We start from the raw sequence: 70,578 nt of genomic DNA, 5'->3' as shown, positions 1-70,578 counted from the left end.
GGAAGTTCCAAGTAGAATTGAAATTAGGAAAACCTAACCTTCAAAGTGGCATGTGCGAATCATAAGTAATTGGTAAAAATTCATAGGATTGCTAGTTAATGGTGAAACCCTAGTGCTATTGGTATTTAAAAATCTTTCCTTCATTCGTAATTGTTTATGTTTCAAATTTGTTTTTAGTATCACATAAGTTAATATTCATCTTTCTCTACTTTCAATTTTATGTAGTAAATTGGAAATTCTTTTCACATAAATTCCTAAATAGTCCTTGAGGAGAACGACCTTGCATGAGCATCTATATTACAATAGCCATGTATTCTTGCAAGTATTTTACGTGATTTTAACCCTGTTTGCACAGGTACTAAAAATCCTATTAGTCGCACTAAAACTACTAGCCCACATCACCATAAGCCCAAACAAAGACCACAAACCTAACATAACCAGAACCCTAAAATAACCCATGAGCCTAGACGAACCCTACCACCACCACCTGAAAAAGCGCCGTCGCAGCCACACCCATCACCGCATCCTTAACAGATCTGGGGAAAATATAATTTCCAGTGATCTACTTGCGCATAAGAGCGAACAAACAAAAGAAAACAACAACTTTATCAAAAAAAAATAATAATAATAATTGGGTGATTTGGAGCAACCTTCGTCAAAGACGATGTAGAATCAAATTTAGAGAATATGAGCAGTGTTAGGGAGTGAGTTTTTGGAGCATAATTTGATTGAGAACATAGACGGATGATGGGGAACTTCAATCTAACCATGGCTCAGAAGAAACCAACACAAGGGGCTTTTTATTCAAAATGCCCTAGTGGACTTATTCACTAACAACTAAAAGAAAAAGACAAGAAGAGATGAGAGGGAGGAGAGGCACTGACGCTTATTCCTCCTCCCCCCTCTATGGAGTTTTTCTTTAGGACTCATAGAGGGAGAGAGCAACTAGAATTTCTTGGGAGAGAACGGCTCCAAATAATTTGTTAAATATCGTACCTTTGAATTTCTTTTTATTATATCGTTTTCTTAAGCTTTTCAAAAATGATTGAGTTGATTGAGTTTTTAATACTTTAACTAAAGAGTTTGCCGAGGGGTTTTGGGTTTGAGCCCAAGAAAGTTATAAGCCTAGACTGTGATATGTTCCCATTTGTGAGAAATTATAGAATACTAAGGGCTCGTTTGGGCCTACTTATTTAGGAAGCACTTATGCTCGTAAGCATTTCTAGCAAAAGCACTTTTATTATAAAGATGTTGAACTTTTCATAAAAAATCCAAGTACTTCATGGAAAAGCACTTGGGAGTGCTTCTTGAAGAAGCACATAGCAGGTGCTTCTCCAAAAAGCACTTCTATGACCTAGAAGCACTTCTAAACTTTTCTACCAAACATTTTCGAAAGCGCTTTTGGTTGTCAAAAAGAGCTTTTAGCCCTCTTAAAAGCACTCTCAAACAAGCCCAAAGGCACTCTCAAGTAGAGTGTTGTACAACTTGATTGACAAGTTAGACATGCGATATCTTTGTACTAAATTGAGAGGGAGTGTGAACACCAGTTATATATAGTTACTATGAGATTTATTATCTAATTTGTATAGTTGACCTATTTGAGTGGAATTAAGAGTTCATTACCTTTGAATACATATCAAAAAATTACAAATTACTATAGTTTGATAGTATAGAGCCCGGATAATGGAGAAATTTTTATATGTTCCGTTCCGGATACACCAACTAGTTAGTGTACCGTTCAATACACATGGGACATGTGAAAATATTTTATTTTATATCCTATGTGTATTGGACAATATTTCCACGTGTCTATGTTTTTCAGAAATTGAATGCTCCGCGTGTCTTTTTTCCAAGTCATAAAAATCAAGTTTGGCAAAAAGCCTCAATAAGAAAACTCAGCTCCCAAGGAATATTTGCAATCATTTCTGCAACTGGGAAGCATGAAGCGATATAACTAAGAAACTAATGTGTAAGAGTAAGAGTAATTTCATTTTAATGTTTTGGACTGATTTAACTATACAGGTGGGGGTGGCAAGTCTAGTAGAAGCCAAAATCCAACACAATCATCCGAATCCAAGTCACCCTGGATGGCAAGGAAGTGCAAGCCTCCACAATACTTTTTTGCTGCTTCCCAAGCTTCAGCTTCACTACTTGTTGCAGGGGTTTTATTGTAGGTAGCATAAATATGTCGCCCAGAAATTCCAACACAGAAAGAATCAACCGAGCCCGTGCCAAGTCGACTTCAATTGAACAAACTTCCAACCCATTCATCCAAGCTGCAACAGTTTATAGAAAAATGTGGTCATCATCCTTTATGGTTAGAGGAACGCCAGAAAATTGTATAAGACACAACAAGAATAAGATAACAGATTCAAGGAGAACGTATCACAATATCCCAAGAATGAAGGAACCAAGTTTCTCTTATAAAAAGATTTGGTCTATGTCCATTGTCGAGGGACCATTTCATATGTGTAGGATAGTGTTATCTAGTCAAAGGACCTGACATGGTGTATATTAACAATCTGGACCACGTGTTCAATTTAGAATTTTATATTAACAATTTAGCTATTTGCATGTGATGCTTTCTGTACACAGAACAGAACATCTATATATATATATATATATATTCGCAGTGTATTGAATAATCGTAAGGAGAAAGAAATTGCCATGATATAAGATGGTATTGGAGAGAATATACACCTGCTAGTGGTTTAGCACGTGAAGATGCACAGATAAAGTCTTACCACTAATGTAGTCCAACATACCTCAACACAATACAAAGGGCATTTCTTTCTGGTGAAATTTGGGCATTTCTTTTGTTTTTAAACAAAAGAAAACAAGCAACATCAATTTTTCCAAAAGAGAAAGCTGGCTAAATGCCAATAGAGGATTATGTTACGTACCAATCACCAGATAAAATTCATGCAAATCTTCAGTATATTTCTCTAGCGGAGAAGGAAATAACAAGTGTATTTGAACATTTCAAAACAAAACAAAAGAATAAAGAAGAACCTTCAACTCTGTACCGGCCCTTTAAATTCTCTAGGCTATTATCAGCTGAACTTTCTAATTATTCATTAAATAAAACATATATGATAATTAATATAATTAAATAAATCTAAGAAATTACTTAATTGCAAACATTAAACTAAACAAACTAATTTTATATAAAACAAATAAAAAACAAAGTCCATAAAGTAATTTAAAATAATTAATTACTATGTATTAAGTAATTTATGAAATTAGTTAAATATTTAAATACTAATTAATTAAAATAGAAAAAAATTAAAACATAATTACTAATTTAAGTAATTAAAAAAGGCTAAGATATTACTTAATTACAAAAAGAAACCATTTTGTGCAGTATAGCCGCGCGGCTATACTGTTAAAATATTTGTATATAGCCGTGCGGCTATAATATTAAAATATTCGTACCCACCCTGCTGTACTTTTAAAATATTCAAATATATTTAAAGCGTATAGCTGCATGGCTATACTGTTCAGTAAAAACATTTAAAAATGGAACCCGGGTATAGCCATGCGGCTGTACTATATATGTTTAAAAACTAAAAAATAAAAGGCGGCATTTTTTATTGAGGCATTTTGGAAAAGGCCAAAGGAGAGAAAAATATTTTGAAAAGAAGCCAAAATGGACAAAAATACCCCTTTTTTATTTTTGGATTTCCTAAGGAATTCCTTACATTTGCATATCTTTAGTTTGAAAGTTGAGAGGTTTTTTTTTTTTTTTTTTTTTGTGGAAAAGTTTTGGCTTTTTTCAAAAGTAAATTTTTTTTTTTGTGGCTAAAACCTAAATTTACTTTTTTGTTTTAGGAGTCCAGCCGCGCGGCTATACCATTTAAAAACCCACAGCAATATAGCCATGCGGCCTTACTATAACTATATACTGAAAATTTTGTAACAAACACGTGTTAAAGAAGAAAAAATACCTACGTACGTGTACAATACCTGTATTATATGTTTGCTTTTTTTGAAAAAACTTGTATTTTATCGAGTCTTTAAGAGGTGAATGGAAAATGGAAGTATTATTGAAAAATATGTACATACTTGTATAATACGAGTATTAAACAGGAAAATGCTAAGTTCTTTATACGGGTAATAACTCTAGAAAAGTAAAAAATCAAAAGGGAACAATAAATAAGAAAGGCTTTTTTATCACAAAATGTCCCTGACGTTTGCGAAACTATTAGATTGCATCCTTAAAGTTTTTTTGTATCACTCATGGTCCCTAACGTTAATATAGGTGCTCTTAAATAATCCATCTATAAAAAAAAACTATTAAATCCAGGGATATAATCGTCAAATCAATTCAAAATTACAATATATATATATATATATATATTTTTTTTTTTTTCCTTCCCCTCTCTCTTTCTTTCTTCTTCTTCTTTCTCTCTTTCTTTTCTTATTTTTGTGGTTGGAATTGCTGACTGAGAAACCAAATTAAACTCAGAAAAAAGAGAGAATGAAAATCACTAGAAACCAGGACAAGCATCAGTTAATTGTGTGTCCACTGAGATATGATAATATGTTATAGTGGCCAGAAATACATGTTCTTTTGTACAATGAAATGGTCTTGTTTAGTTTTAGTTGCATAAACAGAAATTTCTGAGGACCCCAAATGAAAATATAAAGCTTCTAAATGGTTTGGTTTGTTTGGGAATTGCTGAATTGGCAAATCAATTTAAACCCAGAAGAAAAACTAGCAGAAGGATCAGTTGATATGTTCCAGTGGCTAGAAATATATATGTTCTTCAATGCAATAGACTATGGAGATATTGAGTCACTGACTAGCTTGAATCTTTCACTGACTTTGCAGGTGAAGATTCTTAGGAGGGAGTCCTACTGGTTCAAAGGCATTGGATCTGTTGTAGCTGTGGATCAGGTCTGCCTTTTCACTTCTCTCTCAATTAAGACTAACATGAAATGAGAAAAGGGTCTGCTTATGTTGTTAATTTTCTCTGTTGATCTTCATTTTACAGGACCCCAACACCTGTTACCCAGTCGTCGTTCGATTCAATAAAGTTAGCTATGCCAATGTGTCCACAAATAACTATGCTTAGGACGAGATTGAAGAAGTTAAATGAGTTTTTAGTAGCATTGTAAATTGTAATCTTAATTCTCCTTCTATCAGTTTCTTCCTTGTTGGTGCCTTTATTGTGTATCCATACTTTGTCAAAGTTATCGAGCTTAACGATGGACTGAAACAGAGAGAGAGGAGATAAGGAATCTGGCGGAGAGAAAGAAGAAGAAGAAAAGAAAGAGAGAAAGAGAGAAGGGAAGGAAATAAAATATATATATTTTTATAATTTTGGATTGATTTGATGATTATATCTTTGGATTTAACAATTTTTTTGACAGAGGGACTATTAAGGAGTACTTATATTAACGTTAGGGACCATAAGTAATACAAAAAAACTTTAAGGATGCAATCTGATAGTTTCGCAAACGTCAGGGACGTTTTGTGATAAAAAGCCAACAAGAAAAATACGTACATACGTGTACAATACTTGAATTGTATGTTTGCTTTTTTAAAAACATATATTTTATCGAGTCTTTATGACGTGTACGGAAAAACGGAAGTATTATTGAAAAATACGTACATATTATTAAAAAATAAGTATTATTGGATGACATTTGTTAGAATCTTATCATAGAGTTTGATAGATTTTTATAAACTTCTATAAATTTGAAATAATAGTGGGCCATGATGCTTGTGATATTGGTGGTAGAGATGGTAGAAGTATCAATGGTGTGAAGGAAACATGCATATAATGCTTAGGAAATGAACTTTAGCCACAACTTATACAACAAAAACATTCTAAATGGCGGATTCATTTTGTTTATACTAGTTGAGCTAACTTTTTTCATTTTAAACCAAGTATCTTAGCCTAGTCTCTTTGAACACAAATAGAAAAGGGAAAAAGGGAATAGATATTTACCCTTGACAACATTTTCTTGATTTCTCAAGAATGAAGACCTTTGTTGGAAAGACCTTTTCTTTCTCTTGATTTTGACTCCTTCACCTTAAGGCTCCAAGATTGGAGTCCTCTCTCTCACCACACCAAATGCTCCTCGAGATGAAGAGAAGGCAATCAAGAAGTATGGATGTTAGTCTACTTCTTGATTGGTCCAATTTTTGGTTTATAGAAGATGAGATACAAAGATGATCACTCATCAATCAAAGTAGGAAACCAAAAAACCTTAGCTAGGTTTTCTCCAACACTTATCTTATATAGAACAACACAAAAGGCAATTGGGTGGGTATTTGGGGCTCCATTTGGTCCACGGGTCATGTCATCTTATATCACTTATCCCTTGGCCCAATAGCCTTTTGGGCTATTTTGTCGCTTTCCTTTTAAATCATATTTAAAAGCCCAATCCAATATTTCTATATGCCAATATTAATTCCATAATTAATCTTTTAATTATAATTTAACTATTAAATTATAATTATAGCCTTACTTAATTGATCCGGTCGAACTATTTGACTTCGGTCAATTGCTCAGGTCAACATGTTGACTTTTTATTGTTGACTTTGACATTTGATTATCAACCATTGACTTGTGTCTCCTCATTTCATTTTTCCTCATTTGTACCTCTAATCACATTCTTTGGGTGTGCAGATCCGTAGGTTCTCTTTAGCAAAGTAGTGGGTTGACTCAACTCCTCAGAGATAATATACGAATTAAATTCCACAATTTAATTCTTCCTATTAATAAAGATTAATTGAAACCTTTTAGGACATCCACAAACCATGGTTGTTGCCTAGCAGCAAGTCACGATTATCAGAGCTAAATGAGATGTTATGAAAGAACCTATTCAAATAGGAATGACCGTGCAATTGAATCCTCTCTTATGTCAATTCTCCTTATTCACATTATTAGATCATGGAATCTGATTGTCAATATCTTAATGTGAATCATTCCTTTTATATGATTATCCTGGTAAGTTTTGAAGACTTCTTCTTTCAAGTCTTATCCGCTACTTTGTGCAGAGATTTGACAAATCATAACTTGGATTATTCTCTCTCCTTTACCGAGACTAGAGATTCCTTGTTGTATATTCATTTGCTTCTATGACTCTATTGAGATTCTGATAAGCACCTTTAAGCTATGCCTAATTCAGTATGACCGCATAGTGTCCTCAAAGATTAACAACATAACCACAAAACATCTATGGTGCCTCAGGTCTAAGGATTAGTTTGCACTATTGCAATTTATGAGTTTAAGCTTGACATGGAAGAAGTAAAGACTTCCATGCTGTAACTCATGTATTGGATCGCGTTCAGTGTACTTGTTCTTCTACAAGCACCTACACACATATCGATGTGTCTCCACACTTAATGGCTTGAGACCTTGCCATTCCCTACATATAGAGACAGTACTGTGTGTAAGATCCCACATCAACCAACGGAGAGGGGGTGATGTGCCTTATATGTGCACACCCGCATCCATCTAGCACGAGGCCTTTTGGGAGCTCACTGGCTTCGGAGTCGTAGGAACTCCGAAGTTAAGCGAGTTGGGGGCTAGAGCAATCCCAGGATGGGTGACCCACTGGGAAATTGCTCGTGAACTCCCAGAAACAAAACTGTGCGGGTAGAGAGGGGGCCCAAAGCGGACAATATCGTGCTACGACAGAGTCGATCCCGGGGTGTGACAATTTGATATCAAAGCCACTCTGCCATGTGGTATGAGTGTGCTGACGAGGACGTCGGGCCCTTGAGGGGGGTGGATTGTAAGATCCCACATCAACCAACGGAGAGGGGGTGATGTGCCTTATATGTGCACACCCGCATCCATCTAGCACGAGGCCTTTTGGGAGCTCACTGGCTTCAGAGTCGTAGAAACTCCGAAGTTAAGCGAGTTGGGGGCTAGAGTAATCCCAGGATGGGTGACCCACTGGGAAGTTGCTAGTGAGCTCTCAGAAACAAAATCGTGCGGGCAGAGAGAGGGGCCCAAAGTGGACAATATCGTGCTACGGCAGAGCCGATCCCTGAGTGTGACAATTTGGTATCAGAGTCACTTTTCCGTGTGGCACGAGTGTGCCAACGAGGACGTCGGGCCTTTGAGGGGGGTGGATTGTAAGATCCCACATCAACCAACGGAGAGGGGGTGATGTGCCTTATATGTGCACACCCGCATCCATCTAGCACGAAGCCTTTTGGGAGCTCACTGGCTTCGAAGTCGTAGGAACTCCAAAGTTAAGCGAGTTGGGGGCTAGAGCAATCCCGGGAAGTTGCTCGTGAGCTCCCAGAAACAAAACCGTGCGAGCAGAGAGGGGGGCTCAAAGCGGACAATATCGTGCTACGGCAGAGCTGATCCCGGGGTGTGACACTGTGTGTACTGGTCTTTGCGGAATATTGACGCCTATTCAATATTCCTATGACTAGGAACATATTCAGGATTTATGGATGACAAGAAGTCTCCATATATGCAATCTCATTACATAGCTCTCATATCCACTTGTGTATTCCTTGGACTATGGTTGTTCTACATATTGAAAGATAATATAGGATGATTTAATGTATAAAACAACCTTTCTTGCCCATTGATAACATAATATGTTGTTTATCAAAGATGTCCTTAACTCTAACTATCACATAATTAATTGGCTTTAAGGGCATATTTCTAACAATCTCTCACTTACACTTTAAAGCCAATCTGACATGTATCTAATACCCATCTTCTCCATGTATGTGTCCAGATGAAGCTGACTCATAGGCTTTGTGAGTGGATCTTCTACGTTGTCTGCTAAAGCCACCTTAAGCACGCTAATATCCTAATATCTCCATCAGCAACATATTCCTTAATTAAGTGATAGCGCCTCTGAAGGTGCTTGGATCTTTGATAAGACCTTGGTTCCTTATCTTGTGCTATAGCCTCATTTTTGTCACAGTATAAAATGACTGGTGACTCAATGCTTGGAACCACTCCAAGTTCAATAATGAACTTCTTCATCTAGATCGCTTCCTTTGCTGCTTCCGAAGCAACTATGTACTCTGCTTCAGTTGTGGAGTCCGCAGTGGTGCTCTGCTTGCAACATCTCCAACTGATTGCCCCTTCATTCAATGTGAACACATATCCAGAAATGGATTTTCGATCATTAACATTGAATTCGAAATTTGAGTGTGTATATCCTTCCACCAGTAATTCTGGGTTTCCTCCATAGACTAGGAACATATCATTGGTCCTTCTGAGGTACTTTAACACAGTCTTTACACCACTCCAGTATTCTGATCCTGAGTTTGATTGATATTTGCTTGTGATGCTTACAGCATAGCTGATATCAAGCCTTGTACACAGCATGGCATACATTAGGCTCCCAATTGCAGAGGCATATGCGATGATGCTCATCTGTATCACTGCTTTTGGGTTTTTAGGGCTCATGCTCTTAAACAGGCAAATACCATATCTGACTGGCAGAAAACCTTTCTTGAAATGTTCAATTTGGAATCTTCCGAGCACCTTATCCATATTCAGGGATTGAGATATTCCAATTAGTTTTCTCGACCTATCCCTATAAATCTTGATACCTAGTATGTAAGATGCATGTAACACCCCGACTCCAAATTAAATGTTTATTTTAATCGATTTAAATAAAATTACGAATTTATCCTTGGGATAGGGGTAAATTGGTCACTTTCTTCTTCGGAAGGATTTTGGGACCACGAGTAGTATTTTTGGGTAGATGGTACCGAGACGAATTCGTAGACACGCGGTAGGCTTAAATCGGAGTTGTAACGAAAAAGTTACGGGCAAAATAGTGTCAGTGGCAAACTTGTAAATATTTCGAAAAGGGTTAGGGTAAAAATCAGATTTTCCCAGTTTTATCCCTCTCTCTCTCTCTTTCTCCCGATTCTCTCTCTCTCTCTCTCGCGTCCCACTTCCTCCTCCGATCTGCAAACGCAGAGCCGCCGCCACAGACCACGGCCAGCCGCGAGACCGGACCCAAAACAACCGGCCAGACCTCGCCGACGTACCCCGACCCATCTCCAGCTGTCAGCCGCCGCCTCGTCGCCGGAAAACACGGATTTCAGGCCGATTCTCGTCTGAACTTCCAGTCGCTCGTTCTCTCTCCTCCGATCACTATTTCAGACGGGTGAGGTATGATTTCTCATCCATTTTTCGAGTTCTAGCTGGTGGTTGTATAGGTTTTGATCGATTTTGAGTCTGGAAAACCGATTAGAAATCTAAGTTTTTGGCCGAATTTCAAAATGAAATTCCGGCCAGTTGCCGGCCGAATTGGAACTTCTCGTAGTTGAATGAAGTGATCCTGACCTCGAGTAGAAGCTAGGGTAGGAAGGGTGAGCTTGGGTGTGGAGTTTTTACCGTCGCCGGAATTACTCTGCACACCCACGCGCTGCCGGCGCGTGTGGCGGCGCGTGGACGAGTCTGGTGAGGATGTAAATTAATCGATGAGATCCTTAGGTTGTCACGAGTGCATAGGAATTCGCAGATCTCAATTCGGATGTCGTTTGACTATCGAACTGATTTTCACATATTGTGCGTTATCCGGGTTCGATAGGTTCCGACCGTTAGATCTTTCCCAAATTAAAATAAGTTGTTCTAGGAATTTCTAGGACCGTATGGGACTTCACGGATTCTGAATCGGAGCCCCGGATGTTCCGATTCAATAATGCAAAGTTTGCGGGTTAGCGATAACCGTAAAATCGTGGACGCTTCCTAAACCTGTAATCGGACCTTAGGATACCTTCTTCGACGTGCACGTATGGGAATTTGGGGAGTTAAGCATTTAATTTGTAATTTCCGCTTTGACGTGATTTTATATTAATTAACGGTTCGTATCTCGAAATAGGTGTTTCGACTGCACGTTCGCAGCAAGCAGGACCCTCACGTGGTCAGGCAGCGAGGGAATACTTGTGAGTGGACTTTGTTTTAATCATATACATGGTTTTAATTTATGAAATGTTTTACATGATGTTTTAATGGCTTATGGAATTTATATATTATATTCATGAATTGATTTTGACGATCGTATAGCATTTGGCAATATATTGTGTGTTTGGCATTTTGGGTTTGTGAGAGTGCATTTATATGGATAGTGGGGAGGTATATTTATATATTCTCTATAGACGAGATAGTTGGGTAGTTGGAGGTTGATGTGGAAGAATGTGATTTTGGAGAGAAGTTGTGTGATTGCACTACGTAAGTACCTTCCCCAGTTACTAGTCTCACTCGCGGCGTTGGATGTTCCGGCGGGTGAGACACTTTCCATATGCGGCGTTGGATGTTCCGGCGTATGGAAAGACTTTGTATAGTGTTAGGGTCATCACCATGGCGTTGGATGTTCCGGTGTGTGATGATCCAGTCTGCGCGCGTAGGACATAGTTTGGGAGCTACACATGGCGTTGGATGTTCCGGTGTGGGAGCTTTGGAGTTTCGTCCCCCGGTTGGACCGCTCATCCCTAGACGCAGGATAGCACCTAGAAATCCTGCGGACTAGTCAACGATCCCCCAGTTGGATTGTTTTCCCCGGTACCTAGGTGGTGTGGTGAGTATATCGTATTGATATTTATAGTTATATTTATTTATATAGGCATACTTATATGTATATGTATAGTTGAGTGTGTAAGGAACCAGAGTTTGTTTAATAGTTTGATAGGAGTGGTAAGATTGAGAGAATGAGATTCTTTTTGAAAGGGATAACTGATGTTTTAAGAAGAGTTTTAATGAAATATGTTTTGAGTAATTAATTATTGAATTGTGAACTTGCATGACTAAAGCATTATTTTTACTTGGTGGGGATTACTATGTTGTTTTTAACTGCAATCTGGTTTTTGTCCACTCACATGTTTTCTGTTTTGCGCCCCCCCCAGCCAGTAGCCGCTCTTGGAAGTGCAAGTGGTGTACGAAGCGAAATCGGTGCATCTTTCTAGATAGGAACTGTGTAAATTCTTCTACTCAACTGCTCTTGTAATCTAAATTCAGTAGATGCTTTGTATTGCCACGGTAGATTTTACTTGTGAGGCCGGAGGCCACTCTAGTATGACTTGTGTATGTATGAAAGCATGCTGCTGGTTGGGATTAGTATTACTGTGTGTTGCAGGTTGAATAAATTTTGTTGGGATTGTTTAAATTACAGGGGAGACTCTGCCAAAATTTTGGTAGAAAGTCTCGATTTTCTTAGTAGGTGGGCCCGGCATCGGGATGATGTCGGATTAAAGACGGGGTCCGCCTCGATCTTCGGGAATTTTCGGGGCGGGTCCTGTTAATGCATTTCCTAGATCCTTAATTGAGAAAGTCTTTGATAACCATAGTTTCACAGAGGTCGACATGCCTATGTTGTTTCCAAACATTAATATGTCATCTACATATAGTACGAGTTGCACTATTTTTCTTGTACACACGAGGTTCATCTTCATTTTGGCTAAAACCATAACCTTTAACGGCTTCATCAAAATGAATGTTCCAACTCCTTGAAGCCTGCTTCAGTCCATAGATTGACCTTTGAAGTTTGCATAATTTCTTCTCTTCATGTTTAGATATGAATCCTTCAAGTTGATCCATGTAGATTGTTTCCTAAAGGTGGCTATTTAGAAAAGCTGTTTTCACATCCATCTACCATATCTCATAGTCATAATATGCTGCTATGGCGAGAAGTATGCAGATGAATTTTATCACTGCTACAGGAGAGAAAGCTTCTTCATAGTCCATTCCCTTTCTTTGTCTGTAGCCTTTAGCTACTAATCTAGCTTTATAGGTCTCCACCTTACCATCTGAGCCCTTCTTCCTCTTGAAGACCCATTTGTTTCCTATTGGTACAATACCATTGGGAGGTCAACCAAAGTCCAGACTTGGTTGGCATACATAGAATCCATCTCAGATTTCATGGCTTCCTGCCATTTCTTTGAGTCGATGTCCAACATTGTCTTCGTGTAGGTTTCAGGATCTTCCATGTCATCTCCCAAAGAGGCTCTCCAGACTCTTCTTTAAGCTCAACCTTTTGCACATAGGTGCCATACAATGCAAAATTAATCTTAAGAAATCTTGCAGATCTTGCAACAAACACCTTTTGTTCGTTTGGATTGTAGAAATAGTATCCTAAAGTTTCCTTTGGATATTGACATAAGCCGGACAACCCCATATCTTATGATGATTAAGACTTGGCTTCCTCCCAAACCACATTTCATATGGTGTTCTGGACACGGATTTGGAAGGTACTCTGTTTAGCAACTATGCTACAATTTGAAGCGCAATTTGAAGCGCATATCCCTAAAACGATATTGGCAAGTCAATATAACTCATCATTGATCAGACCATGTTCATCAATGTTCGGTTTCTCATTTCGGAGACACCATTAAGTTGTGGAGTTCCAAGTAATAGGATGCCATGTTTCTTGAGATATTCAAGAAACTCAGTACTCAAGTATTCAGCCTCGATCTGATCTTAGAATCTTGATACTCTTTCTTGTTTGCTTTTCAACTTCATTCTTGAATTCTTTTAACTTTTCAAAGGCCTCGAACTTGTACTTTATTAGGTATATATAGCCCAACCGAGAGTAATCATCGGTGAATGTAATGAAATAAGAAAAGACACCCCTTGATGTAATGGACAATGGCCCACATACGTCAGTGTGGATTAATTCAAGAAGCTCAGTGATTCTTTCCCCTTTTCCTGAAAGAGGCAAGTTTGACATTTTCCCTTGAAGACAAGATTCACAGGTGGGCATAGGGACTGAACCCAAAGATTCAAGGCCAAAGACCAAAAAGTAGTACCTACTTTTACAATAATATAATTTTAAAAAAATAAAAAATTACACACAATGCCACTCCTTCAACAGTAAGTATACTATGCCATATGTCCATCTCCGGCCAACTGCCGCCACCAATCGCCGAGGCCGCCCACCGTCAACCAGTCGCCGCTGCCCACTACCGGCCTGCCGCCACCTCCGGCCTACAGCTACTCATTGCCGGCCTACCGCCACCTCCGTTTTCTGCAATGCAATTTCTATTTTCTGCTAATGACATAAATACAAAAAACTAAAGCTAAGACAAACTAAGAAATTTTGTCATCAAGGAAACTCCTGACAATATGGTCCTCCATGACCATGACAACAACATCATCAGAAATTTACTCAATACCCTAAAGCTCTAAAAAAAATTATAAAAAAAAAAGGACAAAATAATCTCTGGATCTTAGGACACAGGAGTCATTACGGAAGCACATAAAATGGTATAACTGGTATAATTAAATTACCGATCAGAAACTTGTATAGGGAATTGAACCCATACTCCCGTTGCCTCTAGCGTCAACGTGCTTTCAGAATTTTCCAAGCTATAAAATAGCAACACCTATGTAGCAGAACATTATTCCCGGTGTTGACCATTTGATAAAATGAAGGCACAATGATGTCAACAGACTTGAATTAAATACAAGGAACAAATACAACCTTTACCATATAGAGTATATATATAGAAATATTGGTAGTCATAAAATTTCCTCCCCATCCCTCTTAAACACTTCCGAAAAATATATATATAGAGCAAAAAGTAGAGAATGGTGAAACATACAATACACCAGAAAATACTCTTGGTTAATTCAAACATTAAGAATTGAAATTATTAATTAAATGAGGATAATATGGTAAATTCATTTTTTTCATATTAAAAAAAATTAAAATTAAAAACAAAATCAAATAGTATGTCCTACTTTTATGGAACATAACTACCCATGTTATCTTTTCTTAATTATAAAAATTAAATAAAAAATAAAAAAGAAAACCAATTGGAGTATATATTGATATGCAATAAGTAGAGTAACATCAGCTTACCTGCCTCCGACAAATTATCTGTCTGGCTGACTCTCTGTTGGCTAAAATGTAAACTTGCATACCTCCAAGTCCAAACATTCTTCTTGTTTCTAAATAATCTATTCGATCCTTAGTGATGTAGAGAATCCTCTACTTTGAACACACACACACACAAAAAAGAGAATCCTCCACTAGCCTTGAATTTTGAGAAGAACTTCCACACAATGAAGATGTAATTGTTACGGCATTTCAAGCCAACCATACACTGTCATTGTTAACATCTTAGTGTAAGCAAGTCTATCCTTGACGAATCTCGAGTGGCTTGCCCTGATGTTTGGTGAAGTGAACTTATCAATTTACCATTTCTCAAAAAGAAAATTTGAAAATTACCATTTTCTCATTGTTCTGATGTCAAAAATGCCAAAAACACCAATGAAGACAGGGAAAAAAAAACAGAAAATCTATCCTGTATTCAGTGACTATGAGATTCATACCCAAAAAACAAGGGGATGAACCATAAATTTCTCATTGTCTTTTCCTCCCATGCCTAACCCACCATCATTCAATAATTTACAAAAAATAAATTCATGCTGCCTAAAACCCATGTTAACTCTTAATAAAGCAAAACAAGCCAAAGGAACTTCCAAAGGCCCAACAAGTACTGCATAGAGTTGCAAAAACAAGAAGAATGAGACGTTCAAGTACTGCACTGCAGTTTCTAGAAAAAATTTATATGTTATAATCTTGAGAAGAACAAAAATGTCATGAAATAAATGATGAGCATAAGATCTGGAGTTCCTCACTATATCAATTAGAGAAAAGCTCGGAGGCATCAACATTAGCTGTGATCGGCCACTTTGTCGTCCCTCCTCCGCCGAATCTGACAACCTCTAATGATGCGCTGTATGGGCAGCCACTTTGTCGTCGCAATCCGATAATTATGTCTAACCTAATTTTTCTAAGAAATAAAGTCATAATAGAATAAATAATAAATAAATTCCTTAATCAAACTAGGATGTTGCGAACAAAAATAACACAATTGCAAATAAATAAATAACATAGGGAAGGAAAAAGAAAAATGGCTCCTCGGTAGATGCAGAGATGCCAAAGATGAGAATCCAATTGCATGATTTTAAAAAGTAAAAAGAAAGTGATGTCGTCAGTGGCAGACCTATACAGGCGCAACCGGTCGCCGGAAAAGTCCATTATAGCAGCTAGAATTGCACCTCTGCTTCAGACCAGAGACGCACGCAACGTGTTTGACGAAATGCCCAAACCACCTGGGCACTGCGCTGCAGCTGCTGTGGGCAAAAAACTGCAAGACCTCCTCTTCTTTTCCTTCAACTTTCGTTAAGCCACTTCTAAACCCCCTTTGTTTCACTCTCAAAATGCACACAAAACTTGTACTCAATTGGGCTCTATAGAAGCTCAAAGTCCTTACCCGAAGAGGCGAAATTCCATCTGGGTATGTTGCATTTCTTCCTCAATGACGTAAATTACATTCAACTTTTAGTTGATCCAATTGGGTTCTTCTCTAAGCAGTGTTCATTAGGAAATGCTACTATGAAACTTTGGTTAGAAGATTGTTTTTTTTTCCTCTTTTCCAACTGGGTATGTTTGATTTTGCTCCAATTAGTGAATTTTGGTCTCTGTAATTTTTTCCTTTGGCTGTCATTGTTAGCTTGTGGAACTGGAAGTTTCTACTTGATTATTATTCTGAAGTTATGCTGCAATTATGACATTATGTCAAGGTTTGAAGGACTAATATAGGGTAAGCGGTTGATAGTAGGCAATCCTACTTTTGAACACGTCAAAGCAGCAAAAAACTAGTTAGAAGCTTGATATAGTTGTACCTATTTGCTTTACCATGGAACATACAAATAGAAAAGAAAAAAAAAAGCAATTTGGTGTCTGTTTATAGATTATACTCCTTGTCCCTTGTTGCTGATTTTGATCATGATTTTACATGTATATTGTTTAAATTATAAGGATATTTAGTTGTTTTTATTTTTTATTATTTATTTTTTTTATAGCTCTTAACTTTTGAAATTGCACCTCTCCTGAAAAATTTCTAGGTCCGCCGCTGGATGTCGTATAAAACAATAAGGAGTACACATCATACTGTCAATATAAAAGACACGACAAAGAGCCGCGATGCTGGCCTGCTTTTGCAATTTCCTTTGTTTATTGTATTGCACCTAACTCATTGGCATTGTTTACTACTACTTGCATCTGTAAGTTGTCTGCAGATGCTATGTTTTGTTTTGCTTTCTTCTTCTTCTTCAAATCTTCAAATCTTTGTTGGTTTTTCTCTTCCTGCCTCGCCGAATTTTGTGGGTGGAAAATGCAGCAGTATCGGCTAGATATGAGACACACACAGGCCCGCATCGCAATGACCACCGTGAACTGCCATTGTCAACATGCATGCGGAGGACTTTCTCTTTCTCTTTGCATGTGGAGACCGGATTACGTGAAAATTTAAATGGGTTGGTTTTTACTACTCTCTTCTTTCTCTTTTTCATCTGATTCTGGAAAGTTTCTCCTGATGATCCTTCTCATCATATTTTTTCTGTTTCAAATCTTGTTCCCGTATTACCAAAACCAGTTGTTAGCAAGGTCATTTTATCGCTTCTCCTGGCCCACTGAACTAGCCGCAAAAGCCATGAATTAGCCTAGCCTCTCTCTCACTTGATTTGTAGTAGTTTTGGCAAAGTTCCAATTCACTTGATTTTTGTTAGCGAGATCCTAGTGTAATTAGGAGATTTATTGCCTAATATATTATGATTCTATTTATTTCCTTTTGTATAGATATTATGTAATTATGATTTTATCTTAGTTTCTTAGTATAACCCTACTAGGGTTTATACTTTTGTATTATAAATACCTCTTTTTGGAGAATGAAATATAATCTGAAAATATTATATCCACTTTGTTTGACAATTTTTACTAGTTTTTTTATTTTTATTTTTATACGATTGATTTAGTAGTTTTTGCAATTCAAAAATAAAGACTTCTCTTCTTCCATTTCTTTAACAAAAGTAGCACGTTTGAAGCCCATCATCTTGTTTCTCATGTGCTTGGGAGAGATAAGGGAGGAGGAAGGGGAGGAGTTAGGCGAAGAACCAGTTGAAGATACTTTGTTTCTCATGTGCTGGGGTTTCCGTAAAGGCAAGGGTGAAAAAAATAATTAAAAACTAAAAATGTTAAAAACTCCTTTAATGATGTGACATAGCCTACTCAGCAACAACATCAGATGGTACACAAATATAGTACAAAGAAATGGCCCTCCTAGCATTACCCACATATAAATAGCTGACTCTCACACCTCTACTCTGCTTCCTTGCACCTTCTCCATATGAAAAAAAATAGTTTAGCTTAAAGGTTTATAAAAAAAGTGAGTTTGATTCATAAAGGTTTAGCATTTCCTTGATTTTCGCAGTTCTTGTATCGGTTCGGTAGGTATCTGCAATTTTTGGATAAGTTAATCTTACGATAGTTTCATATTTTTTCTCTTTCTTTTTTCTGGGTTTTCAGTTGTAGCAAAGTGTGGTGCTTGGTTTATGGCTGATTGATGATTCTTTGGGGTTGTTAAGCCCCATTTGATTAATTCTGTGTAGTTTGCTGTTTTTTTTTTTGTTTTTTTTAATGGGGTTTCCCCTGTTGGGTTTGAAAGAAACGGAATAGGTGGGATTAGTATGGGATTTAGATTGCTGAAATTCCTTCTTTGATTGATAAGAGAGGTTGTAGCTTTGTTTTTTCTGTACTTGAAAGCCAGATACAAAAGCTCATATTTAATCTCAATATTCCCCCTGGTTCATAAAAAAATAAAAAGAATTGTGGTGCTTGGTGATTGATGTTAATATAAAACATGGAATGAATTCTGGGTTTTGTGCAAAGTATTTATATGTTGGCTTCGTCTCCTGTTTTGAGAAGGCAACAGTTTTTGATAAGATCTCTTAGAGCAAAACACTAACATCCATCATAAAAGATTGCAAGGATTTCACCAGTGGAGCCTCTTTAGAGGCTGATGCTGTGAACTTCTGAGAGCAATCACTATGCCCTCTGTTCATCTTTTCCAACAGAGTAAAAAAAAATCCCAAGTGAAAAATCTTATGGGTTAGGTTGGGATTTGAGACAGGGTTTGGTATTTATACCTCCCACTACAAAATCCCACTCAATTCCACATTTTAAAAAATTCTTTGAAATTAGCAAGATTTTGGATACCATAAAACCGTTTTTTAATTGTTTAAAGTCTTGATTGAATACCACTAAATTTGGCTATTCTCTTTTTAAAAATCCTAATAGTCTTGATGGAATACCACAAAACTTATTTAGATCATTTCAAAGTCTTAATTGAATACCTCACTTGTTTCTTCTTCCTTTTGTTTTGCGTGTAGCAGAAAATATGGTGTGTCCAATTGATTCTGAAATTGGGGAAGCCTTCGCCCCGTTTTCAATATCCAGCCAACGAGGCCAAAAAATTATTCACCAAAGCCCATTTCAGGGCAATAAGAATAACAAAGGGTATGAACTTTGTTTTTTTTTTTTTTTTTTTTTCTGATTTAGTAATTCAATCAACTGTTCTTATCTGTATATCTGTTGATTCATCATGTTTTCTTTAATGCATTGTCAATCAACTGTTAGTTGGTTTTGAGAAATTTAGGTGTTTGAGCATTTTATCTTTTTTTGGAATTTCAGCAATAATGAGTTGCTTTACTTACAAGTGTCTGTCAATGACAGAGCAACATTAAGTGCATGAATTTTGGATATCATCAATAGATTATATTTCTCTTATTGTGTCTCTTCCTTTGGTTAATTTTATCAAGAAAATAATTCTAGTGTCAAACTATTTCCTCTGTATAAGCGGAGTAGAGGAGGTTTTCTCTCAGGCACATGGGCTAGTTGCAGCTAAAGGCACATGAGTTACTTCAGCTACAAGAAGGTGATGAGAGTGCAGTTGAAGTTGGGTTTTAGGATTGTTGGACTAATGGCTGAAGTAACTCATACGCAGCTCGTGTGCATGAAAGAAAAGCTCATGAAGATAGAACCCTAGGTTACCAGTCTTTTGTCTTCTCATTTCTACGTTTTCTTCAATGTCACAGACTCGGCCCCCCAAGAGCTTCACGCGACAGTGGTTCTTCTTCAATACTGGTGAGTTTTCACACACATTCTTTCCTTTCTTTTTTTATATCTTGCGTGGTTTCTTAACTCAATTTTGTATATGGAACCAAAAGAACAAATAAAGGTGATATTCATTGTCTACATTATGTAATCTATAAGGTGCATTATTGTTCTCTCAGTTTTACTTGGTGTCTCCAAGAAAGATATAGTTGTGCTTGGACTAATATTCTGAATAATTACTTGCCTGCCTGCCTTGTATACTTGTATTCCTGGTTCTACAAATTTTTTCTATTATTACTTGTTTGCGCTTGTTGTGTACTTGTAGTCTCCAAATGATGTTCCAAATAATTATCATATTTGTGAGAATAATGACTTAATTTGTATATGTTATGATTCAACATTTCTTTTCTATAACATCTTATAGCCCTTTTTTAATTCTTTTCTGGGTTTTGTATATCTTGAACGTGTCTATTCAGCCTCCAGAGGCTGGCATTCGGGTCGGATTCGCAACGAATCCGATTAAAGGTGCTGGTCATGTGGACAGCACGCCCCCTGGAACTAAAACTCAGGGACTCCTAGCTGCAGCGATGAAAAAGTAAGATATTAGCTTTATTGATTCATAACTCTCCTTTAACCAATTTTCAGCTGATTTTGAGAAAGTTAGTCCTTTGAACAGTTTATATGTTTGGACTATCTACCTAATTTGGTGTTTAACAATAACAGTTGGTACCTGACATTTCTCATCTCTTTCTCTATTCCGTATTTTTTTATGCCATGTAGTTGTTTAATTAAGAAAGCTGAAAGCATAATAACTAGCCAACTGTATGTGAAATTCATTGGCTACTGATCTTTGTTCTGAGTTGGGACGTCCTTTTGTTATTACTGTGTGGCCATGTTTGGTGGCTAGGATTTGATTGGATTGGATAACTCACGAGATTCAAGGTATGTTGAAGGAAGAAATGGAGGCCATCTTTCAAACTTGGTCCAAGTTGGATGTAGAATATGGATTAGTTATGAAGAAAACTTTATAACTTACCACACGATGAAAAATCCTTCAGTTCTACCGTCATTTCTTATTTCAACATACCTTGAATCTAATAAGGTATCCAATCCAATCTTAGGCAACAAACGTGGCCTACGCCTCTAAACTTTTTGTAGTGTACTATGTACCAGGTCACTTTTAGGTTTTTTGATATTATGACATCGTGAATTTCTCATGTAATTTTCCAAAATTATCATTTGTGTCGTAACTTGTTATTGTCAACTGTGCCTCTGCAGGATCGCTAAGATCTTCAACTTGTGACAAAAGCTGGCACGTTAGACTCAAAATAGCTTGCCTGAGAAAAAGAAGATTGTTGATGCCATTTCTTAGGATCTCATGCTGTTTTGAGGAGCGTTCTAATTTTGGTTACAAAAATTAAATTTATAGATAGTTAATATAGGATCTCATGCATGGGGCTAGTGGAGAGTCCTTCTACATCAGCTGTACCGGTACAGCCACTCACATGATAGGCACGTGATGTTTTTTACACGCGCTCGTTCTTCAACTTGCTCTGAACTGTCGCTCGTCCTACTCCTGTGTATTGTGGAGCTGGATAGTCTGGACGGCGCAAACCTGTGGCAGAGGACGGGTCGCACTCGCTTGAATCGTCTCAGAGCTGCGTCGGCCTTTCGGACCTGCGATCGTTGTGTCATCGTGGGAAGATGCGTTAGAGTTGTTGGGTGGCGCTGCGTTCACGGCAGCAGCGGCGACGGCGCTGATATTGTTTGGGAAACGTCATCGTCGTGGAAGCTTCGACTTCGCCAATTCCTATTGCCCGTATCATCTCAAATGGGACCTTTTTACTTTTATAGATTACTTTTCATTTTCATGGATTTATTGCATTGTTTTCTAATTCTGGGAAATGAATTGGTGCGTTATATCTACTAAATCTTCAGCTTTCTGTTATTGAAATAGTTCGCAAGTTGAGTAGAAATGTTTAGAAAAAGAACTCTGTGCATGCCTGCGTGTGAATTTAAGTAATGTTGAAATGAGGGATTGTGTGCTGTTTTGTGGATTCTTCTTTGAGGGTCTCTAGCTTGGTGAGAATTGCAGAGACAGGGAAAGGGGAAGTGGGTAGACAGAGCCAATCTAAATAAAAATAACAATCCTCAATTTCTATAAATAAAAAAAGAATTAACTTCTGTTAGTTGTAGTCTTGTAGATGAGCAATTCGGTCAACAACCTATTAAAAAATTCATTCATTTTAAAAACAAAACTCTCTCTACCTCTCTCAACAACAACAAAATCAATTAATATGTTTAATTAGAAAAAAAACTCTCTCTCCCTCAGGCCCTACTCTCCGCTGACCACCATCCCCCAGCACCTTCATCCCTCCCGCAACAACACCAACCCCATCGCCTAAAAGCTGCAGCTCCACACCCTTACCAGATCCATGTTTTGTTTTGAGCTTTTTTTCATAACTTTTGAGGGTTCAACATCATACATTGAATTAAATTTAAGAAGCCGTGGTTCAGATGCTGGGAATCAGATTGGAAACCCGAACCCAAGTTTGCACGAAACGTCGAACCCCGAACCTCAGACCCACCACCACATACAGACCCCGGATAATGAGCTTGATTTCCCGTTTTCAGCTTTTCTTAGAAATAGAATGATGCATATGTGATCTGAGACCAAGTCATAAAAATCAAGAACGGCAAAAAACCTTAATGAGAAAACTAAGCTCTAAAGGAATATTTGCAATAATTTCTGCAACTAGAAAGCATGAAGCTATATAACTGAGAAATTAATGTGTAAAAGTAACTTCTTTTTAAAATTTGTTTAGACTGATTACACTCTATACAGGTGGAGGTGGCAAGTCTAGTAGAAGCCAAAATCCAACACAATCATCCGAATCCAAGTCCCCCTGGATTGCAAGGAAGTGCAAACCTCCACATTCCTTCTTTGCTGCTTCCCAAGCTTCAGCTTCACTTGTTGTTTCAGGAGTTTTGTTGTAGGTAGCATAAATATATCGCCCAGAAATTCCAACAGAAAGAATCAAGCGAGCCCGTGACAAATCGGCTTCAATTGAACAAACTTCCAACCCATTCATCCAAGCTGCAACAGTTTATAGAAAGATGTGATTATGATCTCTTACGGTTAGAGGAACACCAGAAAATTGTATAAGACACAACAGGAATAAGATAGCAGATTCAAGGAGAACGTATCACAATATCCCATGAAGGAACCAAGTTTATCACTGCCACTCTTAAGGGTAGAATATCACTGGCCTGATAAAAAAAATTGGGTCTATGTCCATGTAGGATACTGTGATCTCGTCAAAGAACTTCACATGGTAAGTTGGTTGACGATCAATCTGGACTACAAATTCAAATTACAGTCCACTCGACCAATGGTTTATATTAACAATCTAGCAACATAATATGTTAGGCTATCTGTACGAAGAACATCTATCCAAAAATATTTGCAGTGTATAGATAGAGTGAAAATGCATAAGTAGAAAGAAATAATTATCTGGATATAGAAAGACCGGAAGATGATATTGGAGAGAATGTACACCTGCTAGAGGTTTAGCGCGTGAAGATGCAACAGCCAATCCTGGAATCAATGTCTTGTCATCAATTTCAATCCCCAACAAATCCAAATCTAGACTCGCACCAAACACGAGGTTTGAGTCCAAGGATGAGATTTCCTCTTGAACAGCTGAAAACAGGAGTTAGATTTAGTGTGGAAACAGGAAATGTTAAAAAGAAATATTGGATGGTTAGGGCAGGTGACAGGATGTGAGTTGTTATGTCTGTCAAGACCCATAAATCTTCATTAGCAAGTCCTTTACCTGAAAAGGGCAATTGGACAAAGGCCCATTTCTCCCCAACAAGATTTTCTGGAAGTTCCATTGGGAATGGGTTATCTACTGCAAGGAGTGGCTTAGATCCTTTCTGGAAACCAGGATGGCGTGTGTATACAGTCTCGTAGCGTTCTTCCAACCATAAAAGTAACGAGAGACACTGAAAGAAGCAAAGTTCCAAGACAATAAGTAGACAGAGCATAGCAGTTTTACCAGAAAATCAAAGCCAGCTCCATTACTACACTAATGTACACTAGTTCAAAAGACATGCAAGTTCTGCATCTGTGTTGTAGTATCACCACAATTGAAAGTTACATATGATTTGAACGTCCATTGTAGTGTCTTGTTAACATAGGCTCCAAAAAAGGTGTGAACAATCATCAGTAATAATCTGTGTTTTATATCATTAAGTAGAACGAAATACTCGGATTAAGGGATTTCAACTACTTGGGATTGGAGAAAAAATCCATGTCAATAAGTGATGCAAAACGGAAGAGAAACTAGAAGAATAGAGCCTTCACAAGGAGAAAGGACACTCTCAGTGAGACAAACATATACTAAATTTATCTAATGCTTACTACATTTAACCTCATCCTCCATTCTCATGCTTCATCATTATAGAGCCTACATTAGAGTTCACGAAAATATCTACTTAGACCGCTGAGCAAGAGTGTTAAGCACAGATAAGTCTTACCACTAATGTAGTCCAACATACATCAACACAATACAAAGGGCATTTCTTTCTGGTTATAATTTTTAAACAAAAGAAAACAATCAACATCAATTTTTCCAAAAGAGAGAGCTGGCTAAATGCCAATAGACGATTATGTTACGTACCAATCACCAGATAAAATTCATGCAAATCTTCAGTATATTTCTGTAGCAGAGAAGGAAATAACAAGCGTATTTGAACATTTCAAAACAAAACAAAAGAATAAAGAAGAACCTTCAACTCTGTACCGGCCTTTTAAATTCTCTAGGCTATTATCAGCTGAACTTTCTTAAGTTACTTGATTAGTAAAAATGTCCTCAGACTTAGTTGTGTGATTGAAAAAATGCTTTCGCTATCCATACAAGTTCCGAAAATTATACAATTGATAAGGAAAAAACATACTAACCCGTTTACTGGGAATGGGTTTTATACCAAGCTCGTTGCACGCTTTTGTTATAATTGTCTGCATCTGTGACCTATAATCCATTGAACAAAACGTAATCATACGAATTGAACCATTCCCAAGTGACATGGTTTCAAGTATGCACAATCCAAGAAAGCACACATAATGCAAAAACAAATTTTACCGGAAGTAGCGGATTTTATCTGGGAGAGGGACCCCTAATTCTTCACTAACGGTCACAATAGCATCCTTCAAAGTAATGCTGTTGATGACATTGTTGGGGAAGTACTTGGTGTGCTGCAGAGAAAGAGATTCATCACAAACTACAAGTTCCCAAACCTTCTTTCCCCTGATATCCAAAATGGGTCTGGAGCAGAAATCGAGCTCCCACTCCGAAATGCTCTCCGGGTCGGTTTCCGGGTCAAGATAGCTCATTTCAGCAGTTGGGTCATCGTCTTCTTCATCAATTGCTTCGTCTACTTGATCTTGTGTTGTTGAAACTGAGCTTTCTGATGACACAGAATTTGCACGAAGACAGAGCAGCTTTGGTCGGTTTTTTGAAGGATTGGTGGAGAGATTAGATGGGATTTTGATGGGTTTAGTGCGAGAGATGAACTTGGAGATGGGTTTGTGAGATTGAAGCGTAGGGGTTCTGATTCTGGTGGTGAAGCTGAAGCTCGCCATGGAAGTACAGTAGCAGAGCAGTTTGATGGAGTTCGCAAGAAACTGTTATTAGCAGTTATTTCTCCACCACTCATATCTGTCTGAGGATCTGGATGGCATGCAAAGCATGGGCCACCGGATGCTTTGGGCTCCCATCCTTTCAACAAAGGATTCTATGGACACCCTAACACTTGTCTTGGACACCCATGGTTATTGTCACATTAATGAATGCCTATAAACTGCTCATTATAAAATATACAGCAAAGTGAATGTGATTAATCAGATTGCGTGAAGATCAAAATGGGACATGAGTCCAGGATATAAACCGTGGTGTTTTTGTCACATGATGAGAGAGATGAGATATAAACTGGGACATGCAAGTTTTTCTCTTCATTCTACTGCCAAAAAAAATAATAGGGTTAACGTCAATTTAGTCACAGGAGGTTTAGTGTCAGTATCGAAATGGGCCCCAAGGTTTGATTTTTATCAATTTCGTACCCAACATTTCGAAATATTAACAATTTACACCAGCCGTTACATTGACCGTCAAAGTCAGACGTTAAATGCTGACGTGGCAGTCGTGGGACCCACATCATAACCAAATAGCTGTTAGAAAGCGACGTCACGATGGGCAATTTCGGAAGAAAAAAATCGAAGGAAACGATGAGTTCGCTTACCTGGGTTGGAAAAATCGAACCAACTCTTTCTGATTTGTGTTCGTGTTTTGGAGAGCAAAGGAGCGAGGAAAAAAGTGGAGGGAAACTGACGAAGAAGATCCGATTGGCTGGGCGAAATGGATGAAGAGGCGCCGATGTGTTGGTGCGGAAAGGCTGCTACAATTCGAACCTCTTGGACAGATTCGAATCCTGGGAGGCGATTTTCCATGTGTGCAGCCAAGGTACGTGAGACTAAGAGGGGTTTTAAGGGCTGTGAATTTTGGGCATGGTTTGATCCCGCCATGTGTGCACGGTCGAAGGCAGTGATTCCTGGGCTTTTAAAATCGCGGAATAAGCTGAAGAAGTCAATGGCAATGGCAAGACAAAGAGAAAAGGTCGTTTGGGTGTTGTTGGTGGCTTCGTGGGTTCTATTTGCAAGCATCATTTTGGGAGGGATGTGTGGATGTGGAGTAAACAAAAAGAGGAGCTTGGAATTAGCTTCTGCCATTGAATGAATGTATTGTTAGTAGCAGTTTGTAATGGTTTAATTGTTATGTAAAGGTTTAAGGGTTTAGGGTTTTAGGATGAAGGGTTATGGGGTAAGGCTTAAGGGCTTATGGGGTAGGATTAAGGGTTATGGGGTAAGGTTTAATTGTTATGTAGCAGTTTAATTGCCGACTTTTTTGTAACTTGATGAAGTGAATGGAATGGCAAAATTTGTAGAAAATGGAATGGCAAAAATAATGTAACAGGGAAGTTAGAAAATGGATGCACCTGGAATAATGAAGTGAATGGCCAAAATAATGAAGCAAAGTGGCAACCCAAAAACTCAGAAAATTCTGCATTCAAAATGGCTCAAAATAACCAGATAATAACATTGCATATCGTACATATTTCATGTCCATTCAAATTCATTCCAAAATGGCAGTTTCAGTGGATGTATTTGCATTCACAGTGGTTGAGGCTTATGTGAATGCAATTACATCCATCAAAATAAGTCAGCACTTAGTTATACATGACCAATTGTTCAAAAACAAAAACCTCCTAATCACAAACTGCCAGTCTAACAACAAAACGTGAATCATCAAATAGCTTTTTCAGTGAGCTTCAATGTACAACATTTGATCCTGCAGTTGAAATAGAAGTTGATGCATGAGGAAGCAAAGTTGAGGCTGGTTGTGCTTCAGAAGTGGCATGTCCTTTCTTAGTTGGTTTTGGCTTCCCTTTTTGCACACGCCTTGGAGGCTTGGATCTTTGCTTTAGGGTGCTTGGATCACCAGCTAGAGTGGATGCGTCAGATGGAGTGGTCTACAACATAAAAACTACATCAGGTTGCAACAAACGCTTAGGGTTATTAAGGGATAGAATTGAAAAAGATTGAGTTGCTATACCTGGGTATTTTCAGTACCCCTCTTCCTCTTAGTTGCAGGTTTAGCTTTTGGGGGAAGATTCCTATGGCAAGTCCTCTTATTGTGCCCTTTTTTACCACATTGCCCACATTTGAGAGAGTCTTGTGTCTTAGGAATGCGAGACAATGCAGTTTCAGATTGGTTTCTTGATGCTCTCATCTTCATCTTGCCCTTGTGCTCTTCCTGTTCTTTGTTTCTACATTTTCTTGGCCTTCCAGGCTGTGTAGAGTAAGACGGAGGAAGACATGGTGGAAAGTCAGTCTTATCCCACATATCCATCCCATTCATAGGCAGTATGAGATTCTCATATGTCTTCAAGTAAGTTGATTTCAAATAGCAGTCATCCACAAAATCCATGACATTAAGACCCCCTTTATAATTTATGGCTGCAATAGCATGAACACAAGGCCATCCCTGCAAATCCCAAGCTCTACAAGAACAAGTTCTCAATTCCAAGTCCACAATATATTGTGCATGGCCACCAGCTGACACTTGGAATTTACCTCCACCTGACCACATTGCCACACAAGCACCTGCCTTGGCTTTATTTCCCTCCACCTTCTTAAATATCCTTGGGCAGATAGGCTTGTTCCATGTCAGCATTTTGTCCCTTCTTGCTTGTATTCTCCTCATCAGCATACATCTAATATACTCAAACATTGACAGAATTGGTCTATCCCTACATTCCAATATGGTAGCATTGAAGGACTCGCAAAGATTATTCAACAACATGTCACACTTCAAATGAGTGTTGAAGTGTGACTTGGACCAATGCCTTGGAGGTTTATCTGGAGTGGTTAGCCATTCATATGCAGCCTTTGACAGTTTTTTCAGGTCTTCCATGGCCCTTGTAAAGTGGGGGACAGTGGTTGCATATGATGCTTCCCAAAACTTGTCTCTGAGGCTTTTTGCTTTGAAAAGCACCCTATAGTTGGAAAACAGGTGTCTTGCACAGAACCGGTGGTCACAATTAGGGACCACTTGCTCAAAAGCAAGTACTAAACCTTTTTGTTTGTCGGATATAAAGGTGAAGCCAAATTGATTCACAATCTCACAATCCTTAACCAATAGCTCCAGAAACCAAATCCAAGATTCCTTGCACTCTGATTCCACAACTGCATAAGCAATTACCCAGGTTTCATTATTGGCATCTATACCCACAACAGTTAACAGTTGCCCTGCATAAACACTCTTCAAAAAGCACCCATCTAAACCTATAATAGGCCTGCACCCAGCTTTGAAGCCTTCCTTAGCAGCTCCTAAACAAACATACAACCTTTGAAACTTTGGTTGCCCCACTTGTTGTTGGAAATCACACTTAACCATTGCTGTGGTTCCTGGGTTAGTCTTCCTTAATTCCTCACAGTAATCCCAAACTCTTGAATATTGTTCATTGAAACTGCCCTCAATCAGCTTTAGTGCCTTATATTTTGCCCTATACACTTGTTGTCTTGATACCCCTATATTATAATCCTTCTCAACAGTCTCCTTGAATGACTTCACTGGCCACTGGGGATTGGACTTCAAACTGTGAACATATTTCTTGCTTATCCATGTTGACTTCACAGTAGGGTTCTCCCATAGCTGTGTACATGTGTGCTCACCTACATATGTCTTCACTTGCAATGTGTTCTCATGTTGCATTTTTGAAGCATATATCATCCACTTACAATCTGGGTCCCCACAAACTGCCTTCAGCTTCAAAGCCTCATTCCTAATAAACACTACATCCCTATTCTGCAAGATGGAGTACTCTCTGACAGCTGCCCTAAACACCTTACAATCACTAAACAACAGCCCAATCTCAAACTTTGGATCTGCCATGTCAGTTGCAGCATTGAACTCTGGCCAATTCTTATCAACTTCCTCATCAGAATTATACTTGGCATAATCCCTGCACTCAGAATCGTCAGAATCCAATTCAACATCTGTAGGCCAATCAGGAGCAGCCTCATTCCCAGTTTCTTTAGCCCCTGTCCATTCAGTTTGGTCATCCACCCATTCATAAAAAAAAACATCATCTTCATCTTCATCTTCACTGAAGTTCTTGGGAATCATATAATCTGAGTCCTCACTATCAGAAGCATCATCATCCAAGCCTTCAAAGTTTGCAGCATTTGCCAAACTTCTTCCACTTCTCAACATCATGGAATCCCTTTGAAACTCGGTCCTGTAGCCATCAACCCTTCCTTCCACAACTTTGTCTTTATGGTGAACAATCTTTGTCCTCCTCAAACTGCCACTTCTTTTTTTACCAAATGCACGCTTCACCCTATGTGACATGTCATCAACCTTGCCTTTGCCTTTATCAGAACAACCTTGACTTGGCTTTTCTTTGCCCTTGTGAGAATTCTCCTCATTATTCACAGTGACATTTTCTTTGCCTTGTTTAGAAGCTTCATCAATCAACCCATCTTCATTCAAGCCATCTTCATTCAACTCTTTGCCTTCTCCACATGCTTCTTCATTCAACCCTTCTTCATTCAACTCTTCTATTACAACACTTGTTTTTTTCACCTTTTGCACCTGGGATACTCCCCCACCTACTGGAACAATGGCACCACAATTGTCATCAAGCTCTTGAATCACTACCCCACTGTTGGTCCCAAATTCATCATCCAAATTTATAAATATGTTTGAACCCACTTGACTGTAAAACTGCTCTTGAGTGCATGCCAAGACATGATGTTCTAGGAATATATTTATCACCCTAGTGTCAGGCACAAATACTAGCATGTCTAAGACATCTGTATCTTCACTCAGCTTAACTAGGCCACCATCAAAACTATCACCTTCAATACTGTACCAGTAGTTAATCAAACCTTCGTGCCCTAACTCCTTGACCATGGCATCTATCTCAGTCATTGACATTCTATCTTTATCACAATAATCAAACCAATCCACAGACCCATTCACATAATAGTTACCTCTTATTTCACCATTGTGGTACATTTGAATAGAAAATCCTGCCTCATCCCCTGCAGGTCGAAAACCACACATGAATTTTACCAATTTTACCCAAAACAAAATACATGTACTCCTGTTTACAAATACACATACACATACAAATACAAATACAAATACATATACATATACAGATATACAAATGCAGATATACAAACACACAAATACAAACACACATATACAAATGCATGTTTCTATGTCAGTACACACATATACAAAAGGTAAGATTCCCAGTGGTTGTAGGACCACATACAAAAGCCAACGTTTACTTCCACCATTCACACCATTCCATCTACCAATTAAATAGACACAGTGATACCAAACCCTAAACCCTATCACAATCCATTATAAAAGCCAAACTTTCAGTCGACACCAAACTCGAAACCGACTCTATTTGAAACTTTCACTCGAAAACATCATCTGCCAATAACCTTAGAACAGTAACCCATACGTACCATAGAAAGGTTCTCCATATCCTTCCGGACGAAGTCCCCAACTCATATTCTTCAGATCTTTTCGGAAACCTCCGTTTCAGTATGATTTTTGCACTCCAAAACACGAACAAACCCTCAGAACCTCTCTTCTATGTCTGTCTCAGTACGAACACAACTCAGAAACCGAGTTGGTTCAATTTTTCCAACTCAGGTAATCGAACTCTTCCTTGGAACGCGTGCCAACTCTTCGTTTCCTTCGATTTTTTTCTTCCGAAATTGCCCATCGTGCCGTCGCTTTCTAACAGCTATTTGGTTATGATGTGGGTCCCACGACTGCCACGTCAGCATTTAACGTCTGACTTTGACGGTCAATGTAACGGCTGGTGTAAATTGTTAATATTTCGAAATATTGGGTACGAAATTGATAAAAATCAAACCTTGGGGTCCATTTCGATACTGACACTAAACCTCCGGGGACTAAAGTGACGTTAACCCAAAATAATAATAAAGGAGCTGCTAGAATTTTCGGGTTTTTTGGATTGGGTCTTGAAAGAACACCCTTTTCATAAGTCCATTGAAGACTGGGCTGGGCTACTTTTGCCATGACAATCAATATTCTCCACGCCAAGTCCAATAGATACCAACCTCTCCTTTTCCTTTGGTCCTTGTTGTCTTCCTCAGCCAGAAGTGCCCTATCAAGCTATCAGCCTCCCGCCCGAGTTCATGGAAGCCAGACCCTAAACCCTAAGCTCAACTAGGTCAAGCAGGAGGAGGCTGTGGTTCTGTGAACGTGAGTTAATTAATAGAGCGAAAAAAATGAAGTTAGCAACGTCATCATATTCATATTCCTCAGTTACTCCTATTCATTCTGTTTTTCTTCACAAAAACCGTCGCAAATTGTCATTTAATATATTTCAGGGTACTTCTTCTTCAACAACCGCATCCAATTCCACATCCACTTCTTCTTCCACTCAAACCCATCAACTACTAAGCACACCCGCCGCAATGGTTTCTTCCCTCCGGACCCACCGCCATGCCCACTATCCTCCTCCGTGGTTTAGGTTCATCTCTCTCTCTCTCTCTCTCTCTCTCTCTCTCTCTCTCTCTACTTTTCTGTTTATTTGAATTTATTATCTTTATTATTGCATTCAATTTGTAATTGCTGCTGATTTCTGTGGACTTGGGTTGTTTGGTTTTCAAATTTGCAGTGTTGCTCCTATGATGGAATGGACTGATAATCACTACAGGACTCTGGCCAGGCTCATTTCAAAGAACGCATGGCTCTACACTGAGATGCTTGCTGCTGAAACAATTGTCTATCAAAAGGACAATCTGGTAAGCCATATTTATCTAACCGTATTTTCTGTTCAAGTTTAACTTGGGGGCAGGACGGGGAGGCTTATTGTTTTATGTACTGTGTACGTAGTAGGCTTCTCTTTTTTCTGTTTGCTCTTTTTTTCCCTAGGAAAATACACTGCTAGAATTGCTTTTGGTGGCCGCAAGTGAGATATTGGACTTCATTTTGTATCAAACTAGAAAGAATTGTGAAATGTCACCTCAGAATCGAAAAGCTTTCAAATAGTTTCAACCAAGAACATAATTAGGTGGAAAATGTGAAGTTTATTTTCACAAGATACCATTTGGCGTCTTTTTGATTGATCCTCATCCAATAGAAGGAAACGTTTGACAAAATATCTTCCATGTGTTTAGTTGAAATAAATCCCTTTAATTTTTTCAAACCACTTGTGTACTGACTGACGCTGGGATAGGAAGAAAAGAGAGATAGAGTAGGCCAGGAGACTAGAAGGGGAACTCTTAATTAGTGAGCCTACCACCTTAGATAGGTAATTATGGCTGGAAATTTTTTGATTGTGGCGGTTTCAAGTTTTCAACAATTTCAGACAAAATGGACAAACTAGAGAAACTTTGTGAGTTTCAAAGTTCAAAATTGGAGTTGAGTGGGGCTAAATGTCCCAAGTAGAATTCTTAAAATGTTTTTTGTAGGTACGGGTTGATGTTGAGTGGCCTGGGTGGTAATGTATACACAATGATGGAACTGTTTGGAATTTCAATTTTAATGCTTTTGTCTCTTGAGTGTACACATATCACAAAAGAATGTATAGATTTTTATATTTTCTTTCCTTTGTATTTCCATCTTCTTCAATTTAGTATATGTTTTATTTTCTGAAGGGTAGCTGGCCGGAATGCGAATTAAAGTTCTGTTTGTTTTTTATTTATTTATTTAAATCTCTGAACTGCCGTTAACAGTTACTGTCATTTCTTGAATCTTTTGTGCATCTGATTAGTTGGGATTGAGACAGCTGATAGTGTGACTCTTTATCAGGACAGATTCTTGGAATATTCTCCAGAACAACATCCTATTGTTCTTCAAATTGGCGGGAATAATTTGGAAAACCTGGCCAAAGCGACTGAGCTTGCTGAACCTTACAAATACGATGAGATCAATTTTAAGTTTGTGCACTTACTATTGCCTATCTTTTTATTCACCAAATTTTCTTCACTTTCTTTTTCTTTTTCCTTGACCCCTTACGTAGCCTTCTATGTTTACCAGTTGTGGATGTCCAAGTCCAAGAGTAGCTGGACATGGGTGCTTTGGTGCTCGCCTTATGCTTGATCCAAAGGTTTGATAACATTTCTCATTATATTGTTAATTGCAATATATATATATATATATGTGTGTGTTTGTTTTCTGTGCACTCTGTTCTGATAAAGACATTTGGTCTTTACAAGGAAAGTTTGTTGCTGAGGCTATGTCAGTGATTGCTGCGCACACAGATGCCCCTGTCAGTGTTAAGTGTCGAATTGGTGTTGATGATCATGATTCATATAATGAGCTCTGTAAGGTCCTTTTGTCCGAATATTTTATCTATATAGTCAACAAACTTTCAATATTTCTTATGGTAGAAAAGAAAAGGAAATTGGAAGAGCCAGTGAATGATAAACTATGGACAAATAGGTTTTTGCATCTTACAAATATATTATGCTTTAATTTTGGATGGATAAAAAGAATGTTAAACACAATTTGAACAGTCAAATGTAAGAGCTTTTTAAGGGTATGCGGATGGATAGTTAGCAAACTGAAAAGAGAGTATGAAAATTAGAGAGATAAGGTAAATGCAAGGGCTTTTTAAGATTTTCCTATATAGGGAAGCATTGTATTACTATTTTGGAGCAGTCAGAAACAGAAGCAGGAAAGAAAATATAGCTTTGTAGTAAAAGTTAACAGGAACTGCATATTGCAATATTTTGTTGCGTACACTCTTTCCACACTTTTGTTTTATATGCCTGTTGAATGATAACTGTAGAACATTATTTATTGGTTTAATGCTTGTTGCTGAGCAAATCTAATTCCTTTATTGTTGCTTATCTAAATTTGAAAGACTGTAGCTATGGTTATGTTAGTTTCAGGAGTTGCATCCTTATTTTATTGTGCCACCACCTGTCTGCTTTTCAGGTGACTTTATTTACAAGGTTTCTTCTCAATCACCAACTAGGCATTTCATAATACATTCACGGAAGGCACTACTCAATGGAATTAGCCCAGCTGAAAATCGAAGTATTCCACCTCTTAAGTATGTATTGTGTGATTTCATATTTTGTCAGCTTATAATTAAATCAGCTGACCTATGTTTATTAGAGAAATGTTATACTGGTATGCTTATCCCAAAATTGCTATCCTAAAAATGCTTAGATATTTGTATACATATGTAGATCACATTCACAGCTAACATGCTGCTTCTTATTATTAACCGCATCTTACTTTTTTGCAGATACGAGTACTTTTATGGCCTTTTGCGTGACTTTCCAGACTTAAGATTTACGATAAATGGGGGCATAAACACTGTTGATGAGGTAAACCTTGTCGATTGAACTGTTATTTTGGCCTTCAGAGGATATCATTTTTCTAGCTACATTTTGTTCAATTCTTTGTTGTATTTTTTCTTTTTTATGAAAATTTCCCGCAGTCCAATGGTACATCAGTTGGAACTTGGACTTTTGTGTCTGTGCTAACATTTCCTTATTGTTGAGAAAGGTTATCCCAAAATTGTATTTTCTGAACCTTTCTGTCATTATATATGCTGAATTTTAAAGTTACTATCTTGATGCTTATATATGACAATTTTTGCATGTTTTAATTTTGTGATTATATATGAACTGAGTAGTTGTTTAGCTTTTCATTCTGGTTTCCAACATGACTTGGGAATGCATACAACAAAGCTGTAGCTTGTCCTTTATGTTAATTGATACAGATACTTTATGTTGATTCCATTCGCCTATTTCACATGTCTTTTTCCTCCCTCTGATTTTAGGTCAATGCAGCTAGAAGGGCAGGAGCTCATGGTGTAATGGTTGGACGTGCTGCATTTCAAAAGTATGTAAATACTCATAGTTTGGATTTTCTTTTCCTTTTCGGTATGCTTATTGTTGCAAGAACCTTTAAGTTGGTTATATGTAGTTCGAGTCTTAGTCTTATCCTCTCGGATGATTATCTGCTTCTGTTTCATTTTTTGTGTCTGGGTGCACATGTAATTCTAGCTTTTCAAATGAAACTAGAATTCTTTCAATATAATTTTTGTTTCCTATCAAAGAACAAAAATTTGAAAGAACCAAATGCACTTCATGTGCAGGGATTAAGTAGACAGGGTACACTTTAAGATGAAATTTGAGTATGGAGTGTCAGAAGGTAGGGAGAATAAACCTCTTCAGTTAAGCTTTCTGCTTGAAGAGTGTTGTCCAAGATAAGAAAACATGTTTTCCACACAATATTAAAATCTCATAACTTCTTGCTTCACATGTAAGTCTGTACACTACCTTAGAACCAAATGTGGGTCTAGCATGTGCGAAAGAGGAAAGTTACTGGAAAAAAGGTCAAAACTTGTATAAGACTGACTAACGACTAACTTTAATAATTACACCATATAAAAATGTCCCCATAAGTTTGAGTTTGGATATTCTATTTAACTTTAAGTTCTAAATATTTGGATTTCTGATAATCCTCTCTATTGTAATGCTACTACTTTGTGACTCAAAAGTTAACTGACAACTGTTGTACATTTTCCACAGGCCCTGGCATACTTTGGGACATGTTGATACTGCCATTTACGGTGCACCAAGCAGTGGTGTAACACGGCGTCAGGTTCAGTTGCAAACTTGGCTGTGAAATGGGTGTATTTTTTGTTTTACCTACAGCTCATATTTTCTTTCCTCTTTTTTTCTCCACTTTTAGATACTTGAGAAGTTTCAAGTGTATGGTGATTCTGCTGTGGGAAAATATGGACGCAAACCAACAGTGCGAGATGTGGCAAGGGTGGGTTACACTATCATCTTCATGATATTATGTTGCAGTCTGGAAAATGTGCCACATACCCTTATATATTACAAGTCATAGAAGAAGGAATAGAGTATGCCAAGAACCGTTTTTTCTGCAAACTCTAAAACGTGGAGCTGACAATTTTTTGCTATTGTTTGCCATATTTTCATGAGTCATAAATGACTTCTTTCTAAAGAAAAATAGAAAGAACAAAAATTGGGAAGCTGTCAACTGATTTTTTGTTGACGTCATTTTGCATTCAATAACATGGGTCTCTTTTCATGTGTCTCTCTCCCCATATCTGAAGGCTATGTTGCATTGATCCTGTCATACCGGAAGCGCATCATGGATTATGAATTTTGACATGAGTTGGTCATCTGACTCATTCTGACAGCCTTGTTCAATGTAGTTGTTACCTTATGGGTCTACTCTGGGATATGTGATTATGAAAATAGGTCTAAATACTTTTGCAATATGGATCAATCCATGAAATGCCAAGTTATCCTGTTGTCTCTATCATTCCGTCTTTCACCACTTATTTTTTTGGTTGACTGGGGTACAATATCTTAAGCTAGTCTGTTATGACCTCAGTTTCTCCTACTATAATTATTATTGGTTCAGTTACCTTATCCTCGTTTTGTTCTGCTGCAGCCTTTGCTTGGTCTCTTCCATTCAGAACCTGGGAATGGTGTGTGGAAGCGAAAAGCTGATGCTGCTTTCCTGCATTGCACGGTATTATTATCATCATTTTACACCTATATAGTTCCATTCTTAGTATTTAATCTATTATCAAAATTTAAGGGAAGTTTCCCAAACACAGGACCTTAAAGTTCTAGTCACAAAAAAACAAAAACAAAAAAAAAAAACAAAACAAAAAAAAACAAAAAACAAAAAAAAACCAATATTCATTTACATAATTTGCTTTCACTTTCCACCCCATGTAAACTATCAACCATTTTCATTAGTTCTGGTCAAGGCAGTAATCGTCTTCATTATTTGCTTCCACTTTCATGCCTAAGTTTTTATGAATAATGCTTCTCAGCTTGAAATGTTTTAAAGTTAATGTCAATCAAAGAAACAGCACACTACATTTTTCTTATTAAAAAATACATATGTAAGCAGCCAACATCATCAGAATTCGGTTTGGATAAATATTTATTGCAGAGGTTTGATTGGCATGAGTGTGTGGGGGAAATAATGAGTCCCCATAAACACAACATTACATCATTAATGTGTCTTTATGCTGCATTCTTTGAGAATCTTTTTAGGGGAGCAGTCTATGTTATACTATTATACATGATACATATGTCTCTAACTCTCTAATTGAAGCTCTTCTAGGATAAAAAGCCAGCCTTTCTCCAAACCCTCCTAGCTATTCAATGCTGCGTCATTGGCAATGTATATTGATAAAGTGTTTTAAGAAGATTTTAAAAGCAATCCCCAAACCCGATCATATTGCCTTTGTGATATGTAGGTTGTACTCAATAATAATCAATAAAAGTGCAGCACAAATGAAATGTCATCTAGTATATAATATATTGATTTTACCTAACAATATCAGTATTGGTGTTTTTGGTTGACATTTATCAACATGTCGTAATGAAGTATAGAAGAGATCCTCTTTTCTATTTTGAAAAGGAGCTGTATAGAGAGCAATCTTTTACAGCAAGCATGACAAGCATGATGAAGGTTATGAGAAGAAAGGATAATACAGTAATTCCACAAAAACTTAAGTTGTCTTGATTGTACCTCTATGGCATTCATTACTGTCATTCATTCTTTTCTGGTAGCTTTTTGGTCTGATCTTCCCAGACTCGACTTATTTTCCCTTTTCAAAATTGCTCTAGCTTCTGAGACAGCTCTTGAACCTTGCAGACTATGAAATCATTTTTTGAGGAAACGCTTGTGGCAATTCCTGACCATGTACTAGATTCACCTATTGGAGAGCCATCATCAGGAGGTGAAGATCCTTTTGCCAATATTCATACTTTGCTGCCTCCAGCGTACGAATCAAGGGAGCAAGAACTACTATATGCCTAGTCTGTATCTGTTCAAAATATCAAGTTTAGGCTATTCTTTACATTTTTGGAATTTAACCTGATTGATCCCATGTAGGAATATGTACTAATATATGTCAGTGCACAGTCAGAAATTTTTTGTTGTGAAGCAGTGAGTCCATCATAAAAATCTTCTGGCTGGTGACTAGCAATTTTTCTTCTAGGTGCTACATGTCCTCTATAATGAGAACCTCTTAACTTCACGAATCTGTTACACTGATTTTTTTAAATATATGATGTGGGCTATTTTTGCAATCATTGTAAACGCGATCTTGATTGAGCCTTTGGAATTTTGTCATGTATAACTTGATCTTTGATCTGAATTCTATAGTTCTAAATACTGCCAATTTGATATCCACTTCCATAGCTCTTAGTTAAATGGTGGATCTCTCTTTTCTTTTCTTTTTTCCCTTCTAATAGCTTTGCTAGGTGTGAAATGAGAAATTAGAACTGAAATTGTTACTCCTGCCTCTTGGATAAGAGATTATGTGTATGCTCATTATACACTTTCCCCCTAATCTTGTATTGTTGCGTTGTATTGTATTGCTCCTCTTCTTTTGACTTGTTTCAATTCAACCTTAAGAAAACAAACTACAATAGGCAATGGCCTCAGTAACCATGACTGCATCATCTCTTGGTGGCGCAACCCTCTCCAGCTGTTCTCCTATCACGGCACGTCCGTTTGTTGGCCAAGGCTGCAGGAGCAGCTGAAGAGCAAAAGGTGAAGATAAACTGTGACACCAAGAAAGAGGACAAGAATGGGAGTTGCTCTGCTGCTGGGATTGCATTGGCTGATGGGCCAAAACCGGGTACACCACCACCACACCACAACCCCACCACCCCCCCGCGCGGCCGAGAAGCTAGGAAAGCATTTGCTTCAGTTTGTGTTATCATGCCTGCAGCTAAGATCTGTCGCAGATGAAGCTCTATAATTTGTTGTGTTTTATGCTGAATTAGTTTGAGCCAAATGTAATGGTGCCCTATTTATGTGCTGGTCATCTTCTCTTGGGGAGAAACTTAGTTTGCTCTAATGCTTCTGTGAGATGTTAATCTGAGCATTCTAGATGTCTTTGATGATTTTTGTAAGCAAGAACATGCTCTATGAAGTTAATCAAAAAGCAATTATGGGCCACCAAATGGAGCTAACACTACCCCTTTCAATTCTCAGAATCACCACCTCTGCTTTAATCGAATACCTCCTCTTATTAAGATGAAACATACCATTTCAGAGTTGGAAGATTTTCTAACTCCCAAATTCGAATTTCCCATCCACATTAGTCAAATAAAGTATAACAAGTGCTAATTCTAAGGCATGACCCAATTAGAGAATAGATTGTCAACATTATTGCACGAAAATCAAAAGATAAAGTTTAGGGATAAAAGAAAGGTAATTTGTGCAACCCGGATAGGTGAGTTAAACTAGTTAATCAATGCATTGCGTCAGTCCTTTTGCACCTGAGTTTGATTCATATTTCTGTGATGTAGTAGTTTAGAATATCATTTTGTCAAAACCCAAAAAAAAAAAAAAGGCAATTTGTCCAACCCCACTTCCCTATATATCAAAAAATATTTGTTTTTAAATGAGATCGGAAATTCCCATTCATGTTCCCGCACCATATTTCCTGTTTATATTTGTAGATTAAAAAAATAATAATAATAAAAAGTTATATGCACATATATTTTTCTAATTAATTCACAATTTTAAATTTAAATTAGTGTCTATATTGACAACTCCCTTTCGTAAATTCTCCAAACATGTGATGTTTCCCTTTTTTTCCCGGGCAACCCGAACCGTACCAAAACTCTAACGGCCGAATTTGAGCAGCCTAAAACCCTAAACCCTAAGCCCCTGATCGAACCTCCAAAATAAAAAAAGAAAGGAAAAAAAACGAAACTTTTTTTTTTTTGAAAACCCAAAAGAGGGCAAGCAGAGTCCTCGCCTACGTGCGGGGGATACCCTGGATTCATCCAAAAGAAAAGAAAACACCGAAAATTACAATTACACAGCAAAAGAAGAGGAAGAGAAAGCTCTTTCCCGTTGTAATCAATCTTCACAGAGCACACAAAGCAGAGATTCTTAGCTGCTTCGTAAAACCCGATTCCAGGTACGACATTTTTCCTAAAAACCCTAATCTAGTCATCCATCCCCAATCCCTAACCCTGAAATCTCTTTTGTTTCAATTTCTCAACCTTTGATTTCAAATCCAGGTTTTGAAAAGGGAGAGAACTCTGTTAACTCGACTGGTGTGGTCTCTTCAACCAACCCTTCACCAGGCCTGCGTCGTTGCTTCCTCCGCCATCGCCTTTAGCGGTATCTCTATCTATCTACCTTCTTTATTGAATTCATATTGAGATTCACGACTATATCCTGTTTACCCAATGGTTAGAGTTGGTTAGAGCTGTTAGAATTGTTAGGAGGTTGGTTTGCTTAGCTGTCAGCTGTTAGCACGGTTATTTACTCATTAAGCAAAGAGACTAAGTAGATGTATATATATATATATATACTGTACTGTACAACGATTCAGTAAGAAATACATCATTCAGTTTTCGCATCTGCTCTTAGAAACTTCCAGTAAACTCTTTTCTTCCTCTGTCTCTACTACCATGGTTAGCATATCCTTCATTCAGTAATTTTTGTAGTTAATTATTAGTTTCTGTCATGCTGGTTTAGCTTGGCAAAATCACAGCATCTTCTCTTCTATTCTCTCCCATTTTTTATTGTTTAATGAAACAAGGAAAATATTGAAACCAACCATGTTTATCACATACTTGATCTATGGAGTTCGTATAAAAACTAGTTTTTGTTTTATTTATTTAAATTTATGCTGCGCTTAGGCCAGCATGATTTTACTTTTATTTGTATTTGATGTAATTAAATAAATAAATTGTCAGAGTTGTTATGCTGCGGATTGTGTGAACCAACCATACAAAAACTTGTTTAATTTGATTAGAACATGGCTGTAGTAAATCTTCATGACTTGAGGGCTGTTTATATGTTCATATAATTTTCTTTTTATATGTTCATATAATTTTTTATGTTTTAAAATTTTGATAATAATCTCATGGAATAGCTGGTTTGCTCATGGAAATCATTGCTTTTTATTTTTTCAGTTCCTGTAAGATCACTGACATGGAAGCCGAAGCTGAGAAGAGCTTAGTTAAGAGAAATTTTCTCAGAGACAATGAAGTAAAGATTCAAATGTTGTGGAAAGAGCATGATGTTTACAGGGCTGAATCTTGTGAAAAGCCTCCTGAACCAGGGGAGAAGTTCTTTGGAAACTTCCCATTCCCTTACATGAATGGTTCTTTGCATCATGCACATGCATTCTCACTCTCAAAGCTAGAGTTTTCTGCACGTTATCATAGGTTAAGAGGCGCCGATGTTCTCTTGCCTTTTGCTTTTCACGGCACTGGCATGCCCATCAAAGCCTCAGCTGATAAGCTTGCACGAGAGATCAAACAGTTTGGGAACCCACCAGTGTTTCCCCAAAGTGACAAAGAGGAGCAAGGGAACCAGCAGGAAGCAGAAGATGAAAAAGCAGGTGCACCTCCAGATAATAAGTTAAAGGGAAAGAAGTCCCAGGCTGCATCAAAATAAAGTGGACAAGCATACCAATGGCAAATTATGCGTAGTCTTGGCCTCTCTGACAGTGAGATACCTGAATTCCAAGAACCGTCTAAGTGGTTGAACTATTTCCCTCCATTGGCAGTGGAATACCTAAAGGCTTTTGGCTTGGGATGTGACTGGAGCCGCTCCTTTGTTACTACAGACTTGAATCCATATTTTGATAAGTTTGTGAGGTGGCAGATGTGGAAATTGAAAGAAATAGGTAAGATTGTGAAAGATAAACGTTACACAATCTACTCTCCATTGGATGGAAAGCCATGTGCAGATCATGATAGGGCAACTGGTGAAGGAGTTCAGCCCCAAGAATACACAATCATCAAAATGGAGGTAGTGGCACCTTTTCCTGCTAAGTTGGGAGTATTGGAAGGGAGGAAAGTTTTCCTTGCTGCAGCAACTTTGAGACCAGAAACCATGTGTGGACAAACAAATGCATGGGTTTTGCCCAATGGAAAGTATGGAGCCTTTGAAATCAACGACACTGATGTATTTGTTCTTACTCAGAGAGCAGCACTTAACCTCGCCTATCAGGAGTATTCTAGAGTCCCTGAGAAGCCTACTTGCTTGGTTGATCTCACTGGTTATGATTTGATTGGTCTTCCATTGAAATCGCCACTTGCACTCAATCAGATCATTTACGCCCTTCCAATGTTGACAATCCTAACAGACAAAGGTACTGGGATTGTGACCAGTGTCCCTTCTGATGCTCCTGATGATTTTATGGCCTTGCATGATTTAAAATTGAAGCCAGCTTTCAGGTCAAAATATGGTGTGAGGGATGAATGGGTCATGCCTTTTGATATTATCCCAATCATTGACATTCCCTAATTTGGAGATAAGGCTGCAGAAAAGGTGTGTGTAGATCTCAAAATCAAAAGCCAGAATGACAGAGAGAAGCTAGCAGAAGCCAAGAGGTTGACCTACTTGAAAGGATTTACAGAAGGAACAATGCTTGTGGGAGAATTCAACGGAAGGAAAGTTCAGGAGGCGAAAGCACTGTTAAGGAGCAAGCTGATAGAGGCAGGTGATGCAATTATGTATAGTGAACCTGAGAAGCGTGTAGTGCCAAGGTCGGGTGATGAATGTCTTGTGGCATGTACCGAGCCATGGTACATCACATATGGCGAAGCAGAATGGAAAAAACAGGCTCAGGAGTACTTATCCAGCATGAACTTTTATTCTGACATGACACGGCATGGATTTGAACATACATTGACTTGGTTGAATCAGTGGGCTTGCTCACGATCATTTGGGCTTGGGACGCGCATTCCCTGGGATGAAAAGTACTTTGTCGAATCGTTGTCTGATTCCACCATTTACATGGCTTATTACACCATTGCTCACTTGTTGCACAATGAAGACATGTATGGGGGTTCCAGCACATCTGGGGTTACACCTGAGCAAATGACCAATGAAGTTTGGGATTTTATTTTCTGTGATGGCCCATTTCCAAAATCATCTGAGGTGTCACAATTAATTCTGAATAAGATGAAGCAGGAGTTTGAGTACTGGTATCCTTTTGATCTTCGAGTGTCTGGTAAGGATCTAATCCAGAATCATTTAACCTTTTGCATTTACAACGACACAGCAATTATGTCCAAGAAGCACTGGCCTCGTGGATTTAGATGCAATGGGCACCTCATGCTTGATTCAATGAAGATGTCCAAGTCCACAGGGAACTTTATGACATTGCGTGAGGCAATTGCAGAATATTCTGCTGATGCCACACGGTTCTCTTTGGCTGATGCTGGTGATGGTGTTGATGATGCAAATTTTGTTTCTAGTACTGCAAATAAGGCCATCCTAGATCTCAGTAAAGAGATCTCATGGATGGAAGAACAATTGGGTGCAGACACGTTGAGAATAGGTCCCCCTTCTACTTTTGCTGACAGGGTCTTTGCGAATGAGATGAATATTGCTGTGAAGATGACTGAGCAGAATTACCAGGCTTGCAAGTTCCGAGAGGCCCTTATTACTGGCTTTGTTGGTCTTCAAGCTGCCAGGAAGTGGCACCGGATTTCATGTGGCTCTCAAGAAATGAACCGTGATTTGGTGTGGCGCTTTATGGATGTACAGACACGTTTAATTGCTCCAATCTGTCCACATTATACAGAATATGTCTGGAGGGAGCTTTTGAAGAAGGATGGGTTTGTGGTAAATGCAGGCTGGCCTGCAGCTGATGCTCCAGACTTAACCCTCCGGAGTGCCAAAAAGTATGTGGAAGACTTGATTGGTTCAATGATGAAGCTGTACAACAAGCAAAAGGCAAATTTGACCAATAAGAAGGTGATAGGCTTGATATGTGTTAAGGAACAATTTGATGAATGGAAGATAGAGTGCTTGAGGATACTCCAGAATAACTTCAACAGAGAGACTCGTTTTGCTGCAGACAGTGTCATATTGGAGGCATTGCAAAGTAGTTCTGTCAATCAGGGTAAAGATTTTAGACAAACCCAAAAGCTTTGTATGCCTTTCTTGAAGTCAAAGAAGAAGGATGCAGTTGAACTTGGGGCTCAGGCCTTAGACTTAAAGCTACCATTTGGAGAGATTGAGGTCCTTCAACAGAACTTGGACTTGGTTAAGAGACAAGTCAAACTTGAAGAGGTGGAAGTTTTGTCTGCTACCAACCCAGATGATCGTGCTAAAGCGGGCTCTCATGTTAAACAGATAGAGCAAAATCCTCCATCCCCTGGAAGTCCAACGACCATCTTCTTGACCTGTTCATTAGCTATAATCTTTTTGGTTGATATCTACAATTTACTTACAGAACTCTCTTTGTCAGATTAGTTTGCTCACCTAACTTGTGTGGGTTTTTCTTTTATTTATTATTTATTTTTATTAAAGTTCAAGCGTGGATTGCTTCTGTTTTCAACAATTTCAGACAAATGAAGAAACTAGATCAACTTTTTGAGTTCCAAAGTTCTAAATTGGAGTTGAGTGGGGCTAACAATCAAAGTAACAGTTCAAAATTGTCTTTTTATTTATTTATTTAAATTTCTGAACTGCCATTAACGGTTACTGTCAATCTTTTGGGCATCTGATTAGTTGGGATTGAGACAACTGATAGCTTGACTTTTTATCAGGACAGATTCTTGGAATATTCTCCAGAACATCATATTGTTCTTCAAATTGGTGAAAATAATTTGGAAAACCTGGCCAAAGTGACTGAGCTTGCTGAACCTTATAAATATGATAAGATCAATTTTAAGTTTGTGCACTTGCTATTACCTATCTTTTTATTCACTAAATTTACTTAACTTTCATTTTTTTTCCTTGACCCCTTATATGACCTTCTATGTTTTACCAGTTGTGGATGTCCAAGTCCAAGAGTGGCTGGACATGGGTGCTTTGGTCTTTACAAGGAAAGTTTGTTGCTGAGTCTATGTCAGTGATTGCCGCGTACACAGATGCCCCTCCCTGTCGGTGTTTTCTTTCGTTTTGTGTTCTTCTGTTTAATTTGGTTAGTTTCATTTTTGCATATGCATTAGTTGAGGTTTTATTCTTTTTTAGGCTTCTATTGTCAGTCTTTTTTGTTTATTCAAAGCTTCTTTCATTTTAGTTTTTGCTGTTTTGTTGGTGCTACTTTTGCATTAATTTTTCTACGTTTCTTTGCAGTTTTGAGTACTTTGATCTATGTTCATTGGCCATTTTTTATAGGTTTTCTGATCTATTGTTTGTGTTTAAGTTTTATAACTTTATATGCTGTTTTGCAAAAACAACAAAAAAAATTGTGCATTTTATTATTTTATTTTGTAGGCCTTTCTTTGTTCCTGGTTTACACATTTTTATTTGTCAAAGTTTTTTTTACTGTGTTTGTTTTGTGTGCTACAAAGCTTCTGGAGTCTTTGTTCTTCCCTCTTGCTGGTTTTCTAGGATAGGAAAGTGTTGTTTTTTCAGTTGGTACTGGTCCTTACGTTAGTTGGTTTTGTTTCAAGTTCTTTGGTCCTCTGGCTGGGCTGTGTTAGGTTTTAGATTGCATCAGGTTTTTTAGTTTTCTTTTTTTGTCTTCGTACTTTTGTTGTGGTCTGTCTTCTTTCTGGTTCTTTTGGCCAAGTTTTTCCATTGATTTTCCATTTGGCTAAGTTCTTTTAATTGGTTAGTTTTTTGCTTTAGAACTTTTTGTGGGGATTTTGATTTTGGGTTGCCGAGGTAAGTTTTCACTGATAGCTTCTGTTGCAATCTTCAGTTTTTTTTTTTTTTTTTTTTTTTGGTTTTCTTACATGTGCTTAAGTTTGTTCCAATTTGTATTTGGTTTCTTCTTGCCACTTTTATAAGTTTTGCTTTTTTTTTTATTTTTTTATACAAGCGATATTCTACTTTAATGTAATCTAAACTATGGGAAAGGGGATTCAAACTCGGGTGTAGAATGGGCAGCACAACCGCTCTAGCCAACTTGGCTAAGCCCGTGTCTCGCAGCTTTGCTTTCTTTGTTGTAGTTTTTTAACTTTCTCTTGTTTAGATGTTGAGCAGGTTATCAACAGGTTTCCTTTTCTGCTGTTCTTCATTGACACCGAATCTAGCCCATCTGATTAATCCATTTTGGTGCATTTATTTAATTTAAAGTCTAGTTCGATGCTTTTGATTTGATTCATGGTGCATTTATCCGGTGTCATTCGTTGTTGTCTATTTTGAGAGTATCTTTGAGAGGCCTAACGTCAATTTGTTTTTCCTCTCACTTTTTGTTGTTTATGTTTTATTTTTCTGTTTTGTTTTTTATTTTTCATGATAATTTTCTGTTGCAGGGTGATGATTTCTGCTACTGGCATGGCCATTTTGGTGTGTAGATTGAAGAGGTGTCCAAGCTTTCTCTTCTTTCATTTTTGTTTTTTCGTTTCCCCGTGCTAATCTTTTTTTAAGATTACGCTTTTTGATTCTCAGTGTGGGTTTAGGATGGTTCATTGTTATCCTTTGTATTTTCTTAAAGGTGCTTCTATTGTTTTGAATATAACATCTCTTTTCAAACCAAAAAAGTTCACTTGTGTTTGGATTGAGAAAATAACAATGTAAGTTGAACAAGACTCAGAAATTTATGAACATGTGCCAATTTTCTTGTTTGACTTAATAAACAAAGAAATTTATCATTTGTAAGAGGAAAAGAACTATTAAATTCCACATAAATGGATGTTATTTCTAAAATCTCAAAACTGAGCTTTAGACCCAAAGAAAGAAACTACAACCATATCATTAACGCCACCCTATCCTCACCATCGTCTCTACTACGATCATTTTTGCGATAGTCTAAATTAGAGGGGAGAGGAATTTCTCACATACACACAAATGATGTTGTGGGGGTTCGAACATGAATTTCTAGTTTGCAAATCAAAGCTCTTTTTCACTCGGCTAGATTCCGTTGATACCATCACTATTAATTATCTAAAAGTTGATACATTCACCAATATCAGTTGTAAACTCCATACTTCATCTTGCTTATAGGTTAATACCTCAATCAAAATTAACTGTACATAGTATGCAAATCTGATGAACAGATTTTAAAATCCCAATAATTTTGATTTTTTTTTTTTTTTTTTGGTTGTTGTAAACTTTCTTAAAACCCAAGTCTTATAACAAATATTATAAAACTAATATTTTTTATTTTTTATTTTGGGAAATGACCAAAAATAATTCACTTTGATAAACGAGTTACAAACGCCACACGTGCATTTGAGAATGTAATTCAATTTGATAAAATGCCATTAAGAGTCCAAAATTTACGACTCTACCTCACACTTCTTCTCTCTCCATAAGCAGCTCTCTGTAACCAATAAGATCACACAGGAGAACAAACCCAAAACCAAAGCCATGGAAACGCAAGACAACGAGATCGAAAGCCTCAACAGCACCTCTTCATGGAGTTCCGCCGCAAACTGGACCATCGCCGGTGGCTGTCTCGTAAATTGCGTCTCTTTCGAGTCGTCTTCTTCTCCGATCGACGACGAGACTCTAAAGTCCACCTCTGAATCCTCTCTTATTCTGCTCCCTCCATCACCCGATTCTGTTCCTTGCGAGATCACTAGTATGTTCCGGAACTTATTTTTCTCTGAAAATTTTACATTTTCGTCAGATATTTTATGCGTTAATTTCTTTGTTGAAATGTTGTGATTAAAACGATTATGTGCATTGTTTACTTTTTCAGTTTATGGTAAAAAATGTAAGGTTTAACTCACTGTTTGGGGTGCGAGAAAATGAAGGAAAACAATATTATATCAATTGCGGTCCTTTACATCCTTATTGTAGGTTAAGAATTTGAAATGGTAACATTAAGATCTTGATTAACAGTTTGGTAACATAGTCTGTAGGCACCTATTTTCAACTTTTGGAGCAAGTGTATTAGAGAAACCATATATATGTATTCGTCTGGTTTTCTTTTTTAGGATTAAGATTTTATGTTAATGACATTTGATGCTAAAGTAGATTTCAATTAGGATGCGGATTGCCTAGTTATTAAAATAGCGAATATGTAGATGGAGCTGAAAGTAGGAGCTGCATTTGGTATGTTGAAAACAGAGGATAAACCGGAACTCTGTGGAATAGTGCCTAAGATGAGTTCAACAAGAACATTTTAGTAGCTTAAAGTAGAAAGAACATTTGTTGGAGCACATGATGTTATTAGGGTTGTGCAAAATGCATGAAGAATGTCTGACTCAACTGTTTCGACAGAGTAATTAGTTAAAAAACCTTCAATGATGTACTCAGACGTTTTTTTTCTCCACACAACTATTGATTTTATTAAGGATGGATTTCTCGGTTCATATGGCTAGTGATATTTGAAGACGCTATATAGCTCAATCTAATTCAAATTAGTTGATTCTTGGAAAAGATCCTAGAGTGTTAAGCCAAGGTAAATATGGCATGGTCAATTCACCTAGCTATGAAAAAGAAGAAGGATAATAGAAATATTGTACATGCAACAATGCACTTGAACCTTCTGGTTTAAGTTTTGGAATGGCTTAGATATATCTAAACCTATAAGGTAGAGTTGTGAATGCAGCTTTTTGTTTTGTTAAGATTGTTGTCCCCTGATGTAAACAGTTCATCACTTAGTACATGCTACAAGCATTTTAATCATAAAACAGTCTGCGTTGCTGTTGAAAATATATATTTTGCTCCCGTTACCCCCTTTTGGTCAGTTTTTGGGGCTATTTTCTTGGTTTTCTTATAATAGTGTTTATTCTTCTTTTGCACAAAAACTTCTCAACACCTTTATTTCTTTCTGTACATTATGCATCAATGTCCTTGTGGGAAAAAGAAAAAGAAAAAAGAAGAATCAAAATGGTCAAAGTTCAAGTGACTCAACTTACTTTTATAGTCTCCTTGCAAATGACCAACAAATTTTTCTGCAGTTAATTTCACGCAGAAACATGAGGTCCAGCAGGTTTATGTTCGGAGTACTGCCCGAGTCTATGAGATATACTATGCACCTGATTTGCAGAGTGGCAATGAGTATCTCTGTACAGTTCGCTGTGGAATTGCTGACAGAGATGAAGAAGTGCTTCATACAGGTGATAATGAAGAAGTACGTTCTACAAATTCAAATGGGTCTCTTAAGGACCCATCTGAAGAAAACTCAAGAAATGGAAATGGTCTGAACACCAGTGAAGATGACTGGATTGAAGTGAAAGTCCCAGATACTCATGTGCTTGATAATAAAACCAAATCCTTGCCATTAAAGTTGGGTTCTGCACAGGTATGTTGCTTAGCTGTCCATTTTTATTAATCCCAGTGAACCCCCTCCCACTTTTTTTGTTCTTCTGTTTCTTTTTTCCCCCGTCTAGTCAATTTCGTCAAATGGTACCCCTCATGCTTGTGGCCACTTGTATTGATGTGTTTGTCCATCCCCCCTTTTCAAAGAGAAACTAAGAAACAGGTTGGAAATTCTGAAGAAGCCTGTGATCTGGACTCTATGCCGTTGCAGCTGAGAGGATAAAACTAATTTGTATTTATGAGTGCAGACTATCTAAGTTCTAAATCAGCTTATTGGTGTGTTCTTTGGCCAATTTCTATTGCACTTTGCCAAATTTAGGGTATATTATTACTGGTTCAAGGCCTTTTTAGGCACTTCTTGCCACTGGTAGTGCCCCTTTAGTGGAGGGAGAGGGGGGGGAGGGGGAAGGAGAGAGAGGTTTTGTGATAATGGGCTGGGTATGAGTGACCAAACATCAGAGTCCTAATCTATATTGATTATTATCTTTGCTGATCAAGGTAATTTTTTCAGGCTTTTTATGAAGCTACAGCACAGATTAGTGATGCAAGTCCTTGTGTATCGCTCACACTTCGTCTACTGTCGCTTGAGAGGAAAGATTGTGTTTGCGTTGATGAGGTCTACGTGTTTGCTGACCCTGTTGATTCAGCTGATTCAGAAAATCAAGTGAGTACAGTGGAAAGCTCAGCTGGGAGTTCCCTCATGGCCATGCTTGTGCCTACTCTTTTACAATTTTCTAAAACAAGCGGTGCTCACCGAACACAAGACAGGCACAATTCTGATACATGGGAAAAACAGAACTCCCTAGAGATTGGGTCACATACAGTTGGTTCTACCAGTGCTGCAACTAAGATTCAGGAGGAAGGAAAAGCCAGCATACCTGATCACCAAGAACTAAAGGTGAATAGGGCTACTGTGGGTACAGCCCAATTACAGATCCCGCCACTAGTTCCTTTTAGAGAAAGCAAACCTGATTCCCCTCCATATAGTCATGTAGAAAGAGCTGTGGATCAGCTTTGTTCTCGAATGGGTAGAATAGAGGATCTAGTTTTGAGGTTTGAAGAAAATATGCTAAAACCAATAAGCAGTATTGAGGCAAGGCTTGAAAGGGTAGAGCAGCAACTTGAAGTACTCACAAGAAAATCACAGAATTCCGGGTTGCCAACATGCTCAAGATTCTGTGCACCTTCTTTCTCATGCATTGAGTCTGAATCCAACTCTTTCTACAATAGTGGAAATGATTATCGCCGTTGGGAGGCTTTTGAATCAGGTAAGAATGACGTTCAATTGGATGCACTCCCGACCACACCTTATGACATGTCTGGTTCAGTAAATTCCCCTCATTTGTTCCCAAGTCTAGTAGTAACAGCTCCTGAATTTTCAAATGGTGATGATGAGGAGGAGGAAGAAGAAGAAGATCATGAATCAGATGTAGTGGTAACTCCTTCAGAAAATAAACCAAGACCTGCTTTGACAATTGATGACGCTTTAGCATCTGCACTAGCTGGATTCATGTCTTTGACTTCAACCCAGCCTGAGAAATATACCCAAACCCTTTCGGTTAAAGCTCCTGATTTTTTAAATGAGGAAGATGATAGTGTTGACAGAAAATCTCCAGCAAGTGTTGAAAATGATGTAGGCGCAGATCCTTCCATGTGCTCTGGTGCAATTAATGAGACGAAGAGCATAAAAGATTCAGTTGCTGATTCAGCGAAAAGTTCTTCAGAGAGTGAGGGGAATGTGATAAGATCTCCTAATGATGAGCACACTGATAAAACACTCGGAGTTGATGGACTGCACCAGCGTTATGAGGATGGAGAAGAAGGCAAACTTGTTGATGGCAAGAGCATTGGGAATGCAGTTGATCTAGCCAATCGTGGCATGATGTCTAGAACTGATTTTTGTGAGATAACAGAAGAGAGTGAAAATGGAGAAGTCAGCACGGAGATAAGCAACATCCTGGATCTTGATAAAACTGATATACCAAACTCGTTGCCTCAAGATCAGACTGATGATGGACATGGTAACACCCAGGAAGATACTTATACAGAGTCTGATTTAACTACTCCAAAGGAAGCGACAGAAGAGAATCCTGACAAAGATATTCTGAAGAATATCCTTGAACTTTCACGCGCTGCTTCCGTGGTGGATTTTGGGACTCCAGTTCTGGATGTGAAATTCACTTCTCAGGATAGTTATGAGAGCCCCTATTTTTCTCTTGAAGCTCTTTTAGCTGAGTTGCCAGAATCAAAGACCGAAGCTCCTTCCGTCAAGGAAACTGATGATGCGGCCCCGGTTGGTGAGGGTTGTAAGTTGATTTTGGTGGAGGATGAGGAGCCAGTTGGCCCTGCCCCTGATGGTAAATTCTCTGTGGATATGGATTTCTATAGTGTAGGAGAACCTTTGGGCATGTGGGAAGACGATACATGCAATAGCCATGAGACATTTGCAGCAAGTCTTATTTGATGACTCTGTGTCTCTTCAGAACTTTGTTAATCTTCTGTACATAAATCTGGGCTAGACACTAAGACAAGAGTTGGTTGTGTAATACTGATTGTAGTCCGTTTCTTCTCTTCGACATTACTCGTATAAACCAATTCGTATTGAGGTATTTTGAATCCTCAATTGTGAATCGTAGATGTGCGCACCTGAAATTAATATATAAAATAGGAATTCTAGAGTTTATATGACAAGCTGAGAGAATCAACAGTAAACAACGTTGAATTGAAGAAAGTGTGAATGAGTTGATTTGGAAATGAGCCATAAGAACCAACTAGCTATCTGTGTGAATCAGTTGAGGCAATTGTTATTGCTACTTTAAGGTCATCTACTCTTACAAGTGCTTAACGTGATAACTTGTCTAGAATACCAATGACAACTTCTAAGTTACTGTTGACTTATCTAATATAATTAGCAATAAATTAATTAAATGGAAAATTAGTGTCGACTCTAGTTAGTCAATTTGCATATAGAACGACTAGTATACAAGTATGTTAATAAATTTTTTTCAAATACTTCCTTTTTAGAACACTTTTTTATGATAAGGAGAAATACGCATTTTTAAAACCGAACGTATTATAGATGCATGCATGTTTTTTCACGTATTTTCAAATAAATAGGGTATATATTTGAAGTACAGCCCCGCGGCTATACTATTTAATATTCGAATATACTTAGCGTATCGCCGCGCGGCTGTACTATTTAAATATTCGGCTATACGAATAGATTCAAACAGTACAGCCGAGCGGCGATACTATTTAAATATTCGAATATTATTCAAAGGGTATAGCCGCGCGGCTATACTAATTAAATATTCTAATATATTCAAAGAGTATAGCCGGGCGGCTATACTATTTAACATATTTTCATATGTGAAAAACGAAGGGCGCCTCAGGAACAGTGAGAGATTATTGCAAGTCATCATCAACCACAATAAAATTGGGTTACTCGCTCACATCGCATGTTGAAAAATGTAGCACAAGCATTCCGGAAGGAATCTGACATTGGCTGCTTCACCCCAGATCAGAAAGTACACTGAAATATAGAGTAACTTTTTTGTCTTGCTAACTACCTCCAAACTGCACAAAATTGAGTTATTCAATAAGTCTCCATCATCAAACTCATTTTGTATGAATACTAAAATCAAGGAACACCCACGTCTAGAATTCCGTACTTGCTCCAAATTGGCTGAATGCATAAGTAGTCACACCCAGGTCTATATGTTAATGAACAAAATGTTAATATTATCGCAAAACAGAATATAAATATATAAAAAAAATTAATTATTAGAATATATTTAATAAGTATAGCCATACGTCTTTATTATTTAAATATTTGAACATATTCAAATGGTATAGCTACGCGACTTTACTACAAAACATTCATCAAATAACCCCTTTCTTAAAGACTTGAAAATTGACCCTTAGAAATATATCATATTGCTCACGTATTACCTTTTTATCATTTTTTTTTCTCTTGATCGCATAACTTCATCTTCTGTATTCACTTCTTCTTCTTCTTCTTCTCTGCTCTCTTTGAAATTTCAAAAAGGATGAGGAGTTCTCTATCACGCACCCTGGCTTGCTCTCTCTATGACTCTTTATCCGACTCGCTCTCTCCCAGCCTCCCTTCCTCCTTTCCCTATTCATCACTGTTAACCTACCCCTTACACAAAAAATTAGTTAAAAGTGTAAAAACCTTTAAGTCCTGATCTCTTGGATCACAGGAGTCCAAGAGATCGGGACTGTAATAAGCATATGGTAAAAAGATTTTGAAAAATACGCATATGCATATACGTGTACATAATTTTCACGTATAATATTTTTGTCCCGTATCAATGAGGATCCACCACCTGACGCAGCTGGGACTTCTGTGTCATTTGCTAACTTTTAGTAACACGTGTCAATATCCTAAAGGCCCAATCGACGTAGGTCCTACATACAGCGTTTTTCCTTCCGTCGGATCCAAAAAAAAAAAAAGACAGGAAGAAAAAGAAAAAAAAGGAGAGAGCTGATATTTGAATTTCCTTTAATCTTGTGAAATTTGAAAAGACAGCCCCCGCTTGTGGTTTAGTGCTGTGTGTAGAACATATTTACTCCTCAAATGCTCAGCTGAATCCTTTGCCCATTGAACATTGCAGAAACTGAAATCTAGGGTTAGGGTTTTGTGGTAAAGAGCAAGATGGAGGCTGCGGTGGTCGACCCCGGCTCGAAGCTCCTCAAAGCAGGACCTGCTATTCCCGATCAAGCTCCTTCCATGGTAAATTTTCCATCTTTTTGCTTTCACTTTCTATTCTCCGTTTCGTTGCTCATAAAAGTTTTTGGTTTTTTGGGAAATGGACAACTCCAACTGAGATAAGCTACGGTTGGGGGTGTCGGGGAAATGAAAATCCAATTTATCTTAGTAGGGTAAGCTAGGCTTTCTTTTGATTTCTTAAAGTGGGAACTTTAAAGGGACAAGTCAACCTGTTGTTTGAGGTCAGTTTAGTGGCAAAGATTTCGCGGTAGAGTGTGCTTGGTTTCTGGGGGAGTTGTGGACAAGACAAGGAAAAATATGGTTTGTTGTGGGCCCAGTGAAAAATTTAGCAAAATAATGGCCGAATTATGAGGGTTTCTTTTTTGTTTACCCCTGTGGCATGGATATCCTCTTGTTGGTCGTCAATTATGAGGAAAAACGAAAGAGTCTCTCAGTATGTTGAGTGGATGATTTTTTGCCTCCAAATTTCACTTCCAATTGGTTCTTGTTCTTACTTCCATTTTCCTTCTTCCAACCAATCTTCTCTTATCACATATATCTCACTCCTCCCATCCTGCTATAATTCTTATCAAGTTACACTTGCATTGCTTTGTGATCCTTTTAGTTCTTAGAAACTAAACAAGCAATTGACTGTTTCTGTCATAAATGATAACTTTGTAAAACATTTTGAGAAAGTATAAAATATTCTTTTCAAAATGTGTGTATATTATTCGGAAAAAAAGTATTTTTTTTGTTCTCAATGAACCCAAATTTGTGTGTTTTACAACCATTTCTAGAAATTGCATATTAGGAAAAGAAGATTTTCATTTATACTGAAGGTTATCATGGGCTTGCATTCAACATAATGACAATTCAATTCGACTAATCTAAGCTGATGAGATAGCTGTGGTCTAAACCTCATGTTTCTTTTTTTAGTTTTTCCTCTTAACTTTTATTTTCTGTCCATATGTTTCAGATAATTCCTAACCAAATGAAGCGCATGCTTGATGATGGATCAATTAATGATAATTCATCATCTGAAGATACCATTGTTGATCCAGTTGTGCGAGGTCTTATTAGAGATTGGGATGCCATGGAAGATCTGTTGCATCATGTTCTATATACTGGCCTTGGATGGGAAATGGGCAACGAAGGGCAGATATTATTTACTGATCCACTATGTACCCCCAAGGTTAGCTAATCTGCTTTTCGTTGAACACATTAAATGAATATGGAATAGAATGGTGTCATTGTGCAAGTCTTTGCTGAAAACCTGAGTATTGTTGTTATTTTTGCTGTTTTATCATTCTTATATAGTTTAACTTGGAAAAGCTATGAATTATGTTGAAAGACTTGTGATCTAGACTGGTGGCATTGTGCAAACTCTCTTAGTGTCACTATCATGATTATAATCATTACTATTCTTGTTTAAGTAACTTTAAAGAAGAAATTCTGTGGCCTCAAGTTTTATGCTTTGAACCAGTTTGTTGTCAGTGCATGGTGGTGAGAGTTGCCTTTCTAACATTATTTCACTGTTTGTTGCTTGTTGCTTGTTGCTTGTCTTTGTGCATGAATGTAAGCATGCTACCTTATTTTGTGGGTGTGAAAACTCTTGTACAGGAGGGATAGGGAAGGCTTGGGTGGTTTTGAAGTGCCATAAAGTGATTGGTGACCATATATTGAAGTTGTCAATCTATCTGTCTAGAAAGAAAAAGCCTAGGAATAGAACTTTCTGCTGCTACATAATTCCATTTTTTGTTAGTGTAGTTAATATATTTCCTTTTTTTTTAAAATGAAATACAATTTTTCTACCAGGCTGTTAGAGAGCAGTTGGTGCAACTGATGTTTGAAACGTTTAACATTTCGGGCTTCTATGCATCAGAGCAAGCAGTATTGTCACTTTATGCTGTAGGGCGTATCTCAGGATGCACTGTTGATATTGGCCATGGAAAGATAGGTATATATACCTTGCAGAAGGGAATCTATGAAATCTTGTTTATTGAATACATAGTGATGTTTGAACTGTTCTTACGTCTTCTTCACTGCAGGCTAAGTTATGTGTATTTTAAATATAATAAATCTATCTCATCAAAATTCAATTTATCCTGTCTAGCATACAATCAATCAATTCATTTGCACTTCAAAATTTGTATTTTTTTAAATGCACAAATCTAGGAATAGAAGATATTGTGTTGCTATGCCAAGCTATAAATCTTTCTCATCAAAATTTGTGTTTTAAGTATATTATTGATAGTTGATATTGTGTTGCTATGCCAAGCTATAACAATCCATTAAGCAATTCAGTGCATTAGGTGACCCTACGACAATAATGGTCATAAAGATGTATTGGTGACTGAACTAAGGCTGGCTAGTTTTGGTTCACCAGCATAACCTGTTAATGTCATTTGATTCATCTTTATGTGCAAGCTAGTGGTCAATATTAATTCAATGGAATGTTACTCTGGGTTATGTAAAAGGAAGAAAAACGATTGTCTTTTAACTGTGCCTTTTTGTATCTTTGGCCATTTTTCACAGATATTGCACCAGTAATTGAAGGTGCTGTTCAGCACATTGCCTCAAGAAGGTTTGAAATTGGAGGTATGGATTTGACGAAGTTACTTGCTGAAGAGCTTGGGAAATCCAATCCTTTGGTGAATATCAAGATGTCTGATATTGAGAAAATAAAAGAGCAATATTCATGTTGTGCTGAAGATGAACTTGCTTATGAAAAGACCAAAAATGCATGCCAGACAGAGCAACATACTCTTCCTGATGGACAGGTCTGGTTAATTTTATGAAATTTTGATTTGGATAGATGGAAAATATACAGATGTAGGCATGTAGCTTATTTGGGTTAAGGATATGTTAACCTGAGTACATCATAGTATGCCTATAAGTCACCGTTATATATGTTGTAACTGGCTTGCACTTGTCATAATTAGTTGGTTTTGTTTAATTTGTATCCAGGATCTGTTCATTATGTTTTACATGTATAAAGAGTTTTAACACAAAATTATCCACACTGAGATCTTCTCTAATATTGTTGTATCCTAAAGAAAGATCTAACGAATGATGTTTAAAGTTCAAAACACTTCTTTCTTTTTCTACTTAAAAGAGGTGGAATTTTGCTTTGTTTAGACACAACAATGATAGTGATCCCATCTCAAGGCAGGTCATGGTTAAGTTGACTCCAAGCATAACCATCTATGTCTCTGCCCCAAGTCCTCCTTTTCCCTGTTTTCATCACTCTGCTTTTTGCCAACGTTCTGAATGTAATACTGGTTATTATTTAGGTCATTACGATTGGAAGAGAAAAATATACTGTTGGTGAGGCTTTATTCCAACCATCTATATTGGGGTTAGAGGCTCATGGGATTGTTGAGCAGCTTGTTCGTTGTATTTCAACAGTGTCGTCTGATAATCACCGTCAATTGCTGGAAAATACTGTACTGTGTGGTGGCACTGCTTCTATGACTGGTGAGTTTTATAGTCACTGATGCTTGTGCGTTTCAGATGCAGTAATTAGTATGATATATTTTCTTTATCTTTTACCCTTTTTTTCTTTCCCTGAATAATTGGTTCTTGTTAGAATACATTGGACTTTTTTATATTTAGATATCTGCAATGCAAGGCCCTTTCTTTGGACGCTTTCATTATCCTTATCATCTATATCGATTTAATAAATGGATTCATGAAGTTGTAGGGATCCGTGGGTTTAGAGTTCCTTTTACATTTTTCTTGTTTGACATATTTTACAATACAATTGTTATAAGAGCATTACCAAATTTGAGTTTGACTTTCTTGTTTCAGAAGAAATAGAAACTTGGCTCTGTCATTGCTGATTGGCAGTTTGGTTGCTTTTTATTCCAGGTTTTGAAGAAAGGTTTCAGAAAGAAGCTGGACTATGCTCATCTGCTGTCCGTCCTGCTTTAATTAAGGTAATTTGTTTTATCATTAAAAACTGCAATTTGGTTTTAGCTTGAGATAGGGTGGGGTAGATCTAAAGTTCAAATGTGGCCGGGCACATCTGAAAATTGATCAGCTAAAAATTGTCAACATTCTTCCATATGATGTCATCTTCATGGGTCATGACATTGCACCTATTGTTTACTGTCACTAGGACCCTGTCTAAAAACCAAAAATTCTTGATAATTATGATGAAATAACCTTTTGAATTTCAAATTTGAGGTCCACATACTAAAAATGTAAGTATGGCTAGTTTTCATTTTTGTTTCTGAGGCCATCTATATTTCACAGCCCACACTGATGGTTGTGACAGTTTCTGTTGTATGTTATTTGTTATTTCCCTATCTTTTTTGTTACATGTTAATAAGCGATGATGCTATATATTTCATAATTCTTTACAGACAGTTGGCAGTTTGGTGTTTCTGATATTTCCTATAGAATGTGTGCCTAATATCTTGTTTAAAAAAATAAACATGTTCATTGATTTGGAAGTGGTTTTTGACATGAAGGGTTTATGCGTGAAGAATACTTAATGGTTATGCATAACATTTTCCCAACACTGTTTTCTTTGTACTAGCTGCATTGCCAAATTCTTGTTCTAATCCTTTGGTGTGGGTTACAGCCTCCAGAATATATGCCGGAGAATTTGTCAATGTATTCAGCATGGGTGGGAGGTGCCATACTAGCCAAAGTTGTGTTCCCACAAAATCAGCATGTAACCAAAGCAGACTATGATGAAACTGGACCTTCCGTTGTTCATCGGAAATGCTTCTGAGGATTCTTTGTCGGTATGAGTGAGTCCTTGGAAGTCTAGTTTAGTTTGACTAATATACTTGTATTATAATGCATGATAATGGTAACGGATAATTATTGGCTAGGATTCTAATTTCAGAATTATAGTGCTTTGGTGGCTCCGTCATTTAGTTTCATTATCTACTCCACCTTTAGCCTTTTTGGGCATGAATTGAAAGGTTCAATCAACTTTTGGGTCGAAACATAATTGCCGGACTCATGCAACCTGCACATGCTCTTGTATATGTGCGCCTGTTATTTCATCTGCATTTGATTTGTGGAACGTAATTTCAGTGACATCTCTTCAATTGTAGGGAAAAGTGTTTCTTCATATCCAAACATTTGACCACTATATATATGCAGACCCCAAATACTTCCACCAACTAGTTTCTGAGGGAATTGGGGATGCTGCTGGGGGTTTTCCTTTGTTTGTTTGTTTTTTTTAATTTTAAATTTAATGTTATAGGTTTTTTTTTTTTTTTTTTCCTTTTTAAATGTTAGGGTCTATAGAGAGATTGCAGAATGTTAGGGTCTCTTCATCTCCATTTGCTGAAGATATTTCGTAGTGTGCTCACCCTTAGAGGGCTCACGTCTTTAAGCCTAAGATCACCACCAATTCCTGACCTTATTGGAGAGCAAGGACGAGAGATTTGCATCAAGGAAACTATAGGAGCTTATGAAGCAAGGATAGGGTGGAAAACTAGGAGCTTGAGGTTTACTTCATATGCACGGAGGTTTTGGAAACCTTTCAAGCTTCACATTATATTACTTTTGAAATTATTGCCATGCTTAAGAGCATACCAAAGTCCTAGGCTCGATTTCTTAACACCCCCCCCCCCCCCCAATATCGTTTGTATTAGAAATTATTGCCATGCTTGGCTTTATTTTTCTTTGTAACAAATTTAAGTTAAACACAGAATTCTGCATAGCATAGATTTATTTTTCTCTGCTATTTACAGTAAATGCTACAATTTGGCTTGATTTATATTGTGACTGAGAAATCAAAGTATAATGAATGTGGAAATAATAAAGAAACTTTTTAAATTGTTGAAGAGCACTTTGGAGAAACCCTCCCCCTATGGATTACGCTAACATTCTCACAGGAAGCTTCGGCCGTTCCTTCGCCAAGAGGTTTTATGTTAACGTTCCGTAACAAGATTCCTTGGCATCCAAAGCGCTTGCTGCAGTCGAATTTCACTGCCACTTTTGAAGCACTCGTGCCTTTTACATTGTCATACACCACATTGTTTATTTTCACAGCTGATTTCTGCATGCATGCGAAGACACCTCAAATGATCAATATTATATATTTATAAATGCTCAACTTTTACATCGTGTATGTAGCGGCAAATATAAAAACAATCTAGTACGTTATGTTGTCAGATTGTAAACTGTGCGTTTTGAAAAAAGTGAGTCTAAACTAAACCGTACCTGTTCTTGGCATGGCTCGTCCTGATCACAGTAATATTGGTTTATGATTATTGGATTGCTCACGTTGTACATCATAATATTTTTGAATACGATGTTGCTGGCATATCCAGAACCGCCCTATATGCATGAAGCAAAATAGACATGTTCGTGTCATTGAAGTGATCTATGTACGTGAAATTAAATGACAAAGTTGGAGATGCCCAAAATTACACATGTATATTTGAAAATGAAGTCTTACCTGCCAAGTCTTTATTCTTAATCCATTGGTGGTGCCCATCATTTTCGCTCTAGAAACCATCACATCTGAAACCTCTGCTTCTGAATTCCCAGCACCTAAGCTTCCAATGCTGCAATTAAATCACCAGAATATGTATCAAAATTATTACAATAAATTTATATTAAAAAAAATTAAAAAAAGTTGTCGTGTAGAAGGTGTCTAATGGAAGACCTGATTCCATGGCCTGGTCCGCAGATTATATCCGTAGCTCGAACATTTCGTGACCCACTTACTATTGAAATACAATCATCCCCTTCAATAGATTTATAAAAAAAAAACAAAAAAAACATTAGTTCTGGTGAATTGATATTTCTTTCATTCATTTTATTAGCTCAGATAATTTTTCCAATCTCAAATATTGGTTCTTTATTAATAGTAAGTATATTTTTAATAACGCCCTACTCGAGAAAGTCGAACACATTATGTTACTAGATTATTATTTGAAAACACATTGACCCGTACCTGTCCTAATAAGACAGTTCTTTATCTGAATATTTTGTGTTCCTGTGACATGGATTCCATCTGTGTTGGGGCTATCCTCTGGTGCAGTTACTATGAGATTCGAAGCCTTCACATTCACACATTCGTGAAACGAAAGATGCATTTTTTGGGGATTTTGGAACCTTATATTGTCAACTTGCAAGTTGATGCACCCGAAGAAAGTCATGGCCTTTGAACAAGAAAAAGAAAAAAGACGAGTAAACAAATTTCAGTAATTAAATAATAGAGTGCTCTTTTAATTAAAAATAATAATCTAATCTCAGTGCTGTAGGTAAGATGATTAGTTCTTGGAAATAAATAGGACCCATAAACTTACATTTGGTGCGATCGTGCAAGGCTGTGACATAATTCCACAAAAGAAAATAAACTCTAGTTAGTCTTTGCATCTAGAATTGGGTAATAAAAAAATCAACATCAAAATTAAAGTATGCACAAGAACTTGATTAGTTTATCCAATTACTTACAAGGGATTCGTTAACCTTGCAAGAGTTTTGCCACCATATCCTTCCATTTCCATCGATGGTGCCACCACCTTCGACTCTAAAGTTTGTCACATTTTCAAACACAATCCAATGCCGTCTATCATTTTTGTAATCTGATCGGTTGGGAGAGGCTTTGATTGTTCCATAGATCTGGTAAAATGGATCCAATTAAGAGCATATTATTGTACCTTGTAAAACGTACGGATAATGTTTTTTTCAAATACAAACGATAGTCTAAATTATAAAGGGAGAGAGATTTCTCACACATACACTACCAAGATGTCATGAGCCAACGAGGTCTAACTCAGTAAAAAAAAGGCATTGACTTAACACCTTGATAATTTAGTTGACTATCGGTTGTATTTTAAAAAAAAATTCAGAATATGTGATTAAGTTACGTACCACCCCTATAAAAAATGTGATCAACCAATCATATTAGTCGTAAGTCGACAAGTATATTAGACAAGGATTCCCACGCCACTCGAACAACGTTTCTTTTTTCTACTTTTTATTTCATCTTCGAAACGAAAGGTGTGGGTCCCACATGAAACAACTTAGGGGGTAAATAAATTTACTTGTTACTTGTGGATGCATCATGCATGTTATGAGTGTTGTATATGTAATGTATGTATAACTAATAATGTAGGCATGTATGTGCTTCAATTAATTTATGAACTCACCTTGAGGGTGATAGGAGATTTGCAAGGACCAGAGAAATTGATTGGTTTCAGGTGATAGTTTCCGTTCTTAGGAACCACGAGATCAACGCCCCTTTGAGAAGAACAAGCCTTCTTCCAAGCTTTTCTAAACGCCTAATAAAACACAAAAATAAAAAATAAAATCGCCAACCTTTCAACAAACCCCATGCTACTCATTAATCCCTCATATAATTTAAAACAAGACCATCCAAAATAACTGATCCCTTAAACTAATTAAAGAGAAAATATTAACTTTTGCCAACAAAAATAATATTAAAAAAAGAGAAATAAATAAATAATTTAGATGGGTTACCTGGCTATCATCCCCTCCATTTCCTTTAGCTCCAAAACTATCCACATTAACAACAATGTTCTTTGCTGAAGCCGAATGATAAGCAGCAGTTGCCCAGCTGAGAATAGCTAGCCTGCTTGTCCTTGATATTGTAGGGGAGGGTTTTCTATATTCATCATGAACACCACTAGAATTAATTTGATGGTGATGATGATCAAGTACAAGTGGGTCCTCCGGGACGTTACTGCTAAAAGAGAAGGAAAAAGAGGCTAAGAAAGCTATCAGAAGTATCGAGAGAAAATGGCTTTGTGAATTCATCTGAGCTTTCAAAAGTTTTGGATACAAAAACAATTGCTTGTCCAAATTCAAAAAGGTTCAAGACAGACGCTTGGAGGATATGGGATGTGATCATGAAAGACCTGATACATATTTATAGAAGAGCAGTCAAAGTTTCTATAGAGAGAGAGAGAGAGAGAGAGAGAGAGAGAGAGAGAGAGAGAGAGAGAGAGAGAAGCAAAGAGTGCTTGAGTCAGAGAAGTATGGAGATTGAGAAGCAGGAAATTGAGACGAAAGAATTACTTGGCGGGCTGGTAGCCGACTCTCTGGTCTCACATTAGTTTTCTCTCCACTGAAGAAAATGTGAACGTAATATATTAATTGGATGCATTGAGTTTAGTTGGTTACTGGTGTTTGTGCTTGTTTACCAAAACACAAACATACATGTGAATACAAATTACTCGCGTGACTCTTGTTCCCCTCACAAATTTGTGAGGAAATCAAAAACTTTGCTAAAGAACCATATTCAATAGGAATATTGCAAAACCCAAATAAGAAATGAATCAATCCCATATAGAAGAATTTGATATATATTCTAATAATAAATTCTAAATGAATGTTTTAAAATTTGAGTAGATTTGTAACACCACGTCAGCATGTCATTGGTTTTTTTTTTGTCATTCTACCATTTGACACATATACCAACTTTCGTATATTAAATAAAATTTTCCAACATAAAGATACAAATGCAAGTGCATAAATACGTTTAAAAAACCATATATTACTTTCTTTATGTTATTACAAGTCATGAAATGTAATACTATATTCTTAAGGTATTTTTAGTAGAAGCGATAATCTAAACTATAGGGGATATGGTTTTTATTAGAATATTGATTGTGAAACAAAGAAAGAAGTCATCTAAACTTACTACCACGTTGGAACATTTTCTATCTAAAAAATCGGAATTTATACTTATTTCCCTTCTAAAAAGTTAATTAAATAGATATCAAATGATAGATTTACCAAAGTTTCTCTTCTCTTCCTTTCGTTTTAGTTGATAGTTATACTGATGACGTTTCACAAGAATGGACAGAACCATTCTGAATCAAGAGAAAGTTTGTCTGTTCATTGCTATAGTCTTCTTGCCTTTAAGTGTCACTTGCTGTCCTTGAGCTAGTACAAAGGGTGCCTTGAGTGCTTTGAGAGGCATACCTTTGGATGCCTTCAGTAGATTGAGGGTACTTTGTTGATTTTGCTCTGTGTTAGGTATAATTTGACATTTGTTGAATGCTAATAGGTATTTTTCCACTTTTAGGGTTGTTTTGAAATTCCCGTTGACATGCATTCAACTAATTATGATTCTGACAAGGAAATCTAATTTCCCACTTTTAGTGCCGAAATATGAGGCGTTGGTTGGCAAGTCTCTGAAAATGTTGTCAACTCATTTACCCATATCATGCGTGATTATAGAATACTATAGGGTTGTACGGTCATGCGATATATTTTCACTATTAAAAAAGTTGTTTATAAACTAGAGCTTAATTTACTTTTGACCACGGCAAACAGTGTTCGTGGCCTATAAATGATGGATCCCACCATGTTTTCTCACTCTTGCAAATATTAATATTGTTTGTGAGCCACTACTTTAAAACTATGGCGAACTAATACCTTTTTAAGTAGTGTTTTTACACATGTTATATAATATAAGTGAATAGTTATTGATATTATTCCCTAAAATGGAAGAAAATAATTCATATTATAACACGTGTATAAAATGTACCGCGTAATCATATGAACAGAGAGCTTTCCCCCATTTTCCACCCGACTCTTTGGTCTTAAGAATGCTGGTTTTAAGAATGAGTGATTGCCCTTCTCCGACTCAATTTCATATTATTTAGATATTTCGACTAAAAAAAAGTAAGATATTAGAAACTTGAAAAACAAACATTGGGTTGCGCCATACATATGAAAGTGTATACAATAATGATGTATTTGGCGAATCAAATACCACGGTCTAATAAAGAATAGTTTCTGCTATACCAACATATTTTCTTTGGGAAACCGGTAAATACTTCTGCTATGAAAAAAGGTTGTGATAAGAAACGCTAAATTTCTACCATATAGAAAACACAAACATATATTTGAGCTCATCACAAATAAAACACAATATTTTTTAGAATACTTTAGATCTTGTCTGGACCTTGAAGTTTGATTGATGATTTTTTAAAATATACTAAAATCCTATATTTTTTTTTGTTCAATCTTCTCTTTCTTCCTTCCTTCCTCTTAGTTGTTTCTTCTTATTCTGTTAAATTTCCTCTAGATCCTACATATTAATCTATATAGACTCACAATTCCACTTTTGGACCAAATGAAGTATTCTTCATTCAGTCCGTCATCCATTTTGGAACCCGTTCAGCCTTCTTGATCTTCAGTCATAATACCCTTCACAACCCACTCAAACCTATATTATAATTAATATTAGAATTCCCGTTTTTACAAATAACTTTTCTATAATATTAGATATACACAAAAAAAAAAAAAAATTCTGTATACAATTTAGTCAACAAACAATGTAATAGATGATTTCGCAGTGTTTCATTTTTTTATTTTTTTATTTTTTTTTGGGTTGAAAATTTAGCGATAATATATTATTGAAAGGGGTTAGAAAAAGAAGTCAGAGATCAAGAGGAGGGTTACAAAAAGAAGACAGAGACCAAGAAGATTAGGCGAGTCTATCTGCCCAGAGCTATGTTTTTGCTTTTATCAATAAAAAATTTCTCTTAAAGTCGTGACTCTGAAAAAATGATACATAACTTTTTACCATCCATATAAAGAGAGTAGTTAGCTGATTAGATTAGTTTGTTATTAGTTACTCTTGTAAGCGATTAGTTAGAGCTGTTGTAACAGCAATTAGTTTCCCCATGCACAGAAATATGCATGATATCATCACTACGGCGTCATGAAATAGTAGAAGAGTAATGCTACACTTACTACATTTTTATCCCGTATTTCTATACCACATGATAAAAGGAAAGACGTTAATTAGGAGAGAGAAACCTAAGTTCATGTATTACGTTTCAAAAAAGTTCCAATAAGGCACATTGGTTGGTTGGTCGTGGGTTGAAAATCTAGCTAAAGCAAATACGTGTCATTAACCACCATAGAAAACACCATGACCACGATGATCATTATTAATACATCATCATGTTGTCCAAGTCCCTCTGAATATGATTATGGGCATACAAGCATTGAATTGAAGGGCATACGCATGATGTCAAAGAGAGGAGAGGCAAAAAGCAAAGAAAGTTAGGGAAGTTAGCAGGCAATTAGGTAAATTAGGTATTTGGGTAAGAAAACTGAAAAAGGTGAGAGAAAGTAAGATGGGTTGTGGTAAGAGATGGGATTTGCGTGCAGTTATATAGGTTTTTTTGGGGATGAATATATAACAAGTAAGAGTGCTTGTATTGTAATTGGCATCACCTTAGAATTGGCGTGGTGTGTTTGGGGAGAAGTAGAGGGATGGGGAGGTTGGAGTGAAATAGTTGGTGAAATATTGCGTTATTAGTTGTTGTTGCCATTCCAACAAGGCTTTTTGTCTCTATGGATCCTATCTCTATGACATAATCAGAAGCCGCAAAGTTCTCCTTATGTCACAATTGCATTTCTTTGTGGCCTAAGTATGTAGTAATTTAGTTGCCACAATAACACCCTTATATCATAGATTTATTTTATCGGCTTAAAATCACAAATGGTCCTTGTTGGTTTATATATATACCATATGTCAAGATTAGTCATTTGATTTTAATTTTGTGAAGAATATCCTTGTGGATGTTGTCTTCATTTGCTAGCTAGCAGTCTTACCACGCCAACTTTTTTGTTAATTTATAGTATAAATTAAAATAAGTTATACGAACGGTATTTTTGTCGTTTGACATCAATTTCATGAAGTCATAGAGATCTAACTAATTTTTCCATAAATTTGTATTGAGGTATTCTGTTAATTTGTCTCATTACACAAATTGACGGAAATTGGAGATTTGATTAAGATTAGTAACAAATGTACAGCACAAAGTTTTTTTATTTTTTATTTTATTTTATTTTAAAGATACAAGCGATAGTCTAAACTATAAAGAGGATGAGGTTTACTACTAAGATGTCATGGGGATTCGAACTTGAGACTACTAGTTTTCAAGTCAATGCCTTTTTTCTACCGAGCTAGACCTCATTGCTCACAAAGGTATTCTTAACAAAATAAAAACTAGACGAATTATGTCAACCATATATATCATTTGTGATTTTAAGCCTTCTTTCATTTTTTATCTTCGACTATATGGGGGCAAAAACCCAAAACGCCACAAACAAGTATTGGTAGCAAAGAGTCATTCTATAGTAAGGGCCTAAGGCCCTTAGATGAGGTACTATTTCATAATCATTGGATATCCAATGATTAAGAGATAGGGTCTCATCTAAGGACCTTAGATGTAAGGACCTCATTATAGAATTCTTATTGAAAAGGGCCCAATCATCTTGAACTAAGTTTACCACTAGGAGGGGATACTCTTTTAGATTATATATCCAAGCCCAAATCCATACTTTGCTCAATTTAGGTAATTAGCTAGCTTACCTGTCACGCCCCAATTCACGGATTTACGTAATCTTGGATTAAGACGTGATTCACACCTTAATTATAGAATTTAATAAAAATCATAACTAAAATGTGAAGAACATTGAAATAAATAAATAAATATTTCACATAGAATTTTCAGCGGAAACAACAACATCTGAAATCTTACATTTTTACATTATTTTACAAGTTAGAACTACTTAAAAGTTCACTAAAAGAGTAGCTCATTATTCAACCACAAGCTATGTACACAATACACTTTATAGACATGCCAAAATCATCACAAGTCTTAGAATTCAGATTCAGTACCTGCAAAATCTATTAGGGGGTAAGCGAAATCATAGCTCAGTAAGGACATAAACATTTTCATAGTAAATTAATATATTTAAATTAAGTGACATACAATCACATAGCCAAATATCACATTATTAATAATGATGCATGAATATGCTCTTCATCTACTCCCGTTAATTCATATAACTGGACAAGCAGACCTGCACATCACATACCATTCTTACATTTTCCCTTTTATTAGTCATCTTGTCTAACTCCCTATCGCCAGTCCTACATCACCAATATAAACCATGTGCATTGTGGGATCCCTAAGATCGGGTACCTACCAAGTTAGACTCAACTCTACAAAAGATTACTCATTGCCCTCTTTTCCATCATTATTTTCTCAATCTAACAATTCCAGCCAATTTTCATGACATGATATAATTATGCAGTTCACTTTCACATATCCTATATATCACACAACAATGTAATCATTTAAAACATCACCAATGTATATATAATTATGCCAACATTGTTCAAAAATAGTCACGTAAACACCCAACATGAAGAACATCCATCAAATTACAATATCACACATAATATAGTGCTCACAAAATTTAATTAAATCAATCCCCGTAAAGGCCTCCCAAGAAACCACCTACCTTGACACCAAAGCTTTTGTTAGAAATGTAAGGTGTTTCCCAATTTTCCACCGCCTCCACAAACTCAATCTCCCACTCTTTTTCTTAACAATTCTACTTCTCTCTACCTCTCTTTCTCTCTCGCTTTCTTTGTTCCATTGCTATGCAACTAATGACTTATATATATACAAATGATAGGTCGGCTACAACTCATTTCCTATTAGATGGTGTACTGACGGTTTATGTACTTACTATCCAAGTAATGGTCTTGCATATATATTAATATGGTCTTGCAAATAAGAAAGAATTTCTTATAAGACACGTTGTGACTCCTCCAATTCCTCCAATCCTAATTTAACATTCTTCATGGTGAGTTGACAAGGCTAATAATCATAGCCTTGCTACTAGCATGCTTTATTGACACCTAACCACATTATCAAGAACCATTTTACTAATTAATGTATATACACATATATATAATAAAATAAGATATATATGTAATACACATATATATAATAGAATAATATATACATATTTCTATATAATATATGTAATAAAATAAGATATAAATACTTACTAGAACAGTACATAAAACAATATGTATGTATATATATATATTTTTTAACCAAGATAATTACTTATAAATAAATATATATATATATATAGCAATTATCTTTCTTTAATCATCATTTAAGAAAAAAGGACTCTCACATTACCCAACCACCATATTTCGTGCGTTTGTTACACAGATGAGGTTAGACTAATACAGTTAACCCAATAAGACTTCTATACATTCAACCAACAAATTGACTCAATGATGGGTGGTTGATTCATAAGTGGTAACATTGATGATATCATGAGCAAAAAAGAAGTGTGGAGTTAGGGTTTAGTAAGGGTCGGGCTAGCCAATCCGATCTTGAAGTTTTTGGTTTAAATCAGGTCTAGACGTCTTTCGGACTTATACATTATTTTGAGTCGGGTCTGTTCAACTATATTGCATATTGTAGACTTAATATAATAAATTCTAGGTCAAATATAATGCATAATATAAACTAAACAAAACCAAAATGTAGCCTTTTATCTGTTGGTAAATTGGTTGACTCATTTGTAACCTTTTATATATTGGTAAATTGGTTGACTCATTGATTGTTCTGCTTCCTTCTACTTTTACAACTTTGGTTTCTACGATCTCAAGACTTACAGGGCATAGTAAACAAAGGGAGACTGTACTACATGAGTTCTCCTAGAACTTGTGTACAGGATCGAGCCAATTATCAAGTTCAAAGTGATAACCATGAGAAATTTTTTTGGTTATGACATCGCTACTTAAGACACCTGTCTTTTGGATAAATAAAACATTGTTTCCTTCATCATTTTACAAGCTTGAAATGTTTAAACTACCCAAACCAATCCAATTGGTTTGGTTCAGTTTTATACTAAAAAAAAAGGTTTAATTTTAAACCAAACCAAATCACAATTAGTTTGGTCTCAATCCGATTGTAGTCCCAAAGTTCTTCTTGAGCGATGGTCCCCATTAGCACATGTAAACCGCGTATCCTTCTCGTATAATGTATAGCTTGGACTTGGATTAAGGTCAGGCCTAGGGCCTATACCAGATCTTCCGGGTTGAGATGCTCTCCGTAGAAGACCTGCACACTTTGAACAGTTATTAGAATATTAGCGAACTGGGGCTGGTCCCAGTTGAACTCCCTCCGATGGTTAAGTCAAAAGTGGTTGCAAGGTGGAGAGAATGAATGTAGGGTTTGCAAGATAAGAATATTTATTACCTTTGTCCAGAGATAGGTAAGGGGTATTTATAGAGGGAGAAGGAAAGACAGAGATACTTAAGGAGGAGATATTTATCTTCCTTCCCCC

At 37.0% G+C, this 70,578-nt stretch overlaps 5 protein-coding genes, 2 long non-coding RNA genes and 1 pseudogene across 12 annotated transcripts; 6 read left to right on the top strand and 2 right to left on the bottom strand.

Annotated features, from left to right (window-relative positions):
* Nucleotides 4,829-5,162, top strand: LOC18785185. Its single transcript, XR_002270373.1, has 2 exons — nucleotides 4,829-4,900; nucleotides 4,998-5,162. It is a non-coding gene; the product is annotated as an uncharacterized LOC18785185 (long non-coding RNA).
* LOC109947596 lies at nucleotides 18,244-21,262 on the top strand. The gene is made up of 3 exons (XR_002270372.1): nucleotides 18,244-19,311; nucleotides 19,890-19,938; nucleotides 21,187-21,262. It is a non-coding gene; the product is annotated as an uncharacterized LOC109947596 (long non-coding RNA).
* LOC18785977 (protein TAB2 homolog, chloroplastic) lies at nucleotides 22,042-25,665 on the bottom strand. 2 transcript variants are annotated; one of them, XM_020558122.1, is made up of 6 exons: nucleotides 25,056-25,665; nucleotides 24,875-24,944; nucleotides 23,745-23,916; nucleotides 23,468-23,611; nucleotides 22,743-23,005; nucleotides 22,042-22,575 (listed from the first exon to the last, which is right to left on the bottom strand). In XM_020558122.1, the coding sequence occupies exons 1-5, from the start codon at nucleotides 25,553-25,555 to the stop codon at nucleotides 22,746-22,748; spliced, it is 1,146 nt and encodes a 381-aa protein (XP_020413711.1). In that variant the 5' UTR covers nucleotides 25,556-25,665; the 3' UTR covers nucleotides 22,042-22,575; nucleotides 22,743-22,745. The 2 variants fall into 2 exon arrangements, with proteins under 2 accessions (XP_020413711.1, XP_007218132.1); XM_007218070.2 differs by lacking the exon at nucleotides 22,042-22,575 and having other exon boundaries at nucleotides 22,635-23,005.
* Nucleotides 31,638-38,641, top strand: LOC18787333 (tRNA-dihydrouridine(20/20a) synthase). Of its 2 annotated transcripts, XM_020557730.1 has the most exons (13): nucleotides 31,638-31,787; nucleotides 31,916-32,058; nucleotides 32,206-32,332; nucleotides 33,342-33,469; nucleotides 33,570-33,639; nucleotides 33,754-33,856; nucleotides 34,473-34,590; nucleotides 34,789-34,870; nucleotides 35,329-35,390; nucleotides 36,083-36,155; nucleotides 36,246-36,326; nucleotides 36,981-37,061; nucleotides 38,205-38,641. In XM_020557730.1, the coding sequence occupies exons 2-13, from the start codon at nucleotides 32,003-32,005 to the stop codon at nucleotides 38,367-38,369; spliced, it is 1,146 nt and encodes a 381-aa protein (XP_020413319.1). In that variant the 5' UTR covers nucleotides 31,638-31,787; nucleotides 31,916-32,002; the 3' UTR covers nucleotides 38,370-38,641. The 2 variants fall into 2 exon arrangements, with proteins under 2 accessions (XP_020413319.1, XP_007218130.2); XM_007218068.2 differs by having other exon boundaries at nucleotides 31,656-32,058.
* Nucleotides 38,739-44,930, top strand: LOC18786069 (annotated as a pseudogene). The gene is made up of 2 exons (XR_002270254.1): nucleotides 38,739-40,697; nucleotides 41,498-44,930. The product of XR_002270254.1 is annotated as a leucine--tRNA ligase, cytoplasmic (transcript).
* On the top strand, nucleotides 47,695-52,401 carry LOC18786298. Its single transcript, XM_007220545.2, has 3 exons — nucleotides 47,695-48,024; nucleotides 49,352-49,695; nucleotides 50,224-52,401. The coding sequence occupies exons 1-3, from the start codon at nucleotides 47,811-47,813 to the stop codon at nucleotides 52,174-52,176; spliced, it is 2,511 nt and encodes an 836-aa protein (XP_007220607.1). The 5' UTR covers nucleotides 47,695-47,810; the 3' UTR covers nucleotides 52,177-52,401.
* Nucleotides 54,186-60,187, top strand: LOC18787147 (actin-related protein 7). Of its 3 annotated transcripts, none has more exons than XM_020557747.1 (8): nucleotides 54,225-54,468; nucleotides 55,421-55,636; nucleotides 56,260-56,401; nucleotides 56,980-57,224; nucleotides 57,738-57,921; nucleotides 58,315-58,382; nucleotides 59,033-59,198; nucleotides 59,713-60,187. In XM_020557747.1, exons 1-7 carry the CDS (start codon nucleotides 54,391-54,393, stop codon nucleotides 59,183-59,185), a joined length of 1,086 nt encoding a protein of 361 aa, XP_020413336.1. In that variant the 5' UTR covers nucleotides 54,225-54,390; the 3' UTR covers nucleotides 59,186-59,198; nucleotides 59,713-60,187. The 3 variants fall into 3 exon arrangements, with proteins under 3 accessions (XP_007218180.1, XP_020413336.1, XP_020413335.1); XM_020557746.1 differs by having other exon boundaries at nucleotides 59,704-60,187; XM_007218118.2 differs by lacking the exon at nucleotides 59,713-60,187 and having other exon boundaries at nucleotides 54,186-54,468; nucleotides 59,033-59,482.
* LOC18784790 (polygalacturonase) lies at nucleotides 60,122-63,504 on the bottom strand. The gene is made up of 9 exons (XM_007219766.2): nucleotides 62,905-63,504; nucleotides 62,574-62,705; nucleotides 61,876-62,043; nucleotides 61,728-61,748; nucleotides 61,373-61,580; nucleotides 61,082-61,163; nucleotides 60,872-60,980; nucleotides 60,634-60,750; nucleotides 60,122-60,469 (listed from the first exon to the last, which is right to left on the bottom strand). The coding sequence occupies exons 1-9, from the start codon at nucleotides 63,199-63,201 to the stop codon at nucleotides 60,242-60,244; spliced, it is 1,362 nt and encodes a 453-aa protein (XP_007219828.2). The 5' UTR covers nucleotides 63,202-63,504; the 3' UTR covers nucleotides 60,122-60,241.

The sequence above is a fragment of the Prunus persica genome, chromosome G2 (genome assembly GCF_000346465.2).
Source record: "Prunus persica cultivar Lovell chromosome G2, Prunus_persica_NCBIv2, whole genome shotgun sequence".
NCBI lineage: Eukaryota > Viridiplantae > Streptophyta > Magnoliopsida > Rosales > Rosaceae > Prunus > Prunus persica.
The sequence above is the reverse complement of the archived record's forward strand: the minus strand, read 5'-3'. Positions and strand labels throughout refer to the sequence as shown.

Bases quoted from the DNA above. Each gene is read 5' to 3' on its own strand.
- LOC18785977 (XM_020558122.1), bottom strand. From the start codon at position 25,555: ATGGCGAGCTTCAGCTTCACCACCAGAATCAGAACCCCTACGCTTCAA. The intron at 23,612-23,744 runs GTAAAGGACTTG...TCCTGTTTTCAG, and splicing joins TGTCCAATTGCCCTTTTCAG to CTGTTCAAGAGGAAATCTCA. The intron at 23,006-23,467 runs GTGTACATTCTC...AAACTGTTGCAG, and splicing joins ACGCGCTAAACCTCTAGCAG to CTTGGATGAATGGGTTGGAA.
- LOC18787333 (XM_007218068.2), top strand. From the start codon at position 31,814: ATGAAGTTAGCAACGTCATCATATTCATATTCCTCAGTTACTCCTATT. The intron at 32,333-33,341 runs GTAAGCCATATT...ACTCTTTATCAG, and splicing joins TCTATCAAAAGGACAATCTG to GACAGATTCTTGGAATATTC. The intron at 36,156-36,245 runs GTTCAGTTGCAA...CTCCACTTTTAG, and splicing joins GTGGTGTAACACGGCGTCAG to ATACTTGAGAAGTTTCAAGT.
- LOC18786298 (XM_007220545.2), top strand. From the start codon at position 47,811: ATGGAAACGCAAGACAACGAGATCGAAAGCCTCAACAGCACCTCTTCA. The intron at 48,025-49,351 runs GTATGTTCCGGA...ATTTTTCTGCAG, and splicing joins TGTTCCTTGCGAGATCACTA to TTAATTTCACGCAGAAACAT. The intron at 49,696-50,223 runs GTATGTTGCTTA...TAATTTTTTCAG, and splicing joins TAAAGTTGGGTTCTGCACAG to GCTTTTTATGAAGCTACAGC.
- LOC18787147 (XM_020557747.1), top strand. From the start codon at position 54,391: ATGGAGGCTGCGGTGGTCGACCCCGGCTCGAAGCTCCTCAAAGCAGGA. The intron at 56,402-56,979 runs GTATATATACCT...CATTTTTCACAG, and splicing joins TATTGGCCATGGAAAGATAG to ATATTGCACCAGTAATTGAA. The intron at 58,383-59,032 runs GTAATTTGTTTT...TGTGGGTTACAG, and splicing joins TCCGTCCTGCTTTAATTAAG to CCTCCAGAATATATGCCGGA.
- LOC18784790 (XM_007219766.2), bottom strand. From the start codon at position 63,201: ATGAATTCACAAAGCCATTTTCTCTCGATACTTCTGATAGCTTTCTTA. The intron at 61,581-61,727 runs GTAAGTTTATGG...TCTTGTTCAAAG, and splicing joins CTTGCACGATCGCACCAAAT to GCCATGACTTTCTTCGGGTG. The intron at 60,981-61,081 runs GTCTTCCATTAG...ATTTAATTGCAG, and splicing joins GGACCAGGCCATGGAATCAG to CATTGGAAGCTTAGGTGCTG.